The 60,948-nt window shown below is 48.0% G+C and overlaps 1 protein-coding gene across 1 annotated transcript; it reads left to right on the top strand.

The window, feature by feature from the left end:
- The first annotated feature begins 2,256 nt into the window (after window positions 1–2,256).
- On the top strand, window positions 2,257–26,088 carry LOC144097150 (ionotropic receptor 93a-like). The gene is made up of 8 exons (XM_077629925.1): window positions 2,257–2,347; window positions 3,510–3,665; window positions 9,372–9,531; window positions 10,082–10,299; window positions 12,241–12,361; window positions 14,589–14,745; window positions 23,232–23,532; window positions 25,095–26,088. The coding sequence occupies exons 1-8, from the start codon at window positions 2,294–2,296 to the stop codon at window positions 25,356–25,358; spliced, it is 1,431 nt and encodes a 476-aa protein (XP_077486051.1). The 5' UTR covers window positions 2,257–2,293; the 3' UTR covers window positions 25,359–26,088.
- Window positions 26,089–60,948: the final 34,860 nt, after the last annotated feature.

Genomic DNA, 60,948 nt, shown 5'->3' with positions numbered 1-60,948 from the left:
TATGGGAATTAACCCATTACGCTATCGCGTCACATCCTCAAGTCGGAGCTTAAGTACGTGTCCCTTCCGATTTTCTTCACACTTATGTAATGGAGCGCACATGACTTTACTAAAAGTGAAAAGGTCTTGAAACGTGAGAACAAGGGTTCTCCTTACCTTACTCAAATTGAGAGTGCTCCAAATCAACTATACGACGCCACAATACGACGGAAAAGCAAAGCGTGCCGGTTTCTTACTTTTGGAAAAACGGGCACGTCTCCAGGCTTTTGTAGACCTCGAAAAAAGAATTCAGGGAGAATACGACAAAGAAGCTGAGCTTTTCGTGGACATAGAAATTATTGCCCTTGTTTGATCCATGTGCCTGGTTAATTATAATAAGAAAGACTTGTGAGGCTGCGCAATACTTTGTACCTGTGGTACAAAACGTGTACTCTTGCAAAAAAAAATAGACAGAAAAAAATTGATGTTTCTGCGCCCTTACGGTTTAATAGACTCCACACTGACCCTACGGACTTACGCCAGGTACGGACAAGCTATGAAAAAAAATGTTTTCCCACAAGGCTTCAGTTCTGCAATTTATACACGATATTTGCGATAACCCTTTCCAGTCTTCCAACAGTGCATGTGACCCAAATGGCAGTTATCTTGTGTACGCAAATATAACACTGTGGTATATATGGGCGGCAGAATTGCATCCTGCATTTTTGTGCTCTGAAGCAAAGCAGACAGACCATAATATACGTACATGCATATTTTATTTTTCCAGAAATTGGAAAGGTCTCCTGAGCTAAAAGCTATGAGCTTGATTAGGCCCAGGAGACCCAATACATGGCAATAGCGTGTGTTTACAACAAATAGATTAACATTCACCTAAAAAGTTCACAAACGAAATTTATCTATACTATTTCTATATCATACACACAGCATTTAGCACACGATGCATATCACAAAAATAGATCTGAAACAAAGCAAAACAACATCAAAAGAGTAATAACATCAATGCGCCATTCAATGTGAAATATCGCTAACAGAACAAAAATAGCAGTAAAAATCATATATTAGCAAAATAGGAATGCAGCTACTTGACACTGTATTCATGAATAGAATAGTATTTGTTGAGCGCAACAGGAAGGTTATGGGTCAACGACTGATGTTTATAGAAAATGCGAAAACGCGGGATTGCCCATTTTTCTGTATTTTTTGTGTTTTTGTTTGAATTTGTAATGCTTTGTTTTATAAACGCCAATAAAGCTATAGTGCTTTTTAGTTGTGGGGAGGAGTCGCAGGCTGCCTGTAATAAACGAAAGTGGTATAGGTTATCTATGGAAATAATGCTAAGGAAGGAAAAGGATTCTTTACAAGATGAACTAGGTGTAGTATTTGCGGTGCAACGGACAATCATCTTCTGAATAACTGCAAGCTTGTTTAAATTAGATCGCGTGGTTTTCCTCCAAACTAAAGAACAATATGTTAAGTGAGAATTAAAGAGGGCATTATATATTTGAAGCTTGACTGATAATGGAAGCAACCTACGACAGCGTGATACTACACCAGCGATTGAAGAAAGCTTTATGGAAAGGTTGAAGAAAAATGAACTCCGAGAATTTTATGATGACCGACAATATCAACTACCTGACCTTCTAACATAATAACTTTACTCACTAAAACTGGTTTATTTTTAGAAATAAACATAACGGTTTTGTTTTAGATGGGTTTATCATTATTCGATTAAGCTTTGACCAAGCAGACAACTGTTCAAGCATCTGATTACATTTTATTATGTCCTTTATGCCTAGATAGCTTATAACATATAATCTCAGTGTATGTAAAGAACACATCCCATTTTCTGACACTCTACCTGTGATCAATATTTTTTCGTGCTTGGGTGAGGGGTTGTGTATGCGCTGTTTCAAAACCATAAGGCAGTCCAGCAGCTCAGTGGCTGTGGCGTTTCCGGCTGCTGAGTGCAACGTCGCGGCGGCGAATCTCGGCTCTGGCGACGGCGTTTCGATAGAGGCAAAATGCAAAAACGCCCGTGTGATGTTCGGTGACAGTGCTCGTTAGAGAACGCCGGGGTGGTTGGCTCCACTACTGCTTCCCTCATACTCCATGCCTATATTCTGGGCGTTAACTCCAGGTAACATGCCCACGCATTCTTATAAAGTACAGTGTGACGGTTTTCCAAATCGCCGTTTGTGCGACGCAGTAAAAAGGCAAGTACTTCAAACACTAGCCGCAGTGTTTCTTGTGCAGTGTGTCCTACCAGCTGTTCGAAAACGCGACTAGCGTCGGCATGAAGCTCGGCGAGTACAACTGGAGCGGGGCACTCGGCATGCTCAACACGCGGGTGAGTACGCCCGGTGTTTGTTTATGGGCAGGTAGCCATATGACTTCTCTGCAGACCTTGCTACCCTGTTCTGTAAAGTGTTTTGATCACTGATTGCATACAAATGCGAGTATAAGTGGCTGTTTTCTTCTCTTGCATTCCATCCTACGCCTGCCAGCTTTTGGAGCGCCCACACTATTTCAAGCCTTGCAAAGAACATAGCAAAGAGCTACTCATGGAGCAGACGTGTTTTTGCGGTGAAAAAGAAGGAGAGATACTAAGAATGTAAGAACCAATGTAGAACAAGCCGGAAGTAATGTGTCAGTTAGGCGAAGCAGAGGCACAGGACCCAAATAATCTTCTGCTGTTGGTTTGAAAAATGCTAGCTTCGAGCCAGAGAGACATGGCGGAAAATAATAAAGCAGCAGATATGAAAAATACGAATAAAATGACGTTCTTAGAGACAGTCAAAATATGGTGATTATTATTATTTTATGCACAAGGGCTGCTTTGAGAAAAGCGCACCATGGCACAGGGTATTTTCGCCTATACTCAAGATGGGATCAAAAAACATCTTTCCACGCATTTCATCCCAAGGAAGTCGACCACCGGGCCAGGGGAAAGCTTGTACCCACTGCATCATTGGTGGGTACCCGGCGGAACCGGGGATCGAACCATGCCCCTCCCGCATGCAAGGCAGATGTTCAAACAACTCGGCAGCCGCTGCAGTACCAAAGTCTAAACACTCTGGTGTACTTACAGTGACCCGCTTTCTTGCATACTGAGCGAAAAAAGAAAGTGCAACGTCCAGGAACAACTTCCGTTTGTTAGAAACGGTCTACTCAGACAACAACTGGCGTGGTAGAAGCGAGAAGATCTCATCTAAATTGTTCGACGGTCAGAACTGTTTGCAGCAGCTAGGAAAGTGAGCTCGCAAAGTTCGTGCATCTTGACATTAGTTTAAAATGCAGATTAATGATCCGTAGTGGAAAGAAAATTACCCTCTGCAGTTTTAGTATAAAGAAGTACTTGGCTATGCGCACGATGACTGAACCTTTTTAGCCTGCCAGAATGTATCACTTTAGTGTTCATTTATTTCTGTGTGTGTGCTTGAGCGCGCCCGCGCACCAAAGGAGCAGTAAATCAAGACATAAGCCCTCACATCTCCGCTTCGCAAATCCAGGACACGGACTGGGTGACCTTCCTGGACATCACAGAGCAGCGCATGGGATCCTTTTCGATGACAGACAGCCTCATCAGCCACCCGGTGGCCATCCTGGTGCAGAAGCCCAAGATCCTCTCGCGGAAGATGCTTTTTGTCCAGCCCTTCTCTACGCAGGTATATTGCGTGCGATAGGCGTGCTAAATCGTATAGACACGGAGGTCTAGACACGGCAACAATTTCTCCCTATTTTTATACACGTTCAAAATGTCTTGAACCGCTTTACGACTCGCGTGGCTCAGTGGTCAGTGGTAGCAGGCCAGGTATTTATTTTTCAGGCCAACCTACCTGCCCTTCTCTTCAATAAACCTTCTCTCTTCAGTGGTTACTACAGCGTTCGGCTGCTGATCAGTAGGACGCGAGATCCGCTCCCAGCCACAGGGGCCTTGTTTCGACATAGGTGAAGTGCAAAAGTGCTCGTGAGCACCATGTGGTCTGACTTCACCCGCAACCCTCCACCAGGGCGCTTATCTCTTTTTTCCTTCTTTTACTCTCTTCTTCATTTCTTTCCTAATAGTGTGGTTGAAGTGTCCACCGAGAAGTGGAAACTTTACTGCACCGCTGCTTTCTCCCATAGCCAGTTTATTTATTGCAACACCTGCTACTCGAGATCGCAAGTTACTTTAACTTCTGTTCTGTCGAGAAAAAAAACGAGTGCCTTCAGAAGCCGCGTTATAAGGAGGGAAAATGCTCGATGAGCAGTGCGGCATTCGAGTTCGGTAGCGCTCAGCTGTTGGAATAGGGAGAGGTTGTGAGCGATGGATAGATGCATTGACTTCCGCGCCGAAATCGTCCTTTTATTTTAATTTAAACCTTACGTTTTGCTGCAATAAGCGACCGCTCGTAGGCAACGTCCGGAGCATTCCCCTGAACATTTTTGTGCTGCGTAATATTAATGTTTTCGTTGGTGACCCAAAGCAAACTGTCATAAATTTACTCGCTAGAAATTGAGTAAATTTATTAGCCTCTTGCGCTCTGAATCAGCCATAGTTCAGATGCACTGCTTCAGTTCCCGCGGCTGCCTTGCCTGGCAGGGAAAGGCATGAGTACTAGTATTCAGCTTTTCGCGTATACTGGACCTGAGAGAGGCAATATTAGCTTCAGATTTAGATGACAGTATTTTCATCTTAGGGTTCTGCTGGCTTGCAACTTTGCCATCACTAATGTGCTAATCACTAGAGAAGTGTTTCACTAAAACGCAGTGTTCGACCGGTGCAACTGCTCGCCTACAAACTAGTGCTGTGGACTTAGCCAGATATGCTTGTGTCCATTAACGTGTGCTTAACGCTATGTATCCCTATCCTGCCACTTTAATTGAGTGGCAAAATAAACGAGAGAAAGCTCTCTGCTACCCAGAAAATCTACATCTGCGCCTGTCTCCTTGCCCACAGTCCCACCATAACTACAATAAATAAAGCAGAGGGACATATCATGCCACGAAAACAGCTAAATTGGCTTGAGCTATAACGATAACATTTCCTTTGTTGGGTGTAACAACATAAACGTGTAGATACGGCAGAATTAAGCAGACCTGGCTTCGCTGGTAACACTGAAAGTGCACTGTCCTTTGCTGCTTAAAGACAGGGGCCTCATCATCGTCTCTCCTTGATATGATTCCGGCAGCAAGCCCTTTGCTATATATATATATAATTTGTCTCTTGTATTACCTGAGGCAGTAATCATCGCTGCCCATAAGAAGCAGCTACCTTGCACTGGGGTCTTGGAGTTCAAAAGAAAGACAACGACGAAGTTCTCAACTGTTCTATATTTGATGTCTTTCGCTACAATCGTTCTCTTGCTCACGCTTCCGCTGAAAGTAATGGTTACCGCATTGTTCGCCTCGTCTTGCCATCGGTAAGCTTTTCGGCTCTTGTGTCTTCTTGCATGTGGTTCCTTCCCGACACCCGTTCCGCGCCCAAGGCCTCAGGGATGTCCTGCACGGATGTCAGTATTAAATAACTTATTTATCTGGGACAATTTCAGATGTCACATGGTTGGATGGCAACGTGTGGATCGGCGCTCTCTAAGGCCATGTTAGTCTCATACTGACACCAACCCGTTACGAATCGTCACTCTGTCGTCGTAGACCTTCAGAAGAAAGAAATAAAACAAGCTTCCCCGGCTTCCTGAAGCCTTGCATAACGTCTTCATACGTGAAGCACTTAAAGTATGCAAGCTAGTCGCAACGATATTGAGAAAACACGGTAATTTCTGTGGGGACCTGCCCTGCAGCCCCCTGTGTTTGCCTTCCCGCGAGGCACCGTGCAGCGGCAGTCTCACCTCGAGGATGAACGCATTCCCTTGTCAGTTACATTAACTGGCAAGAGAGGGCGCCAGCATCGCTGCGCGGGAGACTGCCAAAGCCCGCGCGCGGGTGAGGGGGCAGGGGGCGCTTCGGCCGGGATCGTCGTACGGCGCAGCGCTAGCATCGAGGCACTCTAGATCGTCGCGAGCCGACGTGTCGCTCGCGGCTCCGCTCTTCGCCGGAGGGGCGAGGAAGCGACGGGGAGACAGGCTCCCGTACTCGTCCCGTCCGGCCTTCGGAGTATATATACCTTGCCCTAGCGCAGGCGAACATTCGCTCGGAACCTTGCTGGTGAGTCGGACGACCTTGATTCATTAGCGTACCCGGTTGCTGGCTGGCGCTATTGTTGCTGTAGCAATAAATGCCTGTTTGTGTCAGCCAGTGTGTCGTTCCTTTGTTCCCTCAGAGCAAGGCCCGCCGTGGTCGGCGTGCGCTCGGTAGCGTACGCGATCACGGGGTGGGGTCCGGGCAGCTTTGAACCGTGTCAGCCGCGATTGAGTGGGGAGAACGTATATATCTCCCCAAGTCAAACCCCACATGTCATGGCCGTGGAGCAAATAACACTAAACCGGGTTTATGCCTTGTCGCTCGCAGATGGAGTAAACGTTCGGTATTTTAAAAAATTTTCTTCATGAAGCTCACAAGGGCTTGCGTTCATGCTTGGCAGGACAGTTATCTGTCTAAAGTGTAAACGACTTTGGTGTATCCGTCAGCAGTTTCGTACAAAGCTGTGTAAGGATATCTGGTGATATTGTCTCGCAGGAAAAGATTGCGTGCAGATATACGCCGACATGCTTTGGCATCGCACGTGGCCTCAAAGGGATACTGTGCAGGAACTTATCATGTATGTCACTCGGGGCTTGACGCTATTGGTGACCTATCAGCTGCCGCTTTGGCAGAGTCGACCAGTGCCAATGCATCGATTGCTGGTGTATCGCAGCCTGTAGCTGTGGTGGTGTCCAGGATAAGTGTAGGAGAAGCACGGCAAGCGGGTGCAGAAGCCAGCTGCAGCAGCCAAGAATACTGAAAGTGTCCCAGGGGTCTCTCTCAAATCCACCCCTAAAAATGCTCGAGCGTCTCGAAAGCTGTTGGCAGGTATAGCAACCAAACTTCACTTGCCATGTTGTCTCAGTGGCTTTAGTGTTTTGCTGCTTATCCCAGAGTCATTGGGTGGATACGAAATGAGTCATTGGGTGGATACACAGGTAGATACGAAATGCTAAAATTCCTGTGCGCAGCGCGGTGCCAGTGCATTTTAAGGGCCTCGGGGAATCTAAATTAGCCCGTATCCCTCCATTACGGCGTCCCTGGTAATCCATGTGCCATTTGGAGGCATTACACCCCACATACCGGAAGCCACATACAGCCATACCAGGCCTTCGAAAGAATACCCTGCTTCTGTGGCTGGCGTGCACGCTAACGTACACGCACCGCTTAAAATACGCCACAGGTCAGCCGCTTCAAGGAAAAGTAGTGAAGATGACGCAGCAGCATCGCCGCTGTCGAGTGCCGCAATTTGTTTTAATTCGTCGTCATGGTCTCTGATCACGTGCATGTCTCATATACTATCGGGTGTGGGAAATAATTGGATACGGGTTTGTCTTAACATCGGTGAAAGCTACGTGAGTGCGCTCTATCCAAATGCACTATACAGCAAGGCGAACATTATTTACGTGAGGTAGCGCAAATGAACGACGATTAATTAAATCGAATCAGCCTAACAAAATTTGAATTTTTTTGTTTTAGTGCAAAAGATTATATCGTGAAATTTCAATCCGTCGAGATTGAAAGTGAGACCTCTGTTCAAAAAGTTCATAATCGGCAACGTGGTTCGAAATTTCGATCGTAAAAAAAAAACTCTTCAAAGACAATTTAGGTTGGCTTTCTCGCTTTTCGCATTCATCAAAACGCATCGCTACGCGTGCTGTCGTCACGGAAACAACGTCAATATCTCGTACGTCATGAAACCTGCGAAATGACTGACTACTTCCTGCATTAAACCTTCCAATGACGCCATTTGCAAAACGTGAAAAGTGTGAAAGCCAGCCTGACAAGTTTTGAGAAGCTTGTTTTCCACGTTCGATATCTCAAACCGACATTACAATTTTGCTACCCCCTTATATAATGTCTTCGGGCCTTTAAGAAAAAAAAAATAAAATAAATGAAACTGAGCTCGCCTTTCCTTTTATGGCTTTCAATTTTTCAATATAATCGCGCCCAAGAACAAGATAAACATTGTTGAGTTCATTGTAGTTATATATGATATTCAAATTAGTTTGCACTTCATCAATTAAGCACTCTCCTTGCCCCACTATGATCCTGTACTGACTGCACCAGAATAGCTTTCACGACTTTTGAAACAAAAACCTATATTGAATAATTTTTAACATCAAATATATTTAAAAAGCACTTGAGCTGTCGGATTAAATGCTTCAGCTTTTCATATCGATGCAATAAGAAGAGGCGATCAGTGTGCGATCTATAAATCACGATCAGAGTGATTTACCGGTTTTGGCGGCAGGTGCTTTGGCGTTGCATGAGCCAACAGGTGGTCACCGCGCGGCGCAGGGAAGGTTGGCGCCGTGCTGTAAACCAAAACACAGTGTGCTGTGTAGTCAGGGGGACTGAACGTTGTAGTGGGTGCGGGCACATAAACAGCGTTATGAAACGCCCTATAAGACACGCTTCTTTGCTAATGCTTGCCGTTTAAGGCAAGCGTCGCTCAAGAGGAGTGAACGATGCGCAGCAGCATTTTTTTTAGAGGCATCTTTTCTCTTAGACCTATGATATTTGTATGTTGGTCTAAGCGCGGTAAACGGAACTCTGGGGAATTTGGTTACAAGCAGCCATGGATAACCCTAAAGCGTCTAGATCAGAACTCCAAGGTCTTTGCCAAAAGATACCGGTCAACTGGGGCAACTCATCGCTACAGTGGAACCCTTAAGAGAACACTAAGGAAAATAGGTTTCGAAAGGTGAGGCCAAAGGCTCTCCATAGCTTACACAGATCTGGAGCTTAAAAAGTGTTTTAAGTGCTTCGCTACGTGGCTAAAAAACAGAACCCTGTGGCCTGGTTACTTTCGAAAAGGATGGTTCATGCTCCTGTAAATTGTCGGAACATGACAGCCGCCAAACAACGTTCTTTTTTCTGGTAGCCTAGGCATGCAGCCAGAAACAAAGGAATGTATTCTGTGCGCCTTTGCTTGGCCCCCAGATGACAACTGTAATTCAGGTGTCACTTCCAAGTTTCAAAAACTTCTGCAGGCAACTCTACATATCCCACCACGCATGAGGTTTCTGAAAACTAACGCAGGACTGACAACCATAACTGTCATTAGTTCCTTCATGTAAGATCCGACAGTCAGGGATTTCTGGCAGACGTTTTTGCAAGCAAGCTAAAAATGGGTGATCCTGTTGCTACCGTGCCTTTCTTGTCTGCACGGTGGGGCGTGTTGTCCTTTGCACGATGTTTTGTTTTCTTGCTTACGCTACTCACTTCAGATGTGCTAAAACGTGCAGGTTTGGGCTCTCGTGCTGGCTAGCATTCCTGTTGTGAGCGTCGCCCTCTGGCTGGTCTATAACTGGTCTCCCGAAGAGGCTACCCGTTTGCGAAGAGGACAGGGCCTTTCGACGCTGCACAACTGCGTGTGGTACACGTACGGTGCCCTTTTGCAGCAAGGTAGGCCGCATCTCAAAGCGCTAGCCGTTGACTTTTTTGTTCCGCCAGAGCACCGCCGCGGCAGTTCTGTGGTTATGGCGCTCGGCTGCAGACCCGAAGGACACGCGGGTTCGATCCCGGCCGCGGCGGTCGAATTTCGATGGAGGCGAAATCCTAGAGACCCGTGTACTGTGCGATTCTAGTGCACGTTAAAGAACCCCAGTTGGTCGAAATTTCCGGAGCCCTCTCTTACGGCGCCCCTCCTAGCCTGAGTCGTTTCGGGGCGTTAAAAACCAATAAACCATAATCCTGTTCAGCCAGCAGTGCTCAGTTTCTAATGGCTGCACAATCAGACCTATCGCAAGTAAACCTACCGAGCTTGAAGATGCGCCTTGTGATCAGTCCTCCTGAATTCCAGACTTTGTAAACACCTTTTATTCTTGAACCTTCAACCTTCTCACACATTCGAATATTGGGTGATAGATAGTGGACATAGGATGTTCAGCATTGGTGCTTCACAGCTTTGAGCGGCCTCAAGCGATGGGGCTGGACAACACGTTGATGATTGCAGGCGGCGTGCACCTGCCCGTGGGCACCTCATCTCGCCTAGTGGTGGGCACCTGGTGGCTGTACGTGGTGATCGTCATGGCTTACTACAGCAGCAACCTGATCGCCTTCCTCACCGTGCCGGAGCCGCAGTGGCTGGTCTCTTCATTCCGCGAAGCGGTGCTGAGAGAAGACTTGCATCTCTACGTCCCTTTCGGCACGGGTCTCCACCAGGAGATATCGGTACTATCACACTGCGCTTACCTATAAGCAGCGGTATCAAAGGGAATGCGTGCACGAGGCTGGAATGCACTGCAGCAAAGCAGGACGTGCGTATTATAGCTGTGAAAACTACCATGTCAGCGACATCATCACCACGTATTACAAATATACTTTACAAAGCCTCTGCAGCCTCCCTACCGAGTTCTGGGATCGTGTTCTTTAAGGATTCATTTGTTCATTTTTCATTTCGGATATATTTGGTCCACCTTTATTGGTAACTTTTTTTAGGTGACTTAGCTGCGGCTTTCAAATTTCCGTGGGAAGCGGCCAGGCCATTGGCTAAATGGGGACCGGAACTTTCCATTGCTTGTATATCGTAGCCAATGGTTAACCGATACGTGCGATGAGTGGGGAAAGCTATCATCGACATGGAGGCCCACTACCTTGGGATTTGTGTGATTTGCCGCTTGGTGCTTTCGTCTGTTGTTGCTGTCATGCTGACGTCAATCGAAACGAAATGTAAACTCAGTATCTATTTCAAATAGATACATATACAATATGGTCGCTTGTTTCCGTTCGCGGTTTTAAAATTATTTCATTTTATTTCTGCAAACAGTTTGTAGCAATATAAGTAAAAATGTTTGTGTTAATGCTGGGTAAAACGCTGAACTCAGCGAAAGCTATAGCAACGAACGCCGGAAGACTATTCTGGCATGCGGAGTCCGTACACGACGCAAAAGAGAATAGCAGATGGAGAAGGTTGATGGTCTCCGGTTTTGTGTCGTTGCCGCGTTCCTCTGACCAAGTTCAAGGAACAGTAGCCTGCACGCTTGAGGAACGCGGTGTCCATTCCCGGCGTTGGTCGCTTCTTCAGCACTACTCAGCTTTTAAGGCGGCTCCTCGTTCATGGCAGCAGCGTGAACCAGGCTGTTAGCGGCATTGTCACAGTAGGCGTGCAGAGGCTTTCTCTGTTTCTATGAGGCACTCGTACGGTGCGGTCCTCCTTCCGATCTACGTGCCGGTCGCAGCGCTTTAACTCTTGACCATCATCGCCCTTGAAACAATCGTCCATTCGGACAATTAACGCCATGAATCGAAATGGTATTAGTACGTAGCGCACGCTGCGCATCGCCATTGGAGCACACTGCTCGACCTATTTACTCCCCTTTCACCGCATCGCCATCTCTGAATTACTAATACATCAGGGCTCTACTTCGCCTCATCAGCCGAAACCCCTCACCCCCGCTGTCTGAATCTGCAGTGCCCGCGCGCCGAGCACTCTCTGATGCGATAGCCTGCAATGCCAATCAGATTCAACGCTTTACTATATACTAGTGTTCCTGAAGCACACTGTGCAAACCAGTGCGAACCAACATGGGCGCGGCGTGGAGGAAGGAAAGAATTTTTTGAAGCCACATGTGAGAGCTCTCTCTCTATATTCGGCTGCCGACCCAGCGCGCTTGCGCATGCGCAGCAGACAATGAAGCAGATGACGCCGCTAAGCCCAAAGTTACCATTGGCCGCGCAATAGTAAAAAGACTCTCTGCAGTCGTTGCAAAAACATGACTTCCTGCACACTTTTTGTCATGCAGCTCGGACAGCGCGGGCCACTCCTAAGCTTTCCTTTCTTTGTGTGCGCATGACTACGCAACGGAAGGACCTCTATAACGTATCACATACATATTTCGCTGCGAAAAGAAAGCAGCTGCACGTGGAGCTACATAGTTGTGTTTTAATTGCTGCAGTCTTATACATTGTTTAGCAATCATGCGGCTCGATGCTCAGCTTGCTTACGCGAACGTCTGCGCGATCAAGGTCAAGGTTTTACTGGCGGCTCAAAAGGCATTCTTACGCCACCTACGCCCCGTTAATTATTGAAATATATGGTGCAAACAGTGCGAAACGTTTTCCCAAAATCGTTATATTAAAATGGCAATTTTTTTCTCTAACGATCTTTTCCAGAAATCGTCCAATGAAGAGTTCGTCATGCTGCGGCGACGGCTCAAGAAACGCAGTGCCAGCGCAGTTCAAGACGTTCACGAGGTTGTCGATGCGGTGGCAGCGGGCAAGGCTATACTTATAGGTAAATAGACTCGCCTGTATAAGTGCACTTGTGAGGCCTGTTCCCTTGGGGACATTGTGTCCTGCAGATTTCTTACCGTCTGATTGACAGTGTTATCATCGTCCGCAGGTTTAAGCCCAGTGCATGGCCAAAGCGTTTAATCGTGAAGTTGATGAGCCTCGGCCAGGTCACTGCGAATTTTCTCGTGGCGAAATTTCTGCATGAGAATTTGTCATGTCTATTAACACTCGACCGAGATTTCTAAGCATCACAGATGTTTTTACAGTGGTCTTTATGCAGCCACTTGCTGCAGCCAACGATCACAGTCCGCTGTGATCGACATCTACAAATCTAGTTTCATTAGGCGACAAAACCGATGTTTGTCTGCGTGTCCCCCGGCTGTAGCCTCCGGCGCCTGCTGGGAACGCGACAGCCGCCCCTTGCATCTGCATTGACGATAAGGCGGGCGTAGTGCTGCCCCCAAGAAAGGAAAAGGGGTGCCGAAAGTGAGCCCACGTCATCGACTAATCCAAAGCAGATTGCCAGCTAAGGCGAAATGTGTATAATGTAAGATACTCAAAAGCGTTAAAAAGGCATTAGAGAAGCATAAAACCAGGAAACCTAAAAAGTAAAATTATTATCCCGACATAAATGCCAACCAAAGAAAAGAGAAGTTACTTGGCTGAACTTTTACGCAGAGATACAGCGAAATGGAAAAGCATCAAATGGAAATGCATCATCATAAAAGAACATTCTGCTTACGCAGTTCTTCACATCAGATTATCTGAGCATCTCTGAGTTATTTTTTTTATTCTGCTTGACGCATTCATTAACACAATACAACTAAGGGTGTTGTTCACTGCAGAAATCGCAGTGCGTCGGCGTTGGCGTGACGAGAAGATCGGGATTGGCCGACAGGGTCCTAATGTCACAACCACATGACCTCGCGCGGGCAATTCAAACTTGCACCATACAATGGCCAGCAACATGCATTTGGTCTAGTTGTCTTAGGGTTACGCGGCATATTTCTCAACCGTGGCTAAAGTTAGCTGGGGCACCCTGTATGTCGCTTTTTTCTACGCCACCCTATGGCCAAGTTATCCGAGCTGTCCAAGGCGACCCTGACACAAAGGCCAAGGCTGAACATATGAAACATCTCCGATCATATGCCTACAGAGTGAACGAAACAGAAGTTAGCTACCATTGTCTTGCAGCGCAGCTGTTAGGCGTCCGTTCCTTGTATTGACCATCGGTGTAAACGGCCGTTGTAACTGGAAGGCGGTTACCGCCCTTCGGAGGGCTACGAGTGATTAACGTGGAGGTAGGATATTCTTTCTGCCCAATGAGAAATGCAACCGGTACTAGTGCTTCATATAACGCGGAGGCTAAATGCGTTGCCCGAGCACAGGCTCAGAGCCGCCGGCTCCGAGATCCACTGCTCCTGCCCGTTCTTCTTCCTGGCAGCTCCTGCCACTACTGCGACGACATTCCGAAACACACGTAATGACGTCTTTCATAATCGGGCCTGAGTCCAGCGCCCTGAACACATCTGCCACAACTTCTCAAATCACAAGGCATCTGTCATGACTATCAAGGACTGGTAAAGAAGTGCTACTTGAAACGCAAGGTTGTCTTAAAACTGAAAGGATGGGTAACATAGTGACATAAAGTAATGTCTGTCTCTAGTCCTTAAGCTTAGTATATCGCGAAATCCAAAAACATCCACAGCCGTCCCGGAAATTAGCATTACCGATTATCATAACTGTCGAGTGAGTGTTTTTTTCTTGTTGTTTCTGATCCCGGTACCTCTTCGGTGCAGCGTTTCACAGCTGTGTAATCTCTCTCGCGCACCGTTTTTGTAGCGATAGCTACATTACGGTAGCATTTCGAGCCTTCAGCGTGGCGGCGCAGTTGCCGTGGCGGCGCCTCCACCGTGTGGCTGCGTCACCACCTCGTGGCTGCGCCGCCACGCTGTCACGTGGTTGGTCACGTGACCAGCCACGTGGTGCGGAGCAGCTGCTGCTGCCGGCGGCGCGGCGCGCCGGCGCAACCTAGCTGCCACAGCTGTGCGCATGCCCCGTGTGAAGTGGGACGAAGATTAAGAAGGAACGCCCAGCGAAACGGCGCGTCGAAAGACTGACTTTGCAATATAACTGAGCAAGTTCCACTCGGCCAGCTGTAACTATCGCGTCACTCCAGGTTTAACCAGAGCTAAACCACCGCCAATTTTTCTGTTTCCCGTTCGCAGCGGACAAGATCTTGCTCGACGCGCTCGTCATGGCAGACTACCGGAGCCAGAGATACCGTCGCTGTCGCTTGGCCATACTCCGAGATAACATCCTGCGCCTCCTCATTGGGATTGGCACACGCAAGGGAAGCCCTTTCGTCGCTAACCTGAACCACGAGTAGGTCTCTCGTTGAATGTTTTAGTAATAATGTGTATCGCGAAGCGAAATGATGGCAAAAATGCCCGACATCCATCGCCTCAGGACAAGGAATCAAGAAAATAGCAACAAAAAAGGGCTTTATTTCTAAGGGTTTTTAACTGCGACAGCAGTAACAGCCGCACTTGTCGAAAATGCCGGCGTTATCTGTGTCAATCCTCGGTGAGTGTAGAATCCACCCTCCGGAGCATACCCCTAGTTCCGAAGCTTCACATATATAACGCCTGCACAAGGGCGATGCCAACCCACCCACCGACACTTTCTATCCACCTTCCCACATTCCCGCACCTTCACTCATGAGAATCGACTGAATTTGGTTTTGCATGTTAGTTTCCAATGCCTGAAATTGCGCTTGTATTTTGGTATCCAGGGCCTGAATCTGGGTCTGAATGTTGGTCTCCAGTTTATGGCAGACTTCCTCCAGCGTAATTTCGGGTTGTGCGCCCTCCAAAGAGAAAATCGTTGGAGGGCGCACAACCCGAAATTACGCTGGAGGAAGTCTGCCATAAACTGGAGACCAACATTCAGACCCAGATTCAGGCCCTGGATACCAAAATACAAGCGCAATTTCAGGCATTGGAAACTAACATGCAAAACCAAATTCAGTCGATTCTCTCCGCAATACAGGGACTTACAGACGTAACACAAGGACACAGGAATGAGCTCTTAGCCATCAATATATGGCAGCAAACTGTGGAACATACCATTCAGCAAATTCAACATGGCCATATACACAAAGAATAACAACTACTTGCTGTGGCAATGGAACTGCCGGGGGTATCGGCGCAAAAGGCCGATCCTCCAGCAGCTCCTTGCGTCTCTGAAGGTCCACCCAGAGGTTATCGCCCTCCAGGAGACTGGAGGCGCGTCAAAATTAATTGGTTATCAAGCTTTTAACGCCACAGGCGACAAACCTAATGTTACCACATTCGTTAGAAGGAACATTACGGCCATTGAACATGACACGGGCATCCGCTACATAGAGCACGTCCTCGTCGAACTTATTCCGGCCACAAAGACTCAACGCAGTCTTTTCATTCTGAATATTTATAGCACTCCAAGTCAAAAGAAAGTTAAATTCGACTCCCTCTTCAGGAAAGTGATGCGTATGGGCAACAAGCACGCACTGGTTATCCTAGGTGACTTCAATGCCCACCACCCTGCGTGGGGCTACCCGCGGCCCTGTTCGAAGGGGAGAGAGCTATGGCTAGACATACAGCAAATGGGCTTCACCCTGCTCACGGATCCTCTTACCCCCACAAGAATGGGTAACAGCGTGTGCGCTGACACGTCCCCAGACCTCACCCTGGTGAAGAATGCGGGTACAGCTAATTGGTCCAACTCCTTGCTAAACCTAGGCAGTGACCATTACATACTTGTCACGGAAACTGACGTTGGCCCTGCCAAGCGCCAAACGCGCTCCCCGCATATTATCGAATGGGACGCTTTCCGCGACGCTCGTAACCAGGACGGGAGAAAGGCAGAAATCACAAACATAGAACAATGGGCGGAGGAACTCCGCAGGGACGCCAAGAATGCGACTAAAACGCTCGACGACAACGCGGAAATTGAAGTACTAGACAGCCGCCTTCTTCATATGTGGGAGGCTAAAGCTAGTATGGAAAAGCGATTAAAGAGACAAAAGTGGAATCGCAATCTCAGAAGACGCCTAGCGCGCCACAACAAAGAGATTGAGGCATATGCACTTAGACTCTGCGATCAGAACTGGGAAACAATGTGCGACCAGCTTGAGGGCAATATCGGCCTCGCCAAAACATGGAACCTCCTTCGGCACCTCCTCGATCCAGAAGGTAGCAAATTAACACAGCGACAAAATTTACAGAAATTAGGTTATAAATTTGAAGGTTCGGAGCAGGAACTCCTCGATGCAATTCGTTGTCGATATATAGGCTCCGCCACCAAAACTACCTTACCGCGCTATGAGGGTAAATCCAACAGCGACCTAGACGCCCCTATTCACGAATTCGAGGTTCGAGCAGAAATACTAAAACTGAAAACCAAATCAGCCCCCGGACCCGATGGTGTAACCAACAAAATGCTTAGAAACCTAGATGACAAATCTATAACGGCGCTGACCAATTTCATGCAAGAATGCTGGGAGAAGGGTGAGATTCCCCAACAATGGAAAACCGCTAAGGTAATTTTCATACCTAAGCCAGGGAAACCGCTCAATCTAGAAAATCTAAGACCTATATCCCTCACCTCTTGCGTTGGAAAACTGATGGAACATGTCATACAAACGCGACTAAACAATTTCATGGAAGACAACGACTTATACCCCCATTCGATGATAGGTTTTAGATCGCATTTGTCCACGCAAGATGTCATGATACAGCTCACACATGACATATTAGACACTAAGTCGCTGGATGCGAAAGTAATAGTGGGACTTGATCTCACTAAAGCTTTCGATAATGTAAAACACGAGGCGATACTAGAAAACCTGGCTCTTTTAAACGTCGGGGAGCGCACATACAACTACATTGCCAATTTCCTTTCGGACAGGATAGCGCGCATCCACTTTGGTGAAAGTCAGTCTCAAGACATACACTTGGGCAGCATAGGCACCCCTCAGGGTTCGGTACTTTCCCCTATTCTCTTCAACGTGGCCATGATACGGCTCCCGAAGAGACTGGAGGGGATAGATGGCTTGAATTTCTGCATGTATGCGGACGATATCACCATGTGGATGACCCGTGGCCACGACGCGCACATCGAAAGTACGCTACAGAAGGCCATAAATGAGGTCGAAAACTATGTCAGCCGTAGGGGCTTGCAATGCTCGCCGCAGAAGTCTGAACTTCTTTTTTATAGACCTCTGCATCAAAGACAAACTAGAACCATCCCTAACATCAAATTACAAACTCAAGGGGCGGAGATTCCTCATGTTGAAAAAATCAGAATTTTAGGAATGATTATACAAAGCAACGGGTATAACGGTGATGCAATAACTAAGATGGAAAACTGCGCGCAACAAACTATGCGGCTCATACAGCGGATTGCCAACAGAAGACACGGCATGAAAGAGCATAATCTCCTACGGCTGGTACAGGCGTTCGTAGTAAGCCGTATCTCGTATGCTGCCCCCTTCCTTGATCTTAAAGTTTCAGAAAAGGAAAAAATAAATGGAATTATCAGGCGATGCACGAAACAAGCTCTAGGATTGCCCATCCGTACATCCACTCACCGCCTCCTAGAGCTGGGAATGCATAATACCCTGGAAGAAATTACGGAAGCAGTGAGAACGTCCCAAATCGAACGCTTAGCCGGGACCACAACCGGCAGGGCCATTCTAGAAAAACTCAATCTTAGCCGAGATAACAGAACAACCGCCAAAGTTGACATGCTCGGAAAAATTCGAGACAATATAGTTGTACCCCCATTACCCAGGAATATGCATCCTATTCATCACTCAGTGCGCCGGGCCAAGCGGGCAGAGGCGCTAGAGAAACGCTTCCGCTCCTACAAAGACGAGGACGTGGTCTACGTGGATGCCGCTGAGTATGGTAAGAACACGATGACCGTCGCGGTCGTCAATAATAAACAACTCCTCAAAATAAGTGCCTCCATACTCTCGGGTAACCCAGAGACTGCAGAGGAAGCTGCCATAGCACTGGCTTGTGTAGGCACAAAAGCGAGATACATCATCAGTGACTCCAAAGTTGCCATACTAAATTTCAGCAGGGGCCGGGTCTCCCCTCTTACGAATACAATTCTAAGCCGTCATGTAATAGACCGGAAAATTACGCTAGTCTGGACACCAGCACATGCATCCCTGCCTGGTAATGAGACGGCCCACGAGTTCGCCCGAGGCTTTTCTTTCCGGGCGGACCCGAGCGAGGTGGTCTTTACAGACAGGGATCGCATGGTGACCTACAGAGAAATTACACAACACTATCGTTTGCAACGAGCTAGACTTCCTCCAGCGGATAGATCCTTGTCCAGATACCAAGCCATCAACTGGCGCGGGTTACAAACTTACACATTTCCAAACCCGGCCCTCTGGAGTCTTATGTACCCAGGGCAATTTTCAGAAAAATGCGCGAACTGCGAACTTAGGGCCACCTTGGACCACATACTATGGGAATGTCCTCATGCTCCCCGGGAGGGACGAGGTATTAACACAAAAGATCAATGGGAGACCTTACTACTGAGCTCCGACCCGGCGACTCAGTTACAACTCGTCCGACTGGCCGAAGCCGCCGCCGAGAGTCAAGACCTTTCGGCCGTCGTCTAGGCGGGTAGCCCTCTGGCTACCCTCTTTCTGTTGGATATTAAACGTTTTCCTATCCTATCCTATTCATGAGAAACGCCGCCAGCCATCCACCCACCTACCTACATCCTCTAAACCACGCACAGCAAAATGAAAAAGCTCACAGGCGATAAACGCGATTCATGCCATCAAATATGCGTTAGCATTAGTGCTCCCCGCACTGGTGGCGTTAGGTGTGATCTAGTCTAATAATCACCTTGCGACTAGCCGTACCCCCTCGCCACTCTGCGCGCCCCTCGGTTCTTATTGGTGACCAGTTTCCCCCTCACCGCCCATCTTTCTCCGTCGAGTCTGCCTCTCTGCCTTTTCCTCCTGTCCTCAACCTCGCCCTCCTTCTTTTCTCCTTCTATCTCCCTCTCACCACTTTCCTCCACGTTGCCTCTCTTCCCTGAGGAAACTCCCTCCCCCATTTCCGGAGACTTTTTGCGCTAAGCGGGGTTCTAATGATAACGCATTAATAACGGTGAAATCGAATTCAAAGACGGAGGGGTAAAGTCATCTGCCCACCAAAAGCGCCCACCTCCCCATCCCACTTCCCTAGCTAGAAGCCTGCACAGCGATCACAGTCCTTTACAGGAAAAGTGATACAATATCCATCAGGAAGAACGTCAGGAGAGGAGACAAGATATCTCCGGTACTATTCACGTCATGTTTACAATACGTGTTCAGGGAACTTGAAAGAATTGGGGTAGCAGTTAATGGGCAAAACCTTCATAATCTACGGTTGTCACGGATCTCCCCGGAGAACACTCGGACCGAAAGAACGGACTAGGTGACGGGTGTACCCACACAAACGATTAGTTAATACACCCTACGTGACACACACACACTAGAACACAAAACTAACAACACTAACACAAAGCACAAAGACTATAAATACACGCGACCCGGGCACACTGCTACCAGCGTCTGCTACTAGCGTTCTACTATTAGCGGCCGGCGTTCGTGCTCACGGTTGATTCGGTGCGGCTGCGGCGTTGTATGGATCCAGTATCCGGCGTTGAGGCGGCGTTCGACGTGCTTGGGCTGGCGTCGCTGGCGGCGTTCGACGCGCTTGGGCTGGCGTCGCTGGCTACGTCGTACAAGCTCCAGGTCCAAGCGCCCGTGGAGGTGATCCCGGTGTTGTTGGCTTTGGGGGCACCACCCGGATGGGTGGCAACACCGCTGGAGATACCCCTGGCCGTAGCAGGTGGTAGCGTCCTCTGTTGACTCCCCGGAACGGGCTCAGGCACGGCAGGAAGTCCACGATGCGGAGTCGTAGAACGCGAGCTCACCGGAGCAGTAGCCGGCGTCGCTCTCTTCCAGCCAAAGTGTCCCTGACCCGCCGGAGTCTCCGCTTCTCTGCGGTTTCCCCCCCCCCTCCCCAGTGCCTCGCTCTCACTCGCCCTTTTATAGCCTCGGTGTTAGTCCACGTAAGCCTTGTCGTCGTCTTCTCTTCTCCACCAATCATCTCTCTCCACCTCACCGAATGCTTCTTCTTCCTCTTCTTTATTCTTCGGTTAATTCACGTCTTCTTCACACCTTCTTTTTTCCTTTAAAATTTAATTTAGGCTCCTTAATATATGTGACAACGGTTCGCTAATGATATAGCCTTGCCAAGTAGCCCAGGGAAAGAATTGAAAAGCATACTCAAAGCCCTAGAGAGGCAGAGAAGAAAGGTGGGCCTAAGTATAATAGAAAACTAAAGTAATGTTCAGCAGTCTCGGAAGAGAGCAGCAGTTCACGATTGACAGCGAATTGTTGGAAGCGATCAGTGACTGTATGTAGTTATGGCAGGTGGTTACTGCAGATCCGGACCAGGAGAGTGAAATGGCTAGGAGAATAAGAATGAGATGGAGTGCATCTGACAAGTTCTCAAATATTCCTCAAAAAGAAAGTATACAACACCTGTATCTCACCGGTTCTCATGTATGAAGCAGGAACGGGTAGAAGGGAGGGGGGAGCTAGATAAAGGGTTGAAGTTGAATTGAGGAAAACGCAGCGAGCTATGGAAAGTAAAATATTAAGTGCAACGGTAATAGACAGGAAGAGAGCAGAATGGACCAGGTAACAAGCATGAGTTAATGAGATTCATGTAAACATAGAGAAGAAAACATTAGCATGGTTAGGAAACGTAATGCGAAGGGAACATAACCAATGGTTTTCATGGGCAACGGAGTGGATTCCAAGAGAAGGCAGGAGTAGCAAGGGCGGCAGATAGTTAGGTGGGCTGATGAGATTAGATAGTTTTCGGGGATAAGGTGGGTGCAGCTATCACAGGAGAGGTTTTTCTTTGAGATATATAGGAAAGGAATTTATCCTGAAGCAGACGTTGTTCGGCTGATGTTCATGTTGTTCCGGTATACACAGGGGCAGGTAAGCGCGTTGGCATGCGACAGTTGCAATCAAGGTCCCATACCATTTTAGCGAAACAACGGCTATGACGAAGAAGTCGCGGATCCCCTTGGACTTATAACGACGTGAAACTGTACGTTCTTCCATTGCTAGAGAAATGACAGATCATTGATATCGGCACCATTTATGTTACGCATGCGATTACGTTCAAGAGCAAAATTGCACATGTGATTACATTAAACAGCAGAGTTTACTGACACGTTACCATAATGCGATTATCAGCAGCCGCTTAGTCGAACAGACCAAGCTCAAGCGATTTAATGCTATCCGTTTGTATAGCATCAAAGCTGTGCTTAGGCTCACTATTTAGTTGTAACAACTGCCGCACATTCACAAATAGTGCACTTCAACGGGACGTTTTCCCGAACGAAGTGTCTGCTGGCGCGAAAACCGGAGCATATTTTGCTACATTTCTTTTCCAGAAATAAGCAGAATCGTTTTGGGATACCTCTGTTAGCTACACAGAATCAAAATGAATACCTTACATTTATTTAATTTTGCTTTTGCTGTCAGTTTCACTGAGAGTATCTAACCCGTTATAAAGAGGAATCCATCGGTTGTAGAGTTAATCACATTTTTGAAATCCCCTCTTCTAACCAGAGTCTTCATTCGGTGCGCGCAAAATATTATGATATCCCGAATAACTTACTACAGTGATAACACCTTTCGAATATTCGCTGCTTGCGTGGGCCGCAAATCTCCGCGCTACTGCGTTCACGTGGCACCAAGTAGAAAGCAATTGGTAGGCCCATGATTTCACTTAAATAAGAAAACCTCGCCAATTTCGTTCTCTCATACTTTATTTAAGGTTTGGACATGCGCACTTGTAGCAATGTAACTGCTCTGCACACGCTCGTGTGTGCACGTCGCAGCCTTAATATTAGCAGGAAACTTTGCCACAGCACAAGGGATTGGGCTTTCTCAGATTTCTTTGGAGCGCGATATCAATTGGACATCTGTGGATGGTTGCAGCAATCAATGATTTGTTCAACTGTTCAATGCGGCGCACATCATTCAATCGTCAGTTACTGACCAAGTAATATCTGTACCGAAAATTCTCCTTGGGACAAGACGAATCAGTGCCTCACCTAACGAGTCTGTTATCCAAGCAATATATCCATGAACTTATAACTCAGCACACTTGTCTCTTAATACTGTTCAGTGAGGTCATTCACCATGAGACTTCTACACCCCGTACGCCGATGCTCTAATGTTATATACTCCATATGCAGCAACCTTGTCTTCGCATGCAACTAAGCTCAAAGGGCCGTTATGCAGTAACCCTGCTTTCAGGTGCGATACCTTGTGCTTCACGTGCGGCTATGCTATATATACTTTCCTCCACGTATAATAACGCATTCTTCACGTGCAATAAACTATGCCCCACGTGCAGCTATTTCTAAATGTATCCTGCTTAGTGTACATTAGCACTGCCTTCAGGTGCAATAGCCTGGGCTCAACGTCCACCTATGCTCTATGGGCTATGCTCCATGTGTAGTAATCCTCCCTTCGCGTCAAGTTAACTATGCTTCACTGGCACCTGTGCTTAAAGTGCCGTGCTGATTGTGCAGTAACCGAGCCTTTAAGTGCCATAACCTGCACTCAACGTGCACCTATGCTCCTTGCGATACGCTCCACGTGTATTAACCCTCCCATCAAGTGCAATAAACCATGGTCATCCTGCAGCTATTCTATATGTGTCCTGCTGCACGTACAATAATCCATAACCCACGTGCCATCCCCTATATTCTACATGCAGCTTCTTCGAGCTGCGCAGTTCGGGCAACCTGCGTTTCCTGCTGAAGAACCACCGCGAAAAGCCACACGCCTGCATCCGTGACTACGACGCCGAGACACGCGGCCTCTCCAAGCCCATTGGCCTTTCGGAGCTGGAGAGCGCATTCCTGCTCTTGCTTCTGGGCACCGCGGCCTCCTCACTTCTCGTACCGGTCGAGTTCGCCGCTCGCTGGGCCCGCACCCGCCGCCGAGCGCGGAAGCTCCGCCCACCGGCTGGCACCGCCCGGGACCACTACGCGTGGTCGTGGCCAAATGACAGCAAGGTACTCAGATCAGCTGCAGGGAGAAAGCAGAGGATTGGCAGCGCGCTGATTGGTAACGCATGCTCTCCCTTATGAGCCGAAGTCATCAGGCCTAACGAAGCACTCAAACCCCTCTACCAGATTGTGGCCTCCTTTCGACCATCCGCGATCGCAGTGAGCCCTGCTGTGGCAGCTGGCGGTAGCACTTACTGATGAACCAAGACAATTAATTGTAAAAATGATAGCACCTGATGTAATACGCTCGTGAGGAGGGCATTTAGGGGTATCTTGAAATAAATAAATACCTTATCTGAGTATGCCCGAGAATTCGGGAAGAACTTTTGTTACCGGAGGATCCTTCGAGTCGTTCGGCCCTTGCCTTGTTCTTTTCCTTATTTAAGGCATCGCTTTCCTTTGAACCCACAGCAAACTATCAACATTGCCGCGAACTTCACCCTCAAGACGAAAGTCAGTGCCCACTTGTCGCTGTGATTGTTAAGACTGCCGGGCTCCGCGGCAGGGATGATGATGGAATTAAGAAACCCCGACGGAAACAAGACAATACTTTCTAGCAGTTTCAAATTACTAGCGTCTTGCAGGCCATGTATTGTCTTGCAGAGAGGCTTGAAAAAATATTCTGTCAGTACTGTCTTTTGCCTTTCGAGATATCAGGAGCCAAGCTAATCAAAGGATAATCCTTCGTGAAAGGTAGCACAGACAGCCGATAGGTACGCACCCGCAACCAATAACTTGCGTTTATAGCATCTTCGACTTTATGTCGTCAGGGGTGTTTCATCACTATTCTCCCTTTGAGACCCAGATAGTCGCTCGCACTTGTGTTTCCCTTCCGAGCATATCCTCCAGTTGCATTCCAAGTGTTTAAACGTCTGAAATTATCCCCGTCGCACATGGCCTGAAGTTCTTTACATATCCAAGATATATGCAATCTGATTTCCTTGCTTTAATTGTATTGTATAATACTGTATGACATCGAAGCGTGCTTTGAAGTGGCAAACTGCTCGCTCAGTATTTTGCGCGAAGAGCGCCGTTATAAGCAAGTGGGCTATGTTTGAAACCTTATCAAAGTCTGCTGCGAAAGCGTATGAAAACAAAAAAACACACTTTGCCTGAATAATAGCAATACAAGCTATGATTCGTTGCCCGACTACGCTTACCTCTTCTAAGATACATACGTAATGGCCTATATGATAGGAAATCGGTTGTAGCAATAACAGAACAAGTATTCCTGGTCTAGTGGGTAGCGCACCCGGCTCCCAACAGACGAGAAATTAGATTGAATACCAACGTTGGTTCGGAATGTTTTTCTTTTGTATGCTGCAGCTGTCCTTGAATAAACGGCTGCGCCCCTACGTGGTTCGCATCGGACGACCAGTTGCGTCCTAAGGGACGGTTGCCAGCAGTGTAATCGTTAATTTCGATACATTTACTAGACTCCAAGAGGTCTCATGGCTGTTGCAGCGCAGTTTACCTACGAAAAGACGAAATTTTCGGCCAAAAGGACAGAAAAACACCCAGAGTGTTCAGTGCACTGAATCACCGCTTCCATTCTTTCGCTTTCGCAGGCACGCCCGTTCATCAGCCTTCGGCATGGTTGGAAGCGCGCCGACAAGGCCGTCTGGACCACGGTCGGCCCAGGAGGCCACGTCCTCAGCGACTGCTACCCAGCCTTCGGCCAGTTTGGCCGGCGACCCCTGTTCGTGCAGGAATCTCCGCCCTTCCCATTCTACCAGCCGTGCTGGGGAGGTACAGCCGTCGCTCAGGAGTCGGAACAGCACGCAGGCGACAGGCAGCAGGGACACGTCGTCATGGTCGGGAACTGGCCATGATGCAGTCCTCCATCCCCGGGTAGCAGGCAGAAGACGCTTTTATAGCTACTGCCCAGCAGGGCTCTTTCTGCGTGCCTAACGGTGTCGTCGACTTTGTAGTACGTTGTATCCGAAAACTCCAGCTTGCCTCTTGCAAGTAAGCATGCATGCGCAAGAAACACTACAAGCGGGTTGCATCAAACCTGCACCCAACCGTTATAACGCCTAACTCTATAACGCCTAACAGCACTGTGTTTTGGCGCTTCCAGTGTTCTTCTTCTACGTCCCGTTCGTTGCGCTGTAGTTATGGAATATAGAAACCAACTCGCCCAAGTACTTACATTGTCTAACACAAGGACCAACTCAGCACAGACTGCACATAGAGGGAGCACAGATGAAGTGCAGATATGAAATGCACGCAACGCATTTGACGCACACACAGATGCTGGCGCCACAGGCTCGATGTTTTCCTGCGCTCTTTCCTCTGCCCCTCTTTTCTCGCACTTTGTATAAGGGCTTTTGATGGCGTCACTTGTATTTGCTCGGCAACGGCTTTTTACGGACGCTCCACAAAGCTCCACCTATTGAAGCACTACTCGCAAGCGCTTATCAGCACACTTGGCTCTCCTGTGTATTTTGTTCCATACAAGTTGGCATAAAGTACTTATTGTTTGTGTCATCGTCTAATGTTTTCCGTGCCACGGCACAGCAAATAAAATAGGAGTTCCTAGTTCTCGTTTCACCATGTCCTCGTGACTTTTTGAGAAAACCTTTCATCTTTCGTATAGCGAATGTATCGTTGCATAGGTTGCAAAAGTTAGGCCTGTCCCTGTACAGATGACAGCTCGCGGAAGCAGGTCCTCTTGCTACAAACCTGCCTGGTCTGCCTGAGTGAAAAATTTGGTTGCATGCCGGTATCCGAAAAATGTTAGGGCATTGTCAAGCCCACCTGATGGGGGGGGGAGGCATGCAAAAAAAAAAGCAGTGTTGTCCTACTGCTTGACGGGCTTCGCCGCCCGTCAACCAATATCGACCGGCAGAAATAAAATTTATAAGCCCCTATATAAACTGTTATAAGCCGGATAGACCTATCAAATAGAGCAGCACTGTTGAGCTTCGATTCCTTAGCAGCAATAAGATATGCATCGTGAAGATATCAACCGGATGATCACGTTGGCCTCATTGCCTTTCCAGTTCCGGATACTGTGCGGAACGTCGCTGTCAGATTCACTTATATTAATCTTAGACAGCTCAGCTCCTTCCATAGCAATCTTAACTGCTCTGTCGTTTTATGTCGTAGGCAGTCGCTTAATCTCAACATTGTTTAATCGGCTACAACGCTCCATGCCCGTGATCCGCTCCTCTGCTTTACTCAGTTGATCTCTTGCATTGTTATTGTCTTAGAGCAATGCCGTCTTCCTTCGGAACTGTCATTGATGCTTTCATTCACTGTCTGCTATTCGGCGCACATCTCGCCATTCAAATCCTGCAGGGTCTAAACAATACCCGTTATTGAAGCGCCCAAAGCAGCACAAAGAGAAATAAAAGCATGGTATGGAAGCAGCAACGGCGAAATAGTTAAAAACGCGAGAAAGAGGCTTAAACAATCTGACACTGACCAGCGACGAACCGAAGAACAGCGTTTGAGCATTGCTAGGTCCGTTACCGCTTGCTGCCAATGGAGAAGAGTAGTATACGTCGGCTTCTAGATTTATATGCTGATGTTCCCAAAGATACTTCTGGACGGATGTCGAAAAGGACAGCCAGTGGACCGAACAACGTCATGTACAACTGTTAGGGCAGTGATAGCAAATTTGAGAGGCGAGGAGGATATCACAACGAACATGATCACCAAGAAGACAGCGACCGTCAAAGCTGCGACAAACCAAATAACAGTGTCGGAGCGTTGTTGAATTCGCTGTCGCTTGCTGTCAGTCGTGAAGCTTTCCAAATAAACCACATGGGAGACACCAAACGCTTTCACCTGTCTATTCACTCCTCTCTCTTTTCTGCTCTCTTCCTTTTCCTGCAGATTTGCGTGCCTCTGTGGGAGTCAATTATTTTCTGCGTGAGTCAATATCGGCTGAGCATTTATCTAGATACAGCTATACCAATAATAATAATTGGTTTTGGGAGAAAAGAAATGGCGCAGCATCTGTCTCATATATCGGCGGGCACCTGAATCGCGCCGTAAGGGAAGGAATAAAGGAGGGAGTGAACGAAGAAAAGAAGAAAGAGGTGCCGTAGCGGAGGTCTCCAGAATAATTTCGACCAGGTGGGGATCTTTAACGTGCACTGACATCGCACAGCACACGGGCGCCTTAGCGTTTTGCCTCCATAGAAACGCAGCCGCCGAGGTCGGGTTCGAACCCAGGAACTCCGGATCAGTAGCCGAGCGCCCTCCAAACCAGAAGTCACAAGTATATGAAACACGAATATCAAAGGAAACAACCTCATCTTCCCGTTAGGAAACCTAAAATATTGAGATTTTATTATGTGTGGTTCAACAAAAGTGGAAAAATCCCCAGCCTTCAGTAGACGTTTTGATCGTGTTTCATACTGGGTCACTGGCAACAACTCGGTCGAATTATTGCTATATGCCAAAAACAGATTATCAAGTTTTTCTGGATATGTTAACGCATCTCTGGCAGAAAAATACACATTTTTTCCAGAAAACCTTCAATTTAAAATGCTCCTGCCACTCGACTCAAACTGTGGCATCTACACCAAGAACCGAGAAGGACTGGTTACCGCCGTTTTGAAGTGAATGAATGAATGAATGAATGAAACTTTATTTGCTATCAAGTGGAAGGTTGTTAGAGCCGAATAGTTGGTTCCTCAGTCTAGGCTTACGATAACTCTTACTTCATCCCGGGCTGACTGAATTCTGAAGCATAACCTTTCCGGATCCGCGCCCGGAATTCGGTGCCGACGCAAGCGGTTTACTTTCTAAATTGGCCGGTGAGGGCGACCCTTGTGTTTTGGGTTCTGGTGTTTGCTAGCTTCCAAAAGCTCGTTTTCTGTGGTTGTGGTCTCTTCGTCGTTAGAATGACGTATCGCATTCACCTCGTTTAGCCCAAAGCACAGGAAAACAGAGAAGACGAAGACCAATGCGTTCGTGTTCGCTTCTTCGTCTTTTGTGGAGTCCGGTGCATTGCGTTAATTAAGATGAGTGCGATGTCCAATTCCCAGGTAGTCCAAGAGTTGACTCTTTTGTAGAATGCTGCAGTCTGTTGATATAGGTCAACTTAGCTTTGCCCTCAGTGTTCTTTTAAGCATTACCACTTGCTGATAAGAATTCGGCATCGTTATGCTATTCGTCCGAGCCTAATAAGTTCTCTAGTCACTCTCTACGATATTTATTTTTCTGCCTCCTCTTGTTTCTTCATTAATCTGAGCAAAAATGTGTATGTTAGAATAAAAATCACACTTACCTTTGTTCAATATTGCTAGTTTCTTGTCCATTGCCCTTCCATGCACCACGGAGAAAAGGAAGAAGAACAACATTTCGGTCGAGGTGAACATCGCCAGCTTGCTTGCTCTGCCCAACTGTGGTAGGGCCCTGTCCACAGTACGTTCAGTATAGCGACTGCTGTCATTTTGCACCCGCGGCAGTGCTCTTGTGACCAATCGCTTCTAAAGCTGGCCAGGCATACCCCCTGGTCTTGATCTGCAAAGGCCTGACCAGGAAATGTTTCAGAGGACCGCATCCACCACACAAACTGACTCCACCTCGAAAACGCCTACCAAGGGACTCCTGAGTAAGATACGCGAAGTGAAGGGTCTTCCCGCTCTGGCCTTCTTGGGTACGCTCATGGTAGCGTGTGTCATACTGCTCGTGGCACTCCTGATGTACGTGCTTTTCGGCGCAAGTGAACCGGCCCCTCTCGTCAGCAGCCTGGCCTCTATGACCCCCGATGAAGAGGATAACACGACGACTACGGTCAGCACAGGCAAGGGATCGCACAAGACGACGTCTCTTTCCAATACGACTGCTAAGGGTACCAGCAAGGTAACGGGCACCAAAAAACCCGGACCAGCCACAGCCAAAAAACCTGAAACATCAGCCACCGTCCACGCCCACCCACGTCACCATCAAGAGCACTCCCGACGCCTCTATAATGCATTTTTGCCGGGTTATTCTGCAGAGAGTGATACAACCACAGCGCTGAACGAATCAGCTCTACGATCTCAAGTGCGCGCGCCCACCAGCAGTTCGGGAGTTGCAGGTCAACAAAAAGTTGCTCGAGACAGCATAAACCATTTGTTCTCGCACCGATTGAATACGATGTCAGGAGCCCAGACCGGACTGAAGGAATCGAGCGGCATCTATTCGTCGTCAGGTCCGACAACGGACGACTATGCTGTCAATACAAATTCTTCAAAGCATAGCCCTACGGCCATCACTGCAGCACAAAAGGCGCATAATCGCATCGACCACATCATGCCATTGCCTGATCTCCGTGTATCACCCGATGTGTCCCCGATTTCCCATGCGAACGGTGCTGAAGGTCAAGCGCAACTGGAATCAACAGCTGCTTCCATAAAAAAAAAACTGCTGCTTAACTACATTGCTCCTAGTGTCATCAACGCAGACTACGATGCGAGGACTGAAGTGCTGACGAACACTTCAAGACTACAACCTCTTGCTAAGTTTGCGATGAAAGGCAGCCGTGATGCAGCGCCATCTGATAATTTTGTGACTGATCGAAAGTACGCAATTGATTTTGACGATTCTGAATCGGAGGACAACTTTTCATACGTCGCACCAGTGCTTAGTGACGAATAGCGCGTAATAAACGCTTCAATCTCCCACTCAACACTGGCGCTCCAAGGAGACACGCTGCATGAACACCATATATGTCTCATGCATTCCATCCAAGCAGAGTACCTCTGTCGTTCTTTGCTGACGCCATGTGTGCGTTTGATGTCCTTGCAAGGCACCTCAATGAAGAATATATTTTTGATTTAATTGATCCGTAACAATAAATTTTACCGTAGATTATTTTCTTTGGCAACACTCGTAAGGCTATTAGCGCAGATGCACCGAAGCACTGCTATGTGCAGATTCTGCATCCTCTACCCCTCGACCTCCCGATCTCCACTTCCAACGCGCGACTACTCGCGGTCCCCGGCCACCAAGGCATGCCAGGTAACGAAGCCGCCCGTGAGGCAGCCCGCGCACTCACTCACGGGGCACCAGGTGGAGGACCTTAACCCACATCACTGCCCTCTTCTTTCTTTTAAAGACATTACTGAGCACAATCATGCCGAACACCGGCGCTACCCGGTTCCTATGAAGGGACTGCATGGGTAAAGCTGGCGAACGAACTCTCCTTAGGCTCTTTACAAACACCCTGCTGTGCCCGGCGGTTCTCAAGCACTTTGACTCTTCTTTTGACGGCCGCTGGTCATTCTGTGGGGAGGTGGCCGACACCTTTCACATGGTTTGGGCATGCAGGCAAAATCCTCCCCCCCCCCCTTCACACCCATAGCCCCATCACCCCTTCCCCTACCCGACGGGACTGGAAGGCGGCTCTGCTCGGCTGCCAGGAACTATCGCCCCAACAGACGCTGATTCGGCGGACCTGCGCAGCGGGCAGAATTAACGGGGTCCCGGAATGAGAAACTCAGCCTTGCTTTGTAAGGGGCGAGACCCAATAGGGGCCTCTCCCCGAGCACCTTTCTGTATATATAGCAACATAAATGCTTTTCACCACCACCACCTTCCTGTACTTTCTTCTCTAAACATCCCCAGGTGGTCGAAATTATTCCAGAGCCCTGCACTACAGCACCTCTTTCTTTCTTCCCCTGCATCCTTTATCCCTTCTCTTACGGCGCGGTTCAGGTTTCCGCCGATATGGGAAACATAATTTCCTTTCCTCAAAATCAATGTTCATTTTCATTTTATTTCTTCGCTCACTGTCTCCTTTATTCCTTCCATTACGGCGCGATTCAGGTGTTCACCGAGAAGTGAGACAGGTACTGTGCCATTTCCTTTCCTCAGAAAGCAATTTTCAATTTCATTTTTTTTACTTAATGTACTTGGCCTTTTTGGTAGAGCATCTGCCTCGCATTCAGGAGGTGCTGGATTCGATCCCAAGTGCCGCCCTTTACCCACCAGTTCTCAAAAAGCTACAATATTTCCCCTCGCCTGGTGCTCCGCTTTTCTAGCCTGAAATTCTGGGGAAAAGGTTTTTGGTTTTATAGGGGTTTAACGTCCCAAAGCAACTCAGGCCATGAGAGACGCCGTAGTGAAGGACTCCGGAAATTTCGACCACCTGGGGCTCTTTAACGTGCACTGACATCGCACAGTACACGGGCCTCTAGAATTTCGCCTCCATCGAAATTCGGCCACCGCGGCCGGGATCGAACCCGCGTCTTTCGGGCCGGCAGCCGAGCGCCATAACCACTCAGCCACCGCGGCGGCTCTCTGGGGAAAAGGGTCTTGGACTTAACCGTTGCGTTGGCGGGTCAGTGATATGCTCTTCCGTCAAACAACTTAAATTCACCTCGTGCAGTAAAGGCCACCTGTGGCCCTTTATAGTTCGGAAGCAGTGTTAGCCCCCTACCCCACAAAATCCAAAGCTGAACGTGAAGCCTCTGAGAGATTGGCATAAGAAAGTAAATGAGCATAACTAATCCCTGTGTCAGTGGACACCTCAATCGCGCTTTTAGCATATCTGGCGGAAGTGACAGAGAGGTATGCGCTGCATGCGCTGACAACGTTGTCGCAGAAACGGGGCACTGCAGCTCTAGGCCGGCGATGTTCATTGGGTTGATAGTTGTTGCCGTTGGCAACGTTGTAGACTCCGTTGATTTTAAGGAGAGGGAAGGCGCATAACTGGCTCCCTGCGTCAGTGAACACCTCAGGTGCGCTTTAAGGTACAATCAAGGTCAAAAGTCTTAAGGCCAAAGGCTTTTCGCTTCAGCCGCATAGCAAAGCCATTACGGTACTAAAAGAACCGAATGACCTTGAAATGCTAGCAGAAGGTTTGTTCTTGCGCAAGAGAAGCCTGCTACTTACTTGACTTGTGTTTTGAGTGATTCGCTACAAGGAGCACTTTAGGGAGATTCATTTCGCCGCAGCTGAACGCTGTGGCCTCAAGACTTTTGACCTAGACTGTACTTGGCGGTGGTTTTCCCCGGCAAAAAGTCATGCTCTCGTACAATGTTTCGTGCTTAGCAATCCTGAACCGCCAGTCATTCTTTTTTAAGATTGAAAGCTTTACTTGCCCATTTGGGTGAGAAGCCGTCTGCGTGTGTGTGTGGCTGTGTTTCGAAGCAGCCCCCCTCCCTCAGCCGAGGCGGACTCCCAAGCCTTAGGGCCTTGACTTAAGAGGTTGCGCCATCTGGCTAACTGCGGGTCAACCAATGTCTCTGCTCGGAGTTGTGGTGGGTACTGCAGTTCCCTGGATGGCGCAGCCTTTCAAATGGGCTGCTCCGCCGAAAATGCAGCCTCAGCCGACTGCAGTTCTTCGCCGATTCCGGACAATCCAGACAGGTTATTTCTCGAGGCCTTAGGGGTGGTTTAGACGAAAACATATCCGAAAACGTATTTATTCCTCTCGTAAGTAGCCGCAGGTCCCGCAGATTACATCAACTGCATTACAATGGCTTAGCGCACTTGTCTTCAATTTGCCCAGTCCGGCATAAGGTTCACATCGTGTCTATAATGATGCCCCCAACAACTGGTCTCACTGTTGTTCTCTACAGGAATCCACTCATTTACCCTAACGGGGACCGTCAGCTATGTTTGCTGCATTACATGTAATCCCAGCCTTAGGATCAACTCAAAGCGGGAAAGCAGCTTATGAGGATCAGGTAACAGCAGATCTGTTGAAGGACGGAGGGGAGATTATGCTAGAAAATCTAGCCACTCTGTATACGCAATACCTTATGACCTGGAGCGTACCAGAAGCTTGGGAGAACGCTGACATTATCTTAATTCATTAGAAAGGAGACGTCAAGGACTTGAGAAATCAGATCGATCAGCTTACTCTCCAATGCCCACAAGTTATTTACTAAGCTAATTGCTAATACAGTAAGGGCAACCTTTGACTTCAGTTTACCAAATGATCAGGCAGGCTTTCGTAAAGGATATTCCACAATACACCATATTCACACTATCAATTAGGTGATAGACAAATGCGCCGAATATAACCAACTCCTCTATATAGCGTTCATTGATTACGAGAAAGCATTTGACTCAGTGGAAACCTCCACAGTCATGCAGGCATTGCGGAATTCGAATGTAGTAAATATTATTTATTTCATCGAGCTTGCGAGATGGACCTTTGGCGGCGACTCCTGCATGTACTTTAGCTCATGCCGTTTTCTACTTTAAGAGAGCTTAGAGAGCTATGTTTTCAGCAAGAGTGACCTTTAGGGGTTAGTACCAGGTATAATATCAACTTCCAACATGCCAACTTCAAATTCTCCTCAGCGTCCCTTTAAAGAATTCTCGAAGCTATGCCTTAAGGAAGCAAGCTTAGTAAACGTAAACCGCTACAACTTTATGTGCCGTTGTAAAGCTCATGACGGTGAATATCCAGTTGATGCAGCATTTGCGTTGTAGTTGTCCCAAATTTTGTGCTTGTAGATCATAGTATTTTGATAGGAAGCTAACCTTCGCGCACCGATTTCAATGTCTCAAAGCACAGCAATGTTTATTTATAAATTATCAAGTGTGGTATAAACTCAAGGTCTCGACATCAGCTTAGGCAATCGATAAATAGTTTTGAAAGCAAGTATCGCGTGAGACGTGCTTGTGGGAGTCGGTAATTTAAACATCATACATTTATGCATGCACAAAAGTGCGTTTTCACAAGTAGACTCTCCGTTCATTCGGTATAGAATGCAAATTCATTAAGCAGTTATCATAACTGGCAGGGACCTTCATTCATAGTATCCTTTGCAAAATCCCATGGGTGGGCATCAGCCAACTGTACTTTAACATATTGCCGTCGCGCTGCTTTCAGTCGCAGTGATGCTTGCAGGACTTCGTCTCATTCCTTTCTTTCTTCGTATTTTCCGTTCACGCTATCAGATATTTTAATATATCCGGTCATAAAAATATTGCATCAGACCTATGTGGGGCTTGCAGTTTCGGTATCACAGTTCATCACCTCATAGATAACCTTTTTCGATTGTTCCTGTTCCACTAAACGCACCACTTGATGTGACCAAAATTTTTCCTGCCATACTGTCTTCGGCCGCAGCGTCACCGTCGCCGTCACTTGGCACCTCATTTATAGTTTCGGTTTCATTAACGCATCAGATGATGTAACCTAAATTTTTCCTGTAGTACTGTCATCGGCCGAAGCGTCACCGTCGCCGTCACTGGCCGCCTCATTTATAGTTTCGGTTTCACTAAACGCATGAGATGATGTAACCAAAAGTTTTCCTGTCATGCTGTCATCGGCCGAAGCGTCACCGTCGCCGTCACTTGCCACCTCATTTATAGTTTCGGTTGCACTAAACGCATCAGATGATGTAACCAAAATTTTTCCTGTCATGCTGTCATCGGCCGAAGCGTCACCGTCGCCGTCACTTGCCACCTCATTTATAGTTTCGGTTGCACTAAACGCATCAGATGATGTAACCAAAATTTTTCCTGTCATGCTGTCATCGGCCGAAGCGTCACCGTCGCCGTCACTTGGCACCTCATTTATAGTTTCGGTTGCACTAAACGCATCAGATGATGTAACCAAAAGTTTTCCTGTCATGCTGTCATCGGCCGAAGCGTCACCGTCGCCGTCACTTGCCACCTCATTTATAGTTTCGGTTGCACTGAACGCATCAGATGATGTAACCAAAATTTTTCCTGTCATGCTGTCATCGGCCGAAGCGTCACCGTCGCCGTCACTTGGCACCTCATTTATAGTTTCGGTTGCACTAAACGCATCAGATGATGTAACCAAAAGTTTTCGTATCATGCTGTCATCGGCCGAAGCGTCACCGTCGCCGTCACTTGCCACCTCATTTATAGTTTCGGTTGCACTAAACGCATCAGATGATGTAACCAAAATTTTTCCTGTCATGCTGTCATCGACCGAAGCGTCACCGTCACCGTCACTTGGCACCTCATTTATAGTTTCGGTTGCACTAAACGCTTCAGATGATGTAACCAAAAGTTTTCCTGTCATGCGGTCATCGGCCGAAGCGTCACCGTCGCCGTCACTTGCCACGTCATTTATAGTTTCGGTTGCACTAAACGCATCAGATGACGTAACCAAAATTTTTCCTGTCATGCTGTCATCGGCCGAAGCGTCACCGTCGCCGTCACTTGGCACCTCATTTATAGTTTCGGTTGCACTAAACGCATCAGATGATGTAACCAAAAGTTTTCCTGTCATGCTGTCATCGGCCGAAGCGTCACCGTCGCCATCACTTGCCACCTCATTTATAGTTTCGGTTGCACTAAACGCATCAGATGATGTAACCAAAATTTTTCCTGTCATGCTGTCATCGGCCGAAGCGTCACCGTCGCCGTCACTTGGCACCTCATTTATAGTTTCGGTTGCACTAAACGCATCAGATGATGTAACCAAAAGTTTTCCTGTCATGCTGTCATCGGCCGAAGCGTCACCGTCGCCGTCACTTGCCACCTCATTTATAGTTTCGGTTGCACTAAACGCATCAGATGATGTAACCAAAATTTTTCCTGTCAAACTCTCATCGGTCGCAGCGTCACCGTTGTCGTCACTTGCCGCCTCATTTAAAGTCTCGGTTTCATTAAACGCATCAGATGATGTAACCAAAATTTTTGCTGTCATACTATCTCCGGTCACAATCTCAGTGGCACCTGTATTGTCCGTGTCACTGCTCCCCGTATCGCTACCTGCATCGGTAGTTTCTGCATCACTAATCACAGTGCTTGTTTTGCTTTGGCCGGTAGTGTCGCTTGTTAAAACTTGCGTACTCTCACTTGTTGTTACCTCTGCTGACGGTGGTCTGGTGTTTGTGGCGATGCTGAAGGTACTCGTGGAGGCGCTTGTGGCTTCCGTCGTTACCGTTGAGTCTTTCACTTCCTCTGAATACTTGAATATGCGATCGAGCACATAGGCAAGTACGATGACGACCAGGAAGAAAGCGGCGACAATGACCACAAGTGATAGGTACAGAAGGAAGCGATTTACGGCGCTCGTTCCGCCTCCACCGATGAAATCTTTGAATTGAGACTCTTGTAGCGCCTTCTCGTCGTTGTTTGCCATGCTTGTCGACGGCGATGATGCTTGTGGGAGTCGTCGCTGTCAATGTCACCTGGGGATTCCTTGTCGTTAGGCGCACCACCTTGCTGATGCGACGATTCATGAACTCTTGTAGGGCTTACCGGAGGATAACGTGCTGCTTGTGACTTGTCTAGAAAATAACACTAGTGCAGGTTTAGCAGCTTCGCCGGACGATTCGCTGATGGCGGCGTTAGGCTTCTTCTTCTTCAGTGCCTGCTCGTGCATTTTAACTGTAACCTCTGTTCATTTTGCCGTTTGAAAGAATCGGAATTATTAGACTACCTTTAATTGCAATGAAGGATTGAGGCTGATGTGGTGATGATGCATGTAGAAAAAGAGAGGAAATTCAAAATTTCCATCGCTGTTCAATAAAAATATGAAAATATAAGAGGCTAAATGTGCTGGAATGTTTACCTGGCAGTCGAAGCGGCAGTGCAAGCCTGGAGAAAGGAGGTGGAAGAAGTCAGAAACACGTTTAGGTCTTTTTCGCTCACGGCCCGAACGCGCGTTTTCCTCATGCCGGAGGTTTAGTCGAACAATTAATTGAAGCTCTAATGATGACGAAATTGATGATCAGAATCACAGCGCATTTCCTCGCGTTTGCCATGCGGTGGGACCCAGGCTGTCTTCGTTTGTTGCGCGGCTTGTCAGGGGCATTGTCACGACATATGGGATGGGCCATAAGTATTACTGTCACTGCTTCGCCATTAGACAGAGAAATCTTTATTATAACAAACTTTTCCCTCGTAATTCTATTCCCTATGAATGAACATTAAATGTCAGGGTTACCTTGCCGACCTCATGGTAGCCAGCTAAACGTATACGTCTTTTTCCTGCCATATCTTTCAGGCATACACTGCCCCAGATATTCAGATATTATACTTCGCGCGACATTTGCAACCTGATTCTTGTATCATAGCTGGCTGACTCCAGGTGCCTTAAAAACTAGCAGGCTCGGCCGCTCGTCCTACGTAACATCCCTGCAGTGAGCGTGGACCCTCCGAATGGTCTACAATTGGTTGCTCATTGAATCTATACGTACTGGCGGAGAGGCATGGGTATCATCATCACCAGCCTGACTACGCCCACTGCAGGACAAAAGCCGCATTCATGTCTCTCCAGTTTACCTTGTCCTTTGCCAGCTGCGGCCACCGTATACCCGCAAACTTCATAATCTCATCCGCCCACGTGACTTTCTTCTGCACCCTGCTACGCTTGCCCTCTCTTGGAATTTACTTCGCTACCCTTAAAGGACAGCGGTTATCTTTCCTTAGCATTTCATGTCCTGCTTTCTCACTGATTTCTTCTTTTCCTTTCATGTCAGCGGGGTACTCGCCCCCACTGGTGGCCTCTACTGGTAGCCTTGGAGGAATAAAATCTGATCTCTTAACGGCGGCTGGACGCCAAGCAGTTTATAACCTACTGTATATGTAGGAGCGTTTGGTAGATTTCATGTTCTCGAAAACCGCTTTTCCGTAAAGGTAAATGGGCAACTTCTTCCCAAAGAGCTTTTAATTCGCCCATCACATACTAAGGCGTTGTGATACCTACAGCGGCCAACAATAATCAACACATTAAACAACCCTCCCAGCGATCTTCAGTTTATCGCTCATTACTGCTCGTAATTATTACAGAGGTAGCTTTAAGCGTTACTTGGTTTAGAGTGTACACCCGCTACTCCCTGCTTCAGCGACCACCTCCCGACTCAGCATCTAGCTTAGTCGCTCGCTATGACTGGGGTCTAGTCTCAGAGAGACCCCCTTTAACAAGAGCTTTCTCGAGACAAAAAATTAGTGGACACTTAAGCTACGTCTTTAGTGTACGCCGCGACAGCGTTAATAGCTACCTTCAGTGGTTTTTCTTCACTGTCACACTTATCTGTTCATACTGGCACATACATTCCAGTTATCGCGACAGTTTTCACAATATTCTCTTCAAACTTCACACACAGCTGTTTACGCCCATAACGTTATTGTAATTAGTATCTCACTAATTAGCGCGTCTCTATAACTCAGTATACTGACTGCCATATGACAGATTCAAATTAAGCCAACACAAAAGGCACATCTTCCCCCTCATACCTCCGCGAAGTCAAAGTGCCTACGTGGCCTAGTCCGTAGCGTGCCTGGCTGGCGCCGATAGGTTCATGGGTTCGAATCACGACTGGTATTTATGGATCTCGTATAATAGTCTTTTAGTACATATGCCCGCCTTTATTTCTCATATCAAGTCATCATTTCAAATATTTTCATACCAGAAATCCACGCAAGACGCGGGTTTCTCGACACAACACCGCCGGGCGACGCCAGATTTCCTGCTGAACGGGAACCTAAAAGGCCGGAATACACGGAGCTTTCTTACGGCGGCAAGTCGGCGATTTTCGCCCGGCGCGCGCACTTGACGCCCGGCGTCGCGAAGAACGCCCCCCGCCGCAAATCTGAACCCGCCACTCACCATCTGGGATCTCCGCACACGCTCGAACACTTGACACCACAACTGATACGTCCACCCTCGACACTCACCTGGCCCACCTATGGGAGGCCCACCATAGCATCCTAGAGCGCTGGAAAGGGCAAAAGCTCAAACGGACCCTTAAAAAGCGGCTAGCCGCACTACAAACACAAAATACCGTGCTCTCTGGGGAGATCTTCCGATCCAACTGGGGAAAAACTTGCGATAGTATGGCTGAAAATCGGTCCTCCAGACGCAGCTGGCAACTTCTACGTCACTTAATTGACTCCACGCAATTCAAAAAAAAACGCACAACACCACGGCACACGCCTTGTATACAGGACCGACCTTTCTCCCGACGCACTCATCGACATACTTAGGAAGACACATACAACACCCGGTACCTCAAACCCCCTGCCCCCCTATGCAGACACCCTGAATGCCAATCTCGACGCGGAGATTACGGGAGCAGAAGTCAGAGCGGCCCTCCTGATTCTCCGCTCTAACTCCACTCCAGGAGTTGACCGTATCTCCAATAGCATGCTCCGCAATTTGGACGACCAGTCGATTGCCCAGCTCACGGGTCACTTCAACACATGCTGGCAGGAGGGCACCCTTCCGCAATTCTGGCGTCAAGCCAAAATCTAAGACATACCCAAGCTCCACAAACCCCGTACACCAAGAAGTCTTCGTCCTATCACACTAACCTTATGCCTGTGCTTTATTTTGGAGCATGTCGCGCTCGCCCCACTCACCCAACACATGGCGGAGCCTACCCGCACAGCATGGTGGGCGTCCGTCACCACCTGTCGGCTCAGGACGCCATGCTCCAGCCCACACAGGATATCATCGACCCACTAATACCGGGCCACACAAAAGCTGTCCTCGCCTTGGATCTGTCCAAGGCCTTTGATTGCCTAGACCATCAAGCGATCATTGCGGCGCTATCCGCCTTGAACGTAGGTAAACGTATGTACACCTGTATTCAAGCATTCCTTACTAACCGCACGGCCAAAATTCACTTCGGTCCCCACACATCCCTCCCATACACCCTTAGTGGGGTTGGCACCCCCCCAGAGATCAGTCCTCTCCCCTTTTCTCTTCAATGTCACTCTCATCCCCCTTGCCCGCAATCTGCACACCAACTCTCACCTTCGGCATACACTCTATGCTGATGATATCACGCTATAGACCACCCATGGCAGTGATGAAGACATAGAGAATACTCTGCAGCGGCAGCTACCCTCACCCAACCACATGCGGGGAGTATCGGACTCTCATGCTCTCCGGAGAACTCGCAGCTCCTCGTACTCAGCCTCACAACCCCGAAACTGCCCCACAGCCACCATAACCGTGACACGGGAAAAACGGTACATCCCGCAGGTACACACTCTCCGGGTACTGGGCCTCCACATCCAGAACAACGGGAAAAACACTCTCACCATCCACAATCTCAAGCAGACGGCGGTGTCGATATGACACCTAATCCGCCGAGTTTCTGGACACCACCGAGGTTTGAAGAAGCATGACCTATGTCGTCTCATTCATGCCTTCGTCCTCAACCGCTTTCTCTTCACGCTCGCCTACCTGAAATTCCAAGGCGGAGAAACCTCCAGCCTGGATGCCATGATCCGAACAGCATTTAAGACAGCACTACACCTACCCCTAGATACCTCACCCGAAAAACTCATCCAGCTAGGCCTACACAACACGATAGGTGAGCTTATCGAGGCCCACCGACAGACACAATAAATACGTCTCGCGAGAACCACCACTTGAGACACATCCTACACACCCTCGGCATCAGGATACCAGCCACGGATACCACACAGCTCCAGGTCACCCACCACATTCACCGCGAACTGCTCATTAAACATCTCCCCAAAAATATGCTCCCCACCTGCCACGAACCGCGCCGCAGAGATCGCGCACGGGCTCTCCACAAGTACTATGGCACGGAACCGGATGCCGTGTGGGTGGGGGCCGCATACACAGTCAAGGACGTGGTTGTAGCCATCACGAACCCCTCCCTACAACCGATTGCGACCCTTCACATATCCCCCCCTGCCACTTTGGTGGAGACTGAAGAGGCCGCCATTGCCCTAGCCATAACGCGCATGGAGGCTCTATCAGGCTTTAAAGCTGCCATACTACATTTTGCTCGCGGGAGATTTCACGTCCCTGCATTTCGCATACTGAACACCCTCGCCGCACACCCGCCCCGCCACATGGAGCTCATATAGGTGCCTGCCCACTCCGGGAATCCCGGAAACGAGGCTGCCAACGCTTTAGCCTGAGCTTCTCTCAACCGGGCACAGGCGGCCTCCGATCTAGGGTTCTCACGGGAGCGCATGCATTCACTCAGTGAACTGACGCAGGCCTGCAAAGCCGAGCGTCAGCTCTACCTCCTACCCCATCCCTCCCTCGACAATTATCACAGACACTTTGGAGGCGGCTCCAAACACGCACCTTACCCTCCCCTAATATACGCTCGCGCTATCACCAAGTCCACACAAACCCCTCCTGTACCCTCTGCCACCACCCTAAAGCCACTCTCGATCGTACCCTTTTCCTCTGCCCGGCGGATCCTCCCCCGCGGGGCCTGGAGCACCTTGCCACTTGGGAGGCTTGGGAGACACTACTGCGCTCCGAGGACCCGGGCAGGCAAGCCATCGCCACAGACCAAGCTGCCAGCGACATGAGCCTCCGGGACATGAACGTATGACTGCAGTGGGGCCGTGCGGGGGCCCAAAGACCTGCGTGTCCTAAACTCCCCTGTTTCTATTAAAATTTTCACCACAACCACCCAGATATTCGACACGCGGCGCCCGGTGAGACCGGAAGCGTCGCGACCAAGAAATAGCAGCGCAGAAAGCCAGCTCTTGCGCTTTGACTGCTTGTGCTCTTTCCTTCATGGCTTGTGTCTTGTGCCTGTCGCCGCCACCATAGCCGACAAGTTACGCATTCGCTTTGGCACGAAAATGAAAATTTTTGTGTGTGGAAAGGAAACGGCGCAGTATTTGTCTGACATCTCGGCGGACACCTGAACCGCGCCGTAAGAGAAGGAATAAAGGAGGGAGTGAAAGAAGAAAGAGGTGCTTTTTGAAGGGCTCCAGAATAATTTTGACCACCTGGGGATCTTTAACGTGTACTGACATCGCACAGCACAGGCTTAGCGTTTCGCCTCTATCCAAACGCGGCCGCCTCGGTCGGGTTCGAACCCAGGAACTTCTCATCAGTAGTCGAAAGCTATAACCACAGAGCCACCGCTGCGGGTAAATCACGGAAATGTTTCAAAGAAAATAAACGCTTCATCTGAGGAGGGAAAGTATCGAAGAAAACCGCGCCGCCGGTATCCGCGCCTGTGCCGACTTCCCAAGGTACGCGACTTCATGCATTCGAGAACGCAGATCCTTAAAGATACCAAAGCACGCGCGCTAAAATTGGTACAACGCTGTCAATATGAACAATTTCGTGATTTTAATAGAATGAATGAATGAACACTTCATTGTCCACTGAGAAAGAGCCCCCAAATCCCCGGCCCCGCACGCAGGCCTGGGACGCGGGTAGGTGATGCTCCGCAGACTAAGGACGCATTGTTTCTTCACGGCCTCAGTCTCCAGCGCGGGTGGCTTGCGGCTGGATGGCGGGGTCCTCGCTCCACAGCGAAACTTCTCAGGCTTCTCTACTGTTCATGCTTAAGCTGGCGCCCGGAGAATCAGCGCATTCCCAAATTATGTGATGTAGAGTCGCCCTTTCACCGCAGTTTTTACATTTTGGATCTTTTTCATCCCCGGTTTGTGTCAGGTAGACCCAGACTGGGCAGGTGTAGTTTCCAGTTTGAAACCGCCTCCAAACGCGCCTCATTATTGGAGAGAGAATGATCTGGGGGGCGGAAATATTCTTCGGTCTAATTTATAGTGTTCGGTAAGTTCGTGGTATGTCATGAAGTAATCTTTCATTTTCTAGCATCCGGGCGGTTCTACGCTCACTCGGTAGTAGAGACCTCGAGCGAGTGCGCGTGCAGCCTCGTTGCCGGGGGCAGATTCGTGCGCAGGTATACATATGATGGATATTTTTCGCTCAATTGGGTTTGGCGAGTGGATGCGCCTCGCTTCCTCAGAAGTTCTACCTTTCGCAAAATTCCCAATTGCTGTTTTGCTGTCGCTAATTATTATAGAATGGTCAGCATCGCTGCTCTCAGAGGCCTCCTCTCTCAGTGGTATTTCATCATATTTGGTTTCGGGCCGAGGGATGCGCGGCGGCACCCGCCGCTCCTTCGATCCCTGCGTCTCCAGCCAGGCGGCGCGCCGCCAAGGCGCTTTCTGCGGCAGTAACTTGGTCGAAAAAAACGTCGCATGCAGCACAGGTTTTAGTGGTACGCCGAACTTATTGCCGACGAGCCTAAAGCACTCCAGAGCCTCAGTTGATCAGCGCTGTTCGAACGATTGCAAGTTCTTGCGTTTGTTAATTTTTACATGGTATGTGCTTAACACTAAAGGAAAGCTTTATTGGCATCACATTGAGGAGGCCGTGAAGCCTTCAACAAACTCATGTCGTGTCCTATTCGGCGTCTAGTTGTGATCAAATATGGCGTAAAAAATATTTTTTTAGCTAAGTGAGCTTGGGCAGGGCATGTAATCAGAGGGCAAGTTAACCGCTGGTGCTTAAGGGTAACGGAGTGGATTCCAAGAGAAGGCAAGCGTAGCAGTGGGCGGCAGAAAGTTAGGTGAACGGATGAGATAAAGAAGTTTGCGGGCATTGGGTGGGCGCGGCTGGCAAAGAACAGGTTTAATTGGAAAGGCATGGGAGAGGCCTTTGTCCTGCAGTCGGCGTGGTCAGGCTGCTGATAATGATGACGATGATGATGATTACACAATAAATGATGCCTCAGAGAAAAGCGCTTTCGTAAAGCAGATACCGACGCTTTCCAAGACACCACGTTCTCCACACCTGCACAGCCTGGTGTGCCGCAGCACCAGCTGAAAGTGGTCCTTTTAGGACCCCCGCCACAAGTGTAGCGTTCCTAGGGCTTCCCGTGCAGCATATATAATCTTCGGAAAAAATAACAACGGCTCCTTGGGAAGTTGATTTGTAAAGCTCCTTTCAGCATACATAGGCACCGTCACGAGGACTTGCATTCTTGAGGTCGTCTTCATATTCATCCTCATGAAGGCTCCATGGACAGGTGAGGCTCATGAAAGATCAGATCAACACACAAATAAAAATTACGAGACACTTTGGCAACTAAAGTGTATAGAGGCGCAAGCCGGCCATTCTGTGACAATTTTCACTATGCCGGGACGACTTTCGGTGGATGTGACGTCACACCGTTCCCGTGCCTATATCGGTACCCAAATTATACATCATTAGGATATCCTAAGTGTTAATTACGCTTAATTACAAATTTTTCTATCTAATTTGACACACATTAGACGTTTTCCCGACGATTCTGTGACAATTTTCACTATGCCATGACGGCTCCGGTGGATGTGACGTCACATAGTTCCCGCGGCTATATCGACGTTTTGCTTTTAATGAATTAACTAATTACTCAACAGTCATAAAAGTTAGCTTCTTGGTTCATTTATCCTCCTCTATCTGAAGCAACCATTCTTTTTCTGCTATCTTTTATTAGTTTCCGACTTAAACGCGTGGCGCCCTCTGCGAACGGACGACAGTATGAGTCATTAAAGGCTTTCACCTTAATAAATGAGGGCAAAGTTGTGAGAACGCGCAGGTAATAAAGTGATAGTGAGAGATGGCACCGCGCATGGGTTAAGGGCGCGGCAGGAAGTTTCGAAACAGCCAACTACGATCGCTTGCATCCGCGGTCTCCACCACCAAACTTTTTGGTACATTCCAACTTGAACTCAACAAACAACGATGAATTTATTCCTTCAATCTGATCTTTTGCTGCTGTTTCCATCGGTTGCCATTTTTGCATGAGCCATTTTTACAGCCATTCTTTACAGCTTCATCAACCTTCGATGTGGCTGCAGTCTCTTTGGCAAAAGTTCTTGCCTGTAATTATTATTCGTTTGTTTCCAGCGCACGCTGCATTGACGAAGCATTATATCAGATGAATGAACTGACAAAGATATTACTGTACAATGCCACGAAGAAACGAGTAGATCCTATAGAATCTGTTCTTGGAACACTGGCTCTCTCACTCTTTGACCACCCACAAGTTCTTGCTGATCAGGCGCATGCGTGATTCCGCAGCCAGCGCTACACTTCACGAATAGGGAGACCACACTCGACGGCAAAACGCTTTATTAATGTTAGCGCTGTGTATTTCTTCGTGACACAGAACAAGGTTTTTATAAATATGTTTTTACTGTCCCTCTCCGGAGAAGGAGAACAGACCTTTGGTACATGTGCTCGCTGATTGCTTGCCCTTTACTGTGCAGCATTTCTATATCGGTTCAAGTTTTCTGCAGTGCATTCCGTCATAGATTTCGTAACATCCGTAATTTACTGGTCTCCGTAATAAATCATGACGTTTAAGAGCCGAATATTCTATCAAGAAGTCTGTGTCAACCATCAGGTAGCATCCTGTCTTGCTCACACAAAAAAAAAAGTTTTTTTTTTCAGTGCGAAAGCACAAAACCGGGCGATAAAAGCCGAGAAAAATCATATCTTGCGTGTATACTCAGAGTATACGTCTAACGCGAGCGTTCCGTCTCGCGGCACTACCCTCTCATCGTCGTCTTCTAAACAGCGCTAATCCGGTGGTTCTGTCCCGAGCGACATCGTCTCTTGCTTGCCCGCTTAAAAAAAAAAGGACGCCAAGTTTAATCAGTCATCAAGTGTGCGCCTCAGATCACTCATTTACGCATGTAAAATCAGTAAAAAGTCTTTGCAAACCGTGCTTTCGCACTGAATCGAAAACATTATCTCATTTTTTGATTCTAGGAAAATTGCGTACTGATAAGTGGGGAGCAGACTTAGAAGATATTTCGGTTTCATCTCGTTCCGTCAGATGCTGTTCCTCATGTCACGGAGTACGCGGCTTTGACACCGCGTAAAAGGAGATTCAGCTTGCCTTGACTACGAAATATTACTGGTCTGTCAGAATAGCGCTGCTTATTCGGGTGAGTAGGTCTGTGAACATTCCACCAATTCTTGCATTAGCACGCTCCTACCCGCAGAGACCTAAGCAGGTGCAGGGAAAATTGAATTGCAGAGCAGCTACAGTAGACGTTGCCTATACAGTGCTAGTTGAGCAATCAATCGATCACGTGAGCATATTTGCCAGGCAACCAAAAAAAACGAACGCGGTGCATCTAAAGAGAAAGAAGAGCATGGAATGGTAATAATGTGGTGAAATCTCGAGCACAGAAGAAGAAGACATACGTCGATCCGAGCATCTGGCGCCGTCGTCCACCAAGAGTGGACTTAAGCCATGACGACGCCTTCCACTTCTCCAGCTGGTCAAGCGAAGGGTAAGCTAGAGCTCTTCACGTCATTGTTTCGCCCTGGTAGAGAGTGAAATGTTTGGCAGCTTTCTATCTCACGCTTCGGACATTGCATGGAGTGAAGCTTCTTTGCGGTCGGGCCACCGTGGTGGCTGAGTGGTTATGGCGCTCGGCTGCTGGCCTGAAAGATGCGGGTTCGAGCCCGGCCACGGCGGTCGAATTTCGATGGACGCGAAATTCTAGAGGCGTGTGTACTGTGCGATGTAAGTGCACGTTAAAGAACCCCAGGTAGTCGAAATTTCCGGAGCCCTTCACTGCGGTGTCCCTCATAGCCTAAGTCGCTTTGGGACGTTAAACCCCCATAAAACTAAACCAATCTTTGCGGCCGTGTTGCAGCATGAAAAAACGGACTTACCGATAACCCAAAGCTGATCGTGATTATTACGCGATGGCAGTTTTGGTGCAAATGAAGCCATGACAAATACTGACACGGGATTTCCACGAAGCCACGCCGTATTGCGTTTCGCGAAGCCAATTCACCCACAAAATATGCTATGCTGCACACCTACTCGTATAGGCTCGTCACTGTGTTCCGTTTTTCGACGAGTGGAACGGGGCCGTTCAGCAGATACGTGCAGTGGGTGGTGCTTGGCTGTCATCGGCGTGTATAGCCCTTGAAGTCCTGTTGCAGGTAATATCGAATATGTTGCACATAAAGGCACCGAAGCTGGAAGGCTGCCTCTTTGCGACGCATGAGCAGTTTTCGAAGGACGGGTTTTAAGCCGTCAAAACGTGGATGAGACTAAAACATGATACAAGCTCTTTTCAGTACTGGACCATGCAAGGCAAAAGTCTGAATTTTTGGTTAAGAGAACAAAGGGTGCTATCGTGAAGAATTGGTGGAATGCTGAGTGCACGCGTGCATACAGACGACGGAAAGCAGCTTGGAAGAAACTTCTCATCAATCAATGCCCAAAAAATTGGCTGGATTATAAGTATGTTGCAGCAACATTTAAGCGCACTGTCGCCCGTGCAAAGGAGGAGTATAATACAAATCATTATGATTTCCTTTCCCAATCAGGAAATAAACGAGCTTTGTATAATTTCATGAGGCGCAACAAGGTGATTCCTCCAGCTGCCAACATTGAATCCCTCGTTCAGTCCCCTGCTGACATTGCAAAGGCCTTAGAGGATATTGCGTGTGGCCTAGAGCTTCGCTTTACATCTGCTTTACGTTCTCCTACTATATTCACATGTACCTCAAGTGATTTCACTGAGGTCTCTATGCCTGAGCTGTCGCAAATTGTCCTGCGCTTATCCCCAGCGGCTCCTGGCCCCGATAAGGTCACTTCATCTATGATCAAAATTTTATTCAATGAATCTCCTGCAGACCAGTTGGCGCTAATTAACCATTCTATTAAAGGTCCTTGGATACCGCATGAGTGGCGTCTTGCTGAAATAGTTCTAATGCTTAAAAAGCAAGGGGACGGCTTAACTTTAGACAATATACGCCCTATTTCGTTAACATCGAACCTAGTGAAATTGGTGGAAAGGGTCCTTCTCAGCCGTGTCATGTCATTCATTTCAGAAAATGCTGTATTGAATCCATGTCAACTTGGTTTCAGGCCGGGTTGTTCAATTTGGTGTGCTCATACTGACCTTGAGAGTCGCATTAAATTAGCTCACAATAGAAAAAAAGTTTGCTGCGCTTGTCACCTTGGATGTCAGTAAAGCATACGACAGCGTGGAGCACTCGACTCTATTACTAAGATTACAGGAACTCAACTTCCCAAGCTATTTTGTATCCTGGATTTCTATTTTTTTGGAAAATAGAGAATTTTACTGCTGCCAAAATGCTGTTTCCTCAAGGAGATTTCCACAGACAAGAGGTGTTCCGCAAGGATCAGTTCTCTCACCTGTTCTTTTCAACAATTTTCTAAGCTCAATTCCTTGCATTCAAAATGTGAAAACTTATGTGTACACCGACGATATTGCATTTTTTGCATCAGCAGGTGACATTCACACTCTTTATCGAACCCTGCAAAATTACCTCAATGTTCTTGACAACTGGCTAGGAAGAATTCATCTGTCCCTTAATGTGAAGAAATGCGCATTGATAGTATTTCCAGTTTCTGTTCCTGTAAATATCTGCCTGGTCTATAGAAATAACATAATACCTCAAGTTCAGACGGTGAAGTATCTCGGTGTAATATACGACTCTACTCTCTCCTGGCGGCCACACATTGAGCAAGTTTCTGCAAAAGGATTTCGGGCCATTGGCATCCTGCGCAGGCTTTGTAGTGCTAGGTCAGGCATGAGAAATCACACGCTTCTGGTGATTTATAAAATGTACGTCCGCCCAATTTTGGAGTCCGGGTGTGTTTTATTCTCAGGAGCTCCTGCATATAAACTTCGCCCTCTTGTGCTTTTGGAGCGTGAGGCGTTGCGCCTTTGTCTGGGGCTTCCAAAATATGTCGTCAATGCTGTTCTGCACCTTGAGGCGCGAATGCCTTCGTTATCAGCTAGGTTTCGCCTTTTAACAGTTTAAACATTTTTAAAATTGTGCGACTCACCTCTTCACGTTTCCAGTATAATATTTCTTAGTCAACCTTCCGCCTTTTTTAGTGCTGCCTGGTCTCGATTTCATACCCCGCAGATATGTTACCTGCAGTCCCTCCTTGATCGTATAAATATTCATTTCACAGATGTCCGCCAAGTATATAACAACTCCTCATCTGTCCAGATTGAATTCGTCGACATTTTCCCATCGAATGCAAAGCTGCAGCCCTTCCCGCTTCTTCAGGGTCTATTGCAGGTCCACCTAAGGTCCTTTCCCTCTCATGTTCTTATTGCTACCGATGCCTCGCAGGATCGCGAAAAGGCAGGTGTGGGAATTTTTTCGCCTTCACTGGATTGGTCTTTTTCTCTCCGTCTTCCTGACATCACTCCATTTTTCCTGGCTGAATTATTAGCAGTAATCTTAAAATTACGAAAATTAGAATCTACCGTTTCCCAGGCCGTGGTTATGACAGACTCTCTGTCCATTTGCTCTTCCTTATCCTCACCCACTGACTTTCGGCCATTACGCCTCTTTAAGTTCCTGATTCCGCTCCATCTAAATTCGGTAAGGTTGCTTTGGGTACCCGGTCACATGGGCTTTCACTTAAATGAGGTTGCAGATTCCTTAGCAAGAGCCTCTCTCAGCGGCCCAATTGTTGCTGTCCTGCCATCGTGTGCATATACAGCTGCGGCGAGGTTTCGCAGCTACACAATATTTCAGGAATTTGCTGCCTCGGCTCTTACATCATCTCCCGAATATCAGCATCTTCTGCATCCTTGGAGTAGCAAAGACTGGCGCTCACGTAGACTAGAGGTCTCTTTCACGCGCTTGCATTGCCGGGTTCCCCTTCTAAATTTCTACCTTCACAGATCTGGCCTGGCAGCTTCCCCACTGTGCCCTTTTCGTGCCGAACCTGAGACAATAGATCACTTCCTGCTGTTCTGCCGCCGCTTTTCGCATTTGAGGAAGCGTCTTTTGCAAATTCCATTTCATCAACTGGGCTTGCCTGTGGCTTCCGCGGTTGTTATTTCCATTTTCGCTTCTTTGCTTGGACGAAGCAAAGGAGCGTGCGCACAGGAGTGTGCGCTCTGCTGTGCAAAATTTTCTTCAAGAAACGCAGCGACTCCCATTCTAATTTCTTTTTCCCGCTCTCAGTCAGTACGACATTGCAACATTACAGGCATTGTGTACTATTATGCACATTAAGCAATTGTCCCGTCTTCGATCTCCAAGTAAACTGGACCCCTTTCCTTCCCTCTTCCAATCTATCAGACTACATACTATTGCCACTCCTTTTCCTGTCAAAACTTTCCTGTATCCAGCAATTAACCGCCTGTGTCTTGGCCACTCCCCCGTAGTGGGTATGTGCCAGCAACGTCTGAGGCCTTCCTCCCTTCCTTCCAGGATAATGATTACGCCAAGTGCAATTACGCAGTGCAAATATTGCCTGAACAAATGAACAAAACAAAAATCTGCCGGTCCAGTCTAAATGGCGCACCTTGCTACAGACGGGCACGTCCTAAATCCTCTCCCATGCCGTTCAAGCGAAATTCACTGCAGAAATCGGCGATTTCGATAGCGTACGGTGAATCACGTGACCCGACGTCACCGGCCCAGCCTCGTCTCCGTACGGCGCACGCTTCGCAGGCGAGAAAACGGCCAGCGCCTTATCCCTCACCGTTTCTGGCGGCGGTCTGCTCCACTTCTAGCAGTAAAACCCTTGAGTGTGGCAACATTAGCATTTTAGGTTCTTATTTATTTTTTGCTTTACTCAGGTGGGAGCTTATTTGTATCAACAGAGCGGTGCGGTTGGCATGGCACATTCGCGCCGGCCCATTTCCTTCGAGCAGTGTGTGTTGCTGGGCAAGTTGGTTTGACATTCCGAACATTGTAGCGCTGGCAGGCGACGGACGAAGGGAGGACGCCTCGTCCTCCCGTCGTCCGTCCTCTGCCAGCGCTGCAATTTTCGGAACGCCATTTCCTTTAATAACTGGTTGTTGTTGTTTTTTTCGGGGGGGGGGGAAGGAAATGGAGCAGTATCTGTCTCATATATCGTTGAACACCTGAACCGCGCCGTAAGGGAAGAGATAAAGGAGCGAGTGAAAGAAGAAAGGAAGATAGAGGTGCCATAGTGGAGGGCTCCGGAATAATTTTGACCACCTGGAAATCTTTAACGTGCACTGCCATTTCCTTTCCTTCTGGTATAGTTATGGGCTGCAGTACCTGTCTCGCTGCTCGAAAGACGCTGGGAAAGCAGACGACAGCACGAGGAGGGCGTAGGGAAAGCAGTTTCGAATATTCTGCGGTCCATCCTGTGAACGCCAACTGCTGCCGGACGGTCGGCCCGTCACTAATGAGGCGACTGCTTCGTCCGCGGTCCGGTTGGTCGTGCGCATAGCGCTTATGCCTGGATTTGTAATTTCAGTACCCTCTCTCTATGCTGGACAGTTTGTCAAAAATATGCCGCAGCTTACATGCGTGAAATCATAAAAACCACGCACACTAAATGCACGTATTCATACGCTGTTTCGTTTCTATTGAAATAAGGCGCTGTACTGGGCTAGTCACTAGGCATCAAAAATTTTGGAGCGGCGCTTGTGAGCAAAAAAACCAAACCACCCACGGATATGAAAGTTATGTGTCGCGAAAACTGGCAACTAAAGTTTTTTAATGAAAGAAACCCATTAGGGGCGTTACATCCTCCTATAGGAAGGAGGAAGATTCGGTACAAGCAAGCAATGGTATGGAATGAAAGATAAATTTCAGCGCTAGGTGTTCGCGAATAATAACCTAAATTTCGCTACGTTGGTTTTGCTTCACCGTGCTGGCCTTGCCTTCCTAAGCGTCCGTGTTTTCAGTTTTCTGGGGCGGTATATGTACTGGTCACGTTACGTGAAATCGTCAACCGAGTCGTCTGCACATCCTCTCTCCCGCTCTTCCCTCGCCGTAACCATACGTGACTGTCCGTCACACGTGCGTGAAGCAGGCCTACGCTGCTCCCCTGCACTTAATGAGTGGTTACTCCAAATGGTTAGTTCTACATTAACAGTGAGAGGCATTCACTAGAGCTGAGCAGTGGCACTCATGCGAGTGTACCGGCATAAAGGCAACCGAAGTCCCACACTCCGACCTATAGCTAGTAAACACTCCGACCGACATCAGCTTTCCGCACCGCCGGAGTAGCCGCTGCAATTCGCATCCCCGCAAGGGAAAGCGTCCAGTGGTGTTTATGCCATTGCGTACACAGACCGTTCGGTCGAAAAGCGGTCGGCGCAGTCGGCGCAGCGTGTCGGAAATAATCGGGGACAGCGTACAAAAAATCGTATCATGCCAGCCATTTGCCGTACAATGTTCTGGTAGGTGTCATACGTTTTAACGTTTCGTGCAGCATAAACTTACTAGTTAAGTTAGAGCATAGCTCGTGGCAGGGATTCTAGCTGGCAACCTATAATCGGGGCCTGCGTAAAAAAAAAAATTGTATCACGGTAATTTGTGGTTGTAGTGGTTGATCATTCATTGGTGTGTGATAGCTGATGACGAGTGAATGAAATCGTTGTAATTATTTGATTAATTAAAGAAATAAAAATGCGAAAAGTGGAGTTCAAAGTTGTCAATAAGCTCAGAATGAAAACCCAATGCTTGATGCTAATTAAGACAATATAGAGTGAGTAATTGGTGAATTACCTAATTGTAACAACTGTAAAAAATGAAAAATGCGTTCAAAAGTCTCAAACTACTCAGAATGAAAAGCCTAACCAACTACGCTATCGCGTCATACCCTTAAGGCAGAGCTTAAGTGTACCCTGCAGTTTTCTTCCCAGTGCAAACTTCAAAATGCGCGTTTCTTTCCGCTCAGGTTCGCAGCCGGGTGGGCCTTCTTCGCCACCACAGCTGCGCTCGGTGCTCAAATGCCAGTCACCGCCTCCGGCGTCTCCCCCAACTGAGGGACAGCCAGCGGCGTCGGCCGTCGTACGCAGTGCCGTACACGCGGCGGCTTCGGCGGCCGCCATGCTGGGCACCCTCCGAAACGCAGCAGGAGCGCCGGCGATCGGGAAGACCAACTACCGGCTCAGCGGAGGCTGTCCCCGCAGGGACCGCAGCAAGGCGGCGATCAGAGGTCGGGCGCTACGGATTCCAACATTCTTTTCCTGTGCGAAAACTGTGCCTCGGCGCGCAATGCAACGCAAGTTACTCAAATACCCTAAAGGCTCCAGGGGCGATTAAAAATAGGGGGGAACAACAGTAAAAACAAAGCAACAAAAATTTTTCCGATAAGTACAAAATTCGTTGGCCGGTAACACCGTGTTGAAAAGCATCAAACACTCAAAATATAAAGACGCATGGCAACAGACATTCAAGTTTTCTTGGAAAGCAATGCTTCAACAAGAATGCAAAAAAAAAAATGGAAGGGTCAAGGTTACAACTCGAAGTGGCGTTTTAGGGCGGTTACAAACGCTTCGTAATCATTGGCATGCAGTGGTGCCAGGGAGTAGATTCCATTTACGGATGGCGAGGATAGGAGCAAATTCGTAGTAGAATGAAATTCGTAGTGTACATGCGTTTCCCTAGCTCTAGCGAAAGATGGTGGCAGCTTTTCTGGGAGGCTCTAAAGCCTTTTTGAAAAAAATATATATATAAATTGGCGTTACTTCTTTCTTTAAGGATGGAAGCTTGACGCATTCACCGTTCCTGGTAGCTTAGCCGGATATGTTTAGCGGTGAGCCTGTTGAAATCGCATGCCATGGCTTGACATTAGCTATCTAAATAGCGTTCTTTCATATGCATTGCCAGATACTGAAAGACAGCTAAGTTCGCAAAGCCCAGTCAACAGACTCTCCGATGAATTTAAATCTACCGGAATATCAGTTTTGTAGACTATCAGAATATCCAGAATATCAGTTCTCCATTGCCTACCACACAAATGCGAATTTGATCGTGGTCGTGATTAAGTATTCATTTATTGGCATCTCACCGTCCCCTCACGTACTCCTAAGTTCTTGTCGCCTGCAAGAACCAGTCGGGTGTTAATTGTGTTCGAAGCGTACCGATGTTAAACTTCTAACCTCCTAATCTTCTAAGTAATTAACACCATCTTACCAATATTCAAGAAATGGGTATGCAATCAATCCATTATACCAATGCTCCAGATAAAGGTAACCAGGCATCAATACGTAAGGTGACGTTTGCTCTGCAGTGAACTTAGCACTATGTTAGATGTTCGGGGACAACATAAGTGCATTTAACTCTTAGTTCTTACAATGAATAGGACCGCACAACATGGAGGACACCACGCAAAGCGCAACGATAAACATCGGTGGGGCATTTGGAGCCCACAAGCCCGGTCACCTCGAAATGAGCGCTAGGAAAGGATTTCTATTTCAATACTTGCACCGATTCCGAGTTCATCGGGCTTGTATGTTCCAAGCTCACATCAGTCATTCTCATCAGTCTCATTTCTTTTCTCCATTTACATATTCACGTCATATATTCCTGACCAATAAGCCTACAGACGTAACATACAGTGAAGACTGTAGCCATGAAATGTCCTACCAGCCAATTAGATCCTCTGTCGACCTTTTCGCGGAGGTTTTGCTCGCACACCGTTGCTTGGAACTCGTCTGCATTTTCTCTCGACCAGGCGTTTTTACTATATAGCGCAATAACAAACATCACACCACTGGAGACAGTGAAAGGAAGTTGAAAACGGTCCTGGCAGTTACTTCGGACACCGTGCGCAGTGATTCTCGCCGCATCTCTTCCCAGACATCCCCTGCGTATCTTGCTTCCTTGAGACAAATAACGAAAGCGGGGCCGATCTCTTATGCTCATTACTTCCTGCGCACAGCTCAAGAATTTGAGGGTGGCGCGAAATGATTCGACGCATAATTATAGCTGTCCGCGTACAACCCGACGGTGGGCATTCGGCTGCCAGTAACGATTTAGTGTTTCGTCCCGAATCCTTGATTTAGGGTCACTTAACATGCCAATCGAGGCGAACACGAGCGCCGGGCAATTCTTTCGGGGATTGAGGGATTCGTTTAAGATCACTTGAAAATAGCACACTTGTGGAAACCGTCCCCTCCATATACTGTAAAGTTCTGGTCGCCTCAAAGAACTAGTCGGGTGTTAAATGTGTTCGAAGCGTGCTTCAACTTCTAACCTACTAAGCTTTTAAGTAATCAACATCTTCTTATCAATATTCAAGACGAAATAGATGTGTAATCAATCCATTATGCCAATACTCCATATAAAGGTAACCGGGCATGAATAGGTAAGGTGACCTTCAATCTGCATTGAAATTAGCACTGTATGAGATGTACAGGACGAGATAAATGCCTTTAGGCTTAGTCCTTACAATGAATATGACCGCACAACATGGAGAACGTCATGCAAAGCGCGACGAGAAACGTCGGTGGGGCATTTGAAACCCACAAACCCGATCAACTCGGAATGAGTGCTAGGAGAGGATTTCTATTTCAATACTGGCGCCGATTCCGAGTTCATCGGGCTTGTATGTTCCAAGCTCACCACCGAATGCTCCGGTAGCTCTTTTTTCTGCATCCACCTTCCTGTCATTTGCCGGTCTTTATTTCAAGAATTGAGCGCTAAACCCAATTCCGTCATCAGGCACCAACTAGCTTTTAATTGCCTTCAAAGCGCGGCATAGTTGATTTGAGACTGTTTGCCGCGTTGGCGGTGGACTGATGCTTATGGTATAGCAATGAACTGCGTCGGGTTCTCCGCTGCAACAAGTGTCCGTCTTTTCCGGGGAATGCAGGCAGCCCATAGAATCGGAAAGCTCCTCAAAGTCCAGCTCGCTGACGCCCCGCGGCAAGCAAGCGTGGAATGCCCTGCGCGCCGCCTGGAAACCCATGCCGGCCGTGTTCGTGGCGCTGCTGGTGCTCTGCGCACTGCTGCTCTTCGGCGTGGTGGGATACATGTTGTTCGCGCCCGTCACACCGAGGAAGGGCAACGCCAAGCTGCGCGGCCCGAAGGCGACTACTGACCCCGACGAGATGACGGAGTGGAAGCTGCCGCCCATGGAAAAAGGAAACCAGGCTCCGTCCGCTGTTGTCCCAGCTGCCACCGTCGGCGGGAATGGAACCGGCGAAAGCGCAGGCCCCGCGCGCCATCACACTCCTGCAGTCCAGAACGCGAGCGTCAAGGTCGAGGGAGAACAATCTGGTTGAAATTTGCGCACCTTCCGACAGAATGTACAGCATTTTTGTTATAATGTGTTCGATTGCCTTTTGAATACAAACGCTCTTTGCATTTCGTGGTTCTGTTCAGTGAAGCTTTGCCTGGTAAACCGCTGGCCATGTAACGCGCGTTGTAGGAGTCTGTACACAGCGGCCAGTCAAGGTTGGTTGCGCGACCTTAAGGTATACCTAGCTCTAGATCACTGGGTATTACTCGTCGTTTTGTTCATAGCAACGTGATGCTCTCGATTCTGACCACGCAGTAGTTTAGCATAACCTATTCCTAACAAGCGAACGTTCCAGCGCATAAGCAGGTGCTGCGAAAAACTTATCAGCGTTTGGGTTTGCAACCAGTTCGTTCTTCTTAGTTCGTAGTTGTGGTAACCGTCTCACTTTAGAAGCACACTGGGGAAAACTGCGCCCAATTAGTGTTCTTAGTAAAAATCCATTCCGTGACTTTTTCTGGCTACGTTGGCTACAAAAGACGCCTTTCATGCCATCAAAATTGAATTTAAAATTTCTTCCAAATGGCGAATCAAAACCGTGACGTGGAGGCCGGGACGTACTCCGTGGGGAAGTGAATGGCGGTGGTGACAACGTATACCCAAGCATCAGAGACCCTCGCCTCATGAACGTGGCGGTCGCATTTGGATGCAAACGAAATTCTAGAGGCCCGTGTGCTGTGTGGTGTCAGTGCACGTTAAAGGGCCCCAGGTGGCAGAAATTCTCGGAGCCCTTCACTAAGGCGTCCCTCATAGCCTGAGCCGCTTTAGGACGTTAAACCCCCCTGAAACAAACCAAACCTGTTTTGACGTCACCACGATTTGCTCAGTGCAAACACGGCCGGTGGTGGCGGTAGCTGTATTTCATGTTCCATCTTTTCTATTTAATAGATATTCCGTTTTGAGTGAAAGCCGCCTTTCTGCCATTCGAACACAGTGATCTGTTTACATAGACCAACATTAACTATTCCTCACTTTCATGACAACCATTAAAACCTAGCATTAGTACTCCGTTTATAGTCTCTTCGCGATTCACTGCACACTATATATCTGCCCCTCACTATCACTACTCAGTTAACGCATATAGCGCTCGGCGTTGACGCTGAATTTCAGGACATATTTAGGATGCTTCCACGAAATTCGTGCGTGCGGCACCCAGCGTGAGAGCCCTTTTTTAGGCAGCGCAGTGTCTTGCGGCCGACAGTCTAAGCGGCCTCGTAAGTAAGCAGGACCTTTTATTGCAGCACTAAAGACCAAAATTTTCCTGCTTACTAAGCCGTGCGCTCGCCCAAAGCTGCAACGTTTATGCAGCCCCGCGGCGAACAGTTGGGAGAAAGAAAAGACAGATTTTCATGTACTCTCAACAACCTCCGCCGCTAAGTACTACCGTTCACAATAGCGCATAAACTTCTCATTACACCTCATCATCTCGAACACACGCATCGAAGAACAGCAGAAATGAGACTTCGAGCCGGAATCGGAATGCATGAAGCAAGCACTCTACAAACCGACAGCCTCCGCGGGGAGTCAGTGGTCATGGTGCTCGGCCGCTGGCCAGAAAGACGCGGGTTTGATCTCAGCCGCGGCGGTCGAATTTCGATGGAGGCGAAATCCTACAGGCCCGTGTGCTGTGTGATGTCAGTGGACGTTGAAGAACCCCAGGCGGTCAAAAGCATCCGAAGCCCTTCACATACGGCGTCCCTCATACCCTGAGTCGCTTTGAGACGTTAGACCCCATTTAGCGTAGACCATTGGCCTCAAACTGACACGCTGGAGGAGGTGTTTAAAGGCTTTAAGTGTGAACTTCAGGGCCCACCAATAACACAAATATCTGAAAAGCAGCAAGTATGGACACCTTTCATGAGCTAGCAAGCATTTAATATCATGATCTCAAAAACGCATTACATACCACGCGCCAGGCTTCATTCATCGGATTACGAGACTGTTAAACATAGATGAGGATCGCTTCCTTTTCTAAGGGCTGGTGTGCAAATGAGTCCATGGTGGTCAGTTGTATTCCTCTGCTGATATCGCCGATGTATGCGAAACCACAGCTACAATGAAAAACATGAGTCGTGCCGACTGCGCATTTCTCACGCCAGTTCCAATATCGCAATATCTTATATAACGCGCACGTGCCGCTTTCGGCTGCGATAGCCTGCGGAACCGTCCGCATCTTGTATTTACGGATAAGGACACTGTGATAGCTAATATAATTGTATGCTCGCTTTAATAAAACTGCGGCAGCAAGCACCGTAGCGATGAAAGTAAAACTGCAATACCAATATCACACTCACTGAAACTTTGTTCTGGGCGAGTTGGTACATCCTGATTCTAGAAAAGCAAATAAAGAATAACAGCTCAACACTTGCAAGCACAACCCGAGAGATGAAACACTAGACACAAGCGCTAGTATGACGTGTTGCGAGTCCCGCGGAGCGACCATTTGTTCCGATATAATATTGTAGACCATCTGCGTTTCGGAACAGCATTTTGAGAAACCGGTTCCGACAACGTTGGGACCAGAGGAGCTCAAGGAATGCAGATCCACAAAATCGTGACCTTCTGCGGGACCGCTTGCTTTTCAGGAGGTCTTGAGCGCAATAGGGTCTCGTTCCTTTAGGGGGGCTTTCAGTTACAGCTGCTTGCTCACAGTTGCACGAAGCCTTGAGAGCAGCTCTCCCTATAATCTTTTTTTGTCAAACCTGCAGCAACAGTCGTCGCGTTTTTCGCAAAAAAAAAAAATGTGAACGCCTGATTGGGTTGCCCGATGGGGGCAACCCAATCAGGCGGAATCTATTTCAACGTCCAACGGCACCTTTACAAATAACTGCGGCTGAAAAAAAAATATGAAATTTTCACCTTTCAATGCCCACATCATATGATAGTTACGCACGCCAATTATTTCCCGCTCGATCAAATATGAGCGCCGTCTCTGATTACGCGCCACAATTCTAGTAAACCCAAGCATCTAAGACGACTTCGTCTAATAAAACACACAGCAAATTCCTCTGAGGAGAGGAAAAAATATCGCGGTTTATTGTGCCAAATTCAGAAAAATTATGAAAAGTAATGAGGCCTGTACACTGCATTTTGCTGCTCATTATTGAACGTTTTAAGAATTTTTTACCAAAAAAAGCTGCTGAAATATATTTCTGCCTAATAATCCCCTTTGTCCATGCCTGTTCATCCTCGAGAATATTTTTGTTTTGCTCATCACTTTTTTGTCGTCCCGAAAGTGCACAGTGTTGAAACTTAACGCGCCTGAATATTCCGAGTTTCTTGAGGTGCTAGCAGTTTTCGTTGTTCCATCTGAAACATCGTATATTTTTATTTTTTATTGGCATTCTTTTTCTCTAACCTAAATTAAATTAAGTTTTCTCTAACTTAAATTTCTCTAACTTAAATTAAATATTAAAGGAACTTAACACATCAATTATACCTTCCAAGCGCAATGCAAGAGGACTGGAAGAAGAAGAAACTTAACGCGCCTGAATATTCCGAGTTTCTTGAGGAGCTAGCAATTTTAATTCTTCCACCTGAAACATCGTGTGTTTCTTATTTTTGATTGGAATTCTTCTTGTCTAACTTAAATTAAAAATATTAAAGGAACTTAACACCCCAATTACACCTTGCAAGCGCAATGCAGGAGAACTGGAAGAAGATGAAGAATAGCTCTCAATCGAGCAGGACCTCATCACCTTGTCTGCGGCGTTAGGGTCCACCAATCTGGAACACTGTCCTATGCGAAGTACGTTCAACATAGCCATTGCGATCCCTTTCTTCCTCAGGACGTACGCTTGTGACCCGCTGTCTATAAAGCTGGCCAGGCGGAGCCGCCGGGTCTTGCTCTACAAAGGCCCGACCAGGAAATGTTTACCACGACCGCATCCACCACACAGACTGACTCCTCCTCGAAAACGCCTACCAAGGGAGTGCTGAGCACGATACGCAAAGCGAAGGGTCTCCCCGCTCTGGCCTTCTTCTGTGCGCTCATCGTCATTTGTGCTGTACTCGTGGTAGGCCTCTTGCTGTACGTGCTCTTCGGCACAGATGAGCCGGCCCCCGCTGTCAGCACTCCGCCCTCTGTGACTCCCGATGAAGAGGATAACACGACGACTACCACCCACAATGGCAACGGCTCGCTGAGGACGACGTCTCTCTCCAATACCACTGCTGACGGCGCAGCCAGCACTGCGGGCAAGAAAAAGACCGGACCAGTCGCAGCCAGCAAAAGTAGGACAATAAGGAGCGTCAGTGCCCGCCATCGTCAGCACCAAGACTCCTACTCCAGACGCATCTATATCCCGATCTTGCCAGACCATTCGGAAGAAACCGGCGCTTCACCTTCAGACAGTAATTCAACCACACTGCTTAACGAATACAGTCTACGACCCGAAATAATCACCTCAAATAACGCTGCCGGATTTATCAGCCAAAAAAACCTTGGTCCATTGAACACAACACAAACGTACTTGGAACAAAAGATTGCGGCGTTAGGAGCCCTGCTCGGCCTCGAAGAATCTAGCAACTGCTGTCTGCCGTCAGCTTCCACCTCGATCGACGTTGTTACCACTGCCAGTTCATCAAGCAGTAGCTCTAAGATAATCACCTCAGCGGGAGTCACGAATAATCGCAGCAGCAACCTCGGGACATCGCCTCCAGTCCGTGTGTCGCACTCTGCGCACCCGATTTTTCATGCTAACGGTACAGAAAGTCATACGCGAGCACAGACTACAGAGAC

This window comes from Amblyomma americanum, chromosome 7 (assembly GCF_052857255.1).
Source record: "Amblyomma americanum isolate KBUSLIRL-KWMA chromosome 7, ASM5285725v1, whole genome shotgun sequence".
In the NCBI taxonomy this organism is placed as follows: domain Eukaryota; kingdom Metazoa; phylum Arthropoda; class Arachnida; order Ixodida; family Ixodidae; genus Amblyomma; species Amblyomma americanum.
This window is presented reverse-complemented; position numbering and strand designations above follow the sequence as displayed.

What these genes read in the sequence shown, in the direction of transcription:
- LOC144097150 (XM_077629925.1), top strand. Translation starts at nt 2,294, where the DNA reads ATGAAGCTCGGCGAGTACAACTGGAGCGGGGCACTCGGCATGCTCAAC. An exon ending in GTCTCCACCAGGAGATATCG is followed by an intron (nt 10,300 to 12,240) that starts GTACTATCACAC and finishes GATCTTTTCCAG; the next exon opens with AAATCGTCCAATGAAGAGTT. An exon ending in GTCGCTAACCTGAACCACGA is followed by an intron (nt 14,746 to 23,231) that starts GTAGGTCTCTCG and finishes TTCTACATGCAG; the next exon opens with CTTCTTCGAGCTGCGCAGTT.